At 48.7% G+C, this 72089-nt stretch overlaps 3 protein-coding genes and 1 pseudogene across 3 annotated transcripts; 1 reads left to right on the top strand and 3 right to left on the bottom strand.

Annotated features, from left to right (window-relative positions):
* The first annotated feature begins 35821 nt into the window (after positions 1–35821).
* LOC125552132 (heat shock cognate 70 kDa protein 2-like) lies at positions 35822–38170 on the top strand. The gene is made up of 2 exons (XM_048715614.2): positions 35822–36152; positions 36273–38170. The coding sequence occupies exons 1-2, from the start codon at positions 35939–35941 to the stop codon at positions 38012–38014; spliced, it is 1956 nt and encodes a 651-aa protein (XP_048571571.1). The 5' UTR covers positions 35822–35938; the 3' UTR covers positions 38015–38170.
* A 4343-nt stretch (positions 38171–42513) lies between these two features.
* On the bottom strand, positions 42514–44943 carry LOC125553962 (uncharacterized). The gene is made up of 9 exons (XM_048717600.2): positions 44774–44943; positions 44634–44695; positions 44429–44519; positions 44245–44331; positions 44094–44147; positions 43807–43991; positions 43585–43667; positions 43198–43298; positions 42514–43054 (listed from the first exon to the last, which is right to left on the bottom strand). Exons 1-9 carry the CDS (start codon positions 44825–44827, stop codon positions 42836–42838), a joined length of 936 nt encoding a protein of 311 aa, XP_048573557.1. The 5' UTR covers positions 44828–44943; the 3' UTR covers positions 42514–42835.
* An 8792-nt stretch (positions 44944–53735) lies between these two features.
* On the bottom strand, positions 53736–56696 carry LOC147976187 (uncharacterized; annotated as a pseudogene).
* Positions 56697–59368: 2672 nt separating this feature from the next.
* LOC125552133 (uncharacterized) lies at positions 59369–60709 on the bottom strand. The gene is given in 3 exon segments (XM_087518603.1): positions 59369–59596; positions 59925–60068; positions 60445–60709. Coding segments are annotated over 3 exon segments (447 nt in total). The 5' UTR covers positions 60520–60709.
* Positions 60710–72089: the final 11380 nt, after the last annotated feature.

Here is a 72089-nt window from a genome sequence, read left to right as displayed (position 1 = left end):
ACCCGTTCTGGCACCCTACCGGAGGGGGAATCCCTCTCCGGTGGCCATCTTCATCATCCCGGTGCTCTCCATGACGAGGAGGGAGTAGCTCTACCTCGGGGCTGAGGGTATGTACCAGTAGCTATGTGTTTGATCTCTCTCTCTCTCGTGTTCTTGAGGTGATACGATCTTGATGTATCGCAATCTTTGCTACTATAGTTAGATCTTATGATGTTTTCTCCCCCCTCTACTCTCTTGTAATGGATTGAGTTTCCCCTTCGAAGTTATCTTATCGGATTGAGTCTTTAAAGATTTGAGAACACTTGATGTATGTCTTGCCGTGCGTATCTGTGGTGACAATGGGATACCACGTGATTCACTTGATGTATGTTTTGGTGATAAACTTGCGGGTTCCGCCCATGAACCTATGCATAGGGGTTGGCACACGTTTTCGTCGTGATTCTCCGGTAGAAACTTTGGGGCACTCTTTGAGGTTTTATATGTTGGTTGAATAGATGAATCTGAGATTGTGTGATGCATATCGTATAATCATACCCACGGATACTTGAGGTGACATTGGAGTATCTAGGTGACATTAGGGTTTTGGTTGATTTGTGTCTTAAGGTGTTATTCTAGTACAAACTCTAGGGCTGTTTGTGACACTTATAGGAATAGCCAAACGGATTGATTGGAAAGAATAACTTTGAGGTGGTTTCGTACCCTACCATAATCTCTTCGTTTGTTCTCCGCTATTAGTGACTTTGGAGTGACTCTTTGTTGCATGTTGAGGGATAGTTATGTGATCCAATTATGTTAGTATTGTTGAGGGAACTTACACTAGCGAAAGTATGAACCCTAGGCCTTGTTTACTATCATTGCAATACCGTTTATGCTCACTTTTATCATTAGTTACCTTGCTTTTTTATATTTTCAGATTACAAAAACCATTATCTACTATCCATATACCACTTGTATCACCATCTCTTCGCCGAACTAGTGCACCTATACAATTTACCATTGTATTGGGTGTGTTGGGGACACAAGAGACTGTTGGAAATATGCCCTAGAGGCAATAATAAATTAGTTATTATTATATTTCCTTGTTCATGATAATCGTTTATTATCCATGCTAGAATTGTATTGATAGGAAACTCAGATACATGTGTGGATACATAGACAACACCATGTCCCTAGTAAGCCTCTAGTTGACTAGCTCGTTGATCAATAGATGGTTACGGTTTCCTGACCATGGACATTGGATGTCATTGATAACGGGATCACATCATTAGGAGAATGATGTGATGGACAAAGACCCAATCCTAAGCCTAGCACAAGATCATGTAGTTCGTATGCTAAAGCTTTTCTAATGTCAAGTATCATTTCCTTAGACCATGAGATTGTGCAACTCCTGGATACCGTAGGAGTGCTTTGGGTGTGCCAAACGTCACAACATAACTGGGTGGCTATAAAGGTACACTACAGGTATCTCCGAAAGTGTCTGTTGGGTTGGCACGAATCGAGACTGGGATTTGTCACTCCGTGTAAACGGAGAGGTATCTCTGGGCCCACTCGGTAGGACATCATCATAATGTGCACAATGTGATCAAGGGGTTTTTCACGGGATGATGTGTTACAGAACGAGTAAAGAGACTTGCCGGTAACGAGATTGAACAAGGTATCGGGATACCGACGATCGAATCTCGGGCAAGTATCGTACCGCTAGACAAAGGGAATTGTATACGGGATTGATTAAGTCCTTGACATCGTGGTTCATCCGATGAGATCATCGTGGAACATGTGGGAGCCAACATGGGTATCCAGATCCTGCTGTTGGTTATTGACCGGAGAGTCATCTCGGTCATGTCTGCATGTCTCCCGAACCCGTAGGGTCTACACACTTAAGGTTCGGTGACGCTAGGTTTATAGAGATATTAGTATGCGGTAACCCGAGAGTTGTTCGGAGTCCCGGATGAGATCCTGGACGTCACGAGGAGTTCCGGAATGGTCCGAAGGTAAAGAATTATATATAGGAAGTGCTATTTCGGCCATCGGGACAAGTTTCGGGGTCACCGGTATTGTACCGGGACCACCGGAAGGGTCCCGGGGGTCCACCGGGTGGGGCCACCTGCCCCGGGGGGGCACATGGGCTGTAGGGGGTGCGCCTTGGCCTATATGGGCCAAGGGAACCAGCCCCAAGAGGCCCATGCGCCAAGAGAAGAGGGAAAGGAAGAGTCCTAAAGGGGGAAGGCACCTCCGAGGTGCCTTGGGGAGGAGGGACTCCTCCCCTGGCCGCACCCTTCCTTGGAGGAAGGGCCAAGGCTGTGCCTCCCCATCTCCCTTGGCCCTATATATAGTGGGGGGAAGGGAGGGCAGCCCAACCGAAGCCCTGGCGCCTCCCTCTCCCTCTCATGACACATCTCCCTCCTCCTGCAGCGCTTGGCGAAGCCCTGTTGGAATCCCGCTACTTCCACCACCACGCCGTCGTGCTGCTGGATCTCCATCAACCTCTCCTCCCCCCTTGCTGGATCAAGAAGGAGGAGACGTCGCTGCTCCATACGTGTGTTCAACGCGGAGGTGCCGTCCGTTCGGTGCTAGGATCATCGGTGATTTGGATCACGACGAGTACGACTCCATCAACCCCGTTCTCTTGAATGCTTCCGCGCGCGATCTACAAGGGTATATAGATCCACTCCTCCCTCATTGCTAGATGACTCCATAGATAGATCTTGGTGACACGTAGGAAAATTTTGAATTTATGCTACGTTACCCAACAGTGGCATCATGACCTAGGTCTATGCGTAGTTTCTATGCACGAGTAGAACACAAAGTAGTTGTGGGCGTTGATTTTGTTAATATGCTTACCATTACTAGTCCAATCTTGTTTCGACGGTATTGTGGGATGAAGCGGCCCGGACCGACCTTACACGTACTCTTACGTGAGACAGGTTCCACCGATTGACATGCACTAGTTGCATAAGGTGGCTAGCGGGTGCCAGTCTCTCCCACTTTAGTCGGATCGGATTCGATGAAAAGGGTCCTTATGAAGGGTAAATAGCAATTGGCATATCACTTTGTGGTATTTGCGTAGGTAAGAAACGTTCTTGCTAGAAACCCATAGCAGCCACGTAAAACATGCAAACAACAATTAGAGGACGTCTAACTTGTTTTTGCAGGGTATGCTATGTGATGTGATATGGCCAAAGGATGTGATGAATTATATATGTGATTTATGAGATGATCATGTTCTTGTAATAGGAATCACGACTTGCATGTCGATGAGTATGACAACCGGCAGGAGCCATAGGAGTTGTCTTAATTTATTTATGACCTGCGTGTCAACATAAACGTCATGTAATTACTTTACTTTATTGCTAATCGTTAGCCATAGTAGTAGAGGTAATAGTTGATGATACAACTTCAAGAAGACACGATGATGGAGATCATGATGATGGAGATCATGGTGTCATGCCGGTGACAAGATGATCATGGAGCCCCAAGATGGAGATCAAAGGAGCTATATGATATTGGCCATATCATGTCACTATTATTTGATTGCATGTGATGTTTATCATGTTTATACATCTTGTTTACTTAGAACGACGGTAGTAAATAAGATGATCCCTCACTAAAATTTCAAGAAGGTGTTCCCCCTAACTGTGCACCGTTGCGAAAGTTCGTCGTTTCGAAGCACCACGTGATGATCGGGTGTGATAGATTCTTACGTTCACATACAACGGGTGTAAGCCAGATTTACACACGCAAAACACTTAGGTTGACTTGACGAGCCTAGCATGTACAGACATGGCCTCAGAACACAAGAGACCGAAAGGTCGAGCATGAGTCGTATGGTAGATACGATCAACATGAAGATGTTCACCGATGATGACTAGTCCATCTCACGTGATGATCGGACACGGCCTAGTTGACTCGGATCATGTAATCACTTAGATGACTAGAGGGATGTCTATCTGAGTGGGAGTTCATAAGATGAACTTAATTATCCTGAACATAGTCAAAAGGATTTTGCAAATTATGTCATAGCTCGCGCTTCAGTTCTACTGTTTAGTTATGTTCCTAGAGAAAATTTAGTTGAAAGTTGATAGTAGCAATTATGCGGACTAGGTCCGTAAACTGAGGATTGTCCTCATTGCTTCATAGAAGGCATATGTCCTTAATGCACCGCTCAGTGTGCTGAACCTCGAACGTTGTCTGTGGATGTTGCGAACATCTGACATACACATTTTGATAACTGTGTGATAGTTCAGTTAAACGGCTTAGAGTTGAGGCACCGAAGACGGTTTTGAAACGTCGCGAAACATATGAGATGTTTCGAGGGCTGAAATTGGGATTTCAGGCTCGTGCCCACGTCAAGAGGTATAAGACCTCCGACGATTTTCTTAGCCTGCAAACTAAGGGAGAAAAGCTCAATTGTTGAACTTGTGCTCAGATTGTCTGAGTACAACAATTGCTTGAATCGAGTGGGAGTTGATCTTCCAGATGAAATAGTGATGGTTCTCTGAAGTCATTACCACCAAGCTGCTTGAGCTTCGTGATGAACTATAATATATCAGGGACATATATGATGATCCTTGAGATATTCGCGATGTTTGACACCACAAAAGTAGAAATCAAGGAGCATCAATTGTTGATGGTTGGTGAAACCACTAGTTTCAAGAAGGGCAAGGGCACGAAGGGATACTTCATGAAACGGCAATTCAGCTGCTGCTCTAGTGAAGAAACCCAAGGTTGAACCCAAACCCGAGACTAAGTGCTTCTGTAATAAGGGGAACAGCCACTGGAGCAGAATTACCCTAGATACTTGGTAGATGAGAAGGCTGGCAAGGTCGATAGAAGTATATTGGATATACATTGTGTTGATGTGTACTTTACTAGTACTCCTAGTAGCACCAGGGTATTAGATACCGGTTCGGTTGCTAAGTGTTAGTAACTCGAAATAAAAGCTATGGAATAAACGGAGACTAGCTAAAGGTGAGTTGACGATATGTGTTGGAAGTATTTCCAAGGTTGATCAATATCGTACGCTCCCTCTACCATCGAGATTGGTATTAAAACCTAAATAATTGTTATTTGGTGTTTGTGTTGAGCATAGACATGATTGGATTACGTCTATCGCAATACGGTTATTCATTTAAGGAGAATAATGGTTACTCTGTTTATTTGAATAATACCTTCAATGGTCTTACACCTAAAATGAATGGTTTATTGAATCTCGATCGTAGTGATACACATGTTCATGCCAAAAGATATAAGATAGTAATGATAGTACCACCTACTTGTGGCACTGCCACTTAAGTCATATCGGTATAAAACGCATGAAGAAGCTCCATGTTGATGGATCTTTGGACTCACTCATTTTTGAAAGGTTTGAGACATGCGAACCATGTCTATTGGTGTATATGCATGAAGAAACTCCATGCAAATGGACCATTTGGACTCACTTGATTTTGAATCACTTGATACATGCAAATCATACCACATGGGCAAGATGACTGAAAGCCTCGTTTTTAGTAAAATGGAACTAGAAAGCAACTTGTTGGAGTAATACATTTTGATGTGTGCAATCCAATGAGTGCTGAGGCATGTAGTGGATATCGTTATGTTCTTACTTCACAGATGATTTGAGTATATGTTGAGTATATTTACTTGATGAATCACGAGTCTGAATTATTGAAAGGTTCAAGTAATTTCAGGGTGAAGTTGAAAGATCGTCGTGACAAGAGGATAAAATATCTATGATATGATCATAGAGATGAATATCTGAATTATGAGTTTGGCACAGAATCAAGACATTGTGGAAATTGTTTCACAACTAATACAGCCTGGAACACCATAGTGTGATGGTGTGTCCGAACATCATAACTGCACCCTATTGGATATGATGCATACCATGATGTCTCTTATCGAATTACCACGATAGTTTATGGGTTAGGCATTAAAGACAACCACATTCACTTTAAATAGGGCACCACGTAATTCCGATGAGATGACACCATATGAACTATGGTTTAGAGAAACCTAAGCTGTCATTTATTAAAAGTTTGGGGCTGCGACGCTTGTGTGAAAAAGTTTCAGGCTGATAAGCTCGAACCCAAAGCGGATAAATGCATCTTCACAGGACACCCAAAACAGTTGGGTATACCTCCTGTCTTAGATTCGAAAACAATAAGGGATTGTTTCTAGAATCGGGTCCTTTTTCGAGGAAAAGTTTCTCTCGAAAGAATTGAGTGGGAGGATGGTGGAGACTTGATAAGGTTGTTGAACCGTCTCTTCAACTAGTGTGTGGCAGGGCACAGGAAGTTGTTCCTGTGGCACCTACACCAATTGAAGTGGAAGCTTATGATAGTGATCATGAAACTTTAGATCAAGTTACTACCAAACCTCGTGGGATGACAAGGATGCGTACTACTTCAAAGTGGTACGTAATCCTGTCTTGGAAGTCATGTTGCTAGACAACAATGAACCTACGAGCTATGGAGAAGCGATGGTGGGCCTGGATTCCAAAATGGCTCGAGGCCATATAATCCGAGAGAGGATCCATATATGAAAACAAAGTGTAGACTTTGGGAGAACTACTTGATGGTCATAAGGCTGTTAGGTACATATGGATTTTAAAAGGAAGACGGACAATGATGGTAAATGTCACCATTAAGAAAGCTCGACTTGTCGTTAAGATGTTTTCCGACAAGTTCAAGGAGTTGACTACGATGAGACTTTCTCACTCGTAGCGATGCTAAGAGTCTGTTGGAATTATATTAGCGATTACTGCATTATTTATGAAATCTTGCAGATAGGATGTCAAAACATAGTTTCCTCGACGATTATCTTGAGGAAAGGTTGTATGTGATATAACCGGAAGGTTTTGTTAATCCTGAAAGATGCTAATAAGTATGCAAAGCTCCAGCAATCCTTCTAAGGACTGGAGTAAGCATCTTGGAGTTGGAATGTATGCTTTGATGAGATGATCAAAGATTTTGGGTGTATACAAAGTTTATGAGAAACTTGTATTTCCAAAGAAGTGAGTGGGAGCACTATAGAATTTCTGATAAATATATGTTGACATATTGTTGATCAGAAATGACGTAGAATTTCTGGAAAGCATATAGGGTTATTTGGAAAGTGTTTTTCAATGGAAAGCCTGGATTAAGCTACTTGAACATTGAGCATCAAGATCTATAAGGATAGATCAAAACGCTTAATGGTACTTTCAAATGAGCACATACCTTGACATGATCTTGAAGGTGTTCAAGATGGACCAGTCAAAGAAGGAGTTCTTGCCTTAGTTGTAAGGTATGAAGTTAAGATTTAAAGCTCGACCACGGCAGAAGAAAGAGGAAGGACGAAGGTCGTCCCCTATGCTTTTGTCATAGGCTCTATACGGTATGCCATGCTATGTACCGCACCTGAAATGTGCCTTGCCACATATCTGGCAAGAGGGTACAAAGGTAATCTAGGAGTAGATCACCAGATAGCGGTCTAAATTATCCTTAGAGGAATAAGGATATGTTTCTCGGTTATGGAGGTGATAAAGAGTTTGACGTAAAGAGTTACGTCGATGCAAGCTTAACACCTATCCGGATAGCTCTGAGTAGAGATACCGGATACGTATAATGGAGCAACAATTTAGAATAGCTCCAAGTAGAACAGTTATTTGAAATGGCTCCAAATATAGCGTAGTAGCTGCATCTACAAGATGGCATAGAGATTTGCGAAGTACATACGGATTTGAAAGATTCAGACCCGTTGACTATAACATCTCTCACAAGCATAACATGTTCAAACTCAGAACTCATCGAGTGTTAATCACATGGTAATGTGAACTAGATTATTGACTCTAGTAAACTCTTTGGGTGTTAGTCACATGGGGATGTGACCTTGAGTGTTAATCACATATCGATGTGAACTGGATTATTGACTCTAGTGCAAGTGGGAGACTGTTGGAAATATGCCCTAGAGGCAATAATAAATTAGTTATTATTATATTTCCTTGTTCATGATAATCGTTTATTATCCATGCTAGAATTGTATTGATAGGAAACTCAGATACATGTGTGGATACATGGACAACACCATGTCCCTAGTAAGCCTCTAGTTGACTAGCTCGTTGATCAATAGATGGTTACGGTTTCCTGACCATGGACATTGGATGTCATTGATAACGGGATCACATCATTAGGAGAATGATGTGATGGACAAAGACCCAATCCTAAGCCTAGCACAAGATCATGTAGTTCGTATGCTAAAGCTTTTCTAATGTCAAGTATCATTTCCTTAGACCATGAGATTGTGCAACTCCCGGATACCGTAGGAGTGCTTTGGGTGTGCCAAACGTCATAACGTAACTGGGTGGCTATAAAGGTACACTACAGGTATCTCCGAAAGTGTCTGTTGGGTTGGCACGAATCGAGACTGGGATTTGTCACTCCGTGTAAACGGAGAGGTATCTCTGGGCCCACTCGGTAGGACATCATCATAATGTGCACAATGTGATCAAGGGGTTTATCACGGGATGATGTGTTACGGAACGAGTAAAGAGACTTGCCGGTAACGAGATTGAACAAGGTATCGGGATACCGACGATCGAATCTCGGGCAAGTATCGTACCGCTAGACAAAGGGAATTGTATACGGGATTGATTAAGTCCTTGACATCGTGGTTCATCCGATGAGATCATCGTGGAACATGTGGGAGCCAACATGGGTATCCAGATCCTGCTGTTGGTTATTGACCGGAGAGTCATCTCGGTCATGTCTGCATGTCTCCCGAACCCGTAGGGTCTACACACTTAAGGTTCGGTGACGCTAGGGTTATAGAGATATTAGTATGCGGTAACCCGAAAGTTGTTCGGAGTCCCGGATGAGATCCCGGACGTCACGAGGAGTTCCGGAATGGTCCGGAGGTAAAGAATTATATATAGGAAGTGCTATTTCGGCCATCGGGACAAGTTTCGGGGTCACCGGTATTGTACCGGGACCACCGGAAGGGTCCCGGGGGTCCACCGGGTGGGGCCACCTGCCCCGGGGGGGCACATGGGCTGTAGGGGGTGCGCCTTGGCCTATATGGGCCAAGGGAACCAGCCCCAAGAGGCCCATGCGCCAAGAGAAGAGGGAAAGGAAGAGTCCTAAAGGGGGAAGGCACCTCCGAGGTGCCTTGGGGAGGAGGGACTCCTCCCCTGGCCGCACCCTTCCTTGGAGGAAGGGCCAAGGCTGCGCCTCCCCCTCTCCCTTGGCCCTATATATAGTGGGGGGAAGGGAGGGCAGCCCAACCGAAGCCCTGGCGCCTCCCTCTCCCTCTCATGACACATCTCCCTCCTCCCGCAGCGCTTGGCGAAGCCCTGTTGGAATCCCGCTACTTCCACCACCACGCCGTCGTGCTGCTGGATCTCCATCAACCTCTCCTCCCCCCTTGCTGGATCAAGAAGGAGGAGACGTCGCTGCTCCGTACGTGTGTTGAACACGGAGGTGCCGTCCATTCGGCGCTAGGATCATCGGTGATTTGGATCACGACGAGTACGACTCCATCAACCCCGTTCTCTTGAACGCTTCCGCGCGCAATCTACAAGGGTATGTAGATCCACTCCTCCCTCGTTGCTAGATGACTCCATAGATAGATCTTGGTGACACGTAGGAAAATTTTGAATTTATGCTACGTTACCCAACAGAGACTCTTTGTTATTTGGTTGCAGGGTTGTTCGAGAGAGACCGTCTTCATCCTACGCCTCCTATGGATTAATAAACCTTAGGTCATCCACTTGAGGGAAATTTGCTACTGTCCTACAAACCTCTGCACTTGGAGGCCCAACAACGTCTACAAGAAGAAGGTTGTGTAGTAGACATCATTCGGCCATTGTGATCCAAGGGCAACAAGAAGATGGAGAAAGGGTTAAACAGTATTTGAACAGTCGAATGGGAGAATGTCCATGCAAATACCTTGGTCTACAGCTTAGTGTCCACCAGCTCACTCGAGTGGAATTGCAGCCCATGCTTGATCAGGTCAAGAGGTTTATACCAGCATGGCAAAGGGGATTGATCCAGAGACCCGGTATACTTGTGCTTGTCAAGAGTGTGATTTCGGCGTGTCCGGTACATCATTTGTTAGTAATTGATGCACCCCAATGGGTTTTTGAAGAGATCGACAAATGGATGCGTGCCTTTTTTCGGACGGGAAGGAATCAGTGAACGGAGGGAAATGTTTGGTGGCATGGCAAACTACTTGCAGACCAACTTGCTTTGGAGGTTTGGGAGTGAAGAACTTAAAGTTGCAAGGCCTGGCCATGAGAGTGCGACGGGAATGGTTGAGGAGGACAGATCTCACTCGTCCTTGGTAAGGTCTACATCTCATGGTGGACCAGGAGGCTAGAGCAGTTTTTGATAGTATGGTGCTAATAAAGGTAGGAGAAGGTAGTAGGTGAGGGAGTCCTGGATTAAGGGGTCCTCGGGCGTCCGGGCTATGTGACGTGGGCCGGACTAATGGGCCATGAAGATACAAGACAGAAGACTTCCTCCCGTGTCCGGATGGGACTCTCCTTGGCATGGAAGGCAAGCTTAGTGTGCGGATATGAATATTCCTTTCTATGTAAACCGACTCTGTACAACCCTAGCCCCCTCCGGTTTCTATATAAACCGGAGGGTTTAGTCCGAAGAGACAATCATAATCATACATGCTAGACAATTAAGGTTTAGCCATTACGATCTCGTGGTAGATCAACTCTTGTAACCCCTATACTCATCAAAGTCAATCAAACAGGACGTAGGGTATTACCTCCATCAAGAGGGCCCGAACCTGGGTAAAACATCGTGTCCCTTGTCTCTTGTTACCATCAATCCTTGGATGCACAGTTCGGGACCCCCTACCCGAGATCTGCCGATTTTGACACCGACATTGGTGCTTTCATTGAGAGTTTCGCTGTGTCGTCGCCAGAAGGTTTGATGGCTCCATCAGTCATCTACAACAATGCTGCCCTGAGGGAGGTCTTCCTCCCCGGCTAGATCTTCGTGTTCCGCGGCTTTGCACTATGGGCCAGCTCGATTGGCCATCTATAGCAGATCGACAGCTATGCCCCAGGTCACCAGATTAGTTTTGGAAATCTGGATTATGTCGCTGATATCCGAGGAGACTTGATCTTCCAAGGGTCCGTGACCCCAACCTCCGCTCTGGCCTTAAATCCGGAGCGCGTCTCCAGGTCCGAAGACGGGATTCCCGAGCCCGCCGGACTCTCTTGGCTATTAAGCCTAGTACGGGAGAGCCGAAGGAAGCAGTGTCACCGGCAATCATCATGAAGCCGAACTCTTCTCCAAACACTGACCCCGAGCCCTCGGGGTCAGCATCGTGTGAGCTCGGCCAAGGAGTTTCCTCCCTGCCGTACTCCACGAACTCCCTTCTCCCTGACCGAACCTCGCCTTTAAGCGAGGCTCTGGACTTAATGTGATCCCTCATCATTACAAAGGGGCAACGTCCGAACTATGCCCTGCCTGGACTAGGGGCTAAGAACGGGGAATTTTACGTCCCACCCACTACCCACTTCATAGCCACTGTCGAGGACTTAACCGACATGCTCGATTATAGCTCCGAAGACATCAATGGTATGGACGACGATGCCGGAGAAGAGCAGGCCCAAAACCCGCCGTTCACCGGACGTTGGACGGCCACCTCTTCGTATGACGTGTACATGCTGGATACACCCAAAGAGGGTAACAGCGATAACGATAAAAATCCAGTTGAGGATACACCTCCTAAGATACAACCAAAGTGTTGACGTCAGCGGTGCCGCTCTAAGTCACGCCGTGGAAAAGACAGCAATAGCGGCACCAGAGACATCAATACTCCGGACGACGCCGAAGACCAAGAAGACCCCGTCGAGCCAGCCTCCGAACAGGACGATCGGGAAGATGGCCAAATTAGCCCTGATGAACAGGCTATAAACGAAGACTCGGAGGATAGTAATTACCTTCCACTCTCCGAGGAGGAGGCGAGCCTCGACGACGAAGACTTTATCGTACCTGAGGAACCCCTTAAGCAGGAATGCTTTAGGCGCCGGCTAATAGCCACTACAAGGAGGCTGAAAAAGAAGCAGCAGCAGCTCCAAGCTGACCAAGATCTGCTCAACGACAGGTGGACTAACGTCCTGGCAGCCGAGGAATACGGCCTCGAGCGCCCAACAAAGAGTTAACCGAAGCGCAAGCTGCTACCTCAATTCGACGATGAGGCGCTGGTGCCCGTACCATCGGCACGTAACGCGGCCGACCGACCACCATGTGGCTATGACAAAATGGCAGCTCAAGCCGAATACCAGCCCGTACCACCTCGCCGTAAAGCTAGGGACACAACAGCTCAGAAATATACTTACGACCTACGGAAAGATTTGGAAAATAGAGTGGGCTAGACCAGATCGATCTATGGATCACGGAGGCGTGCTCCAACACGCGAGGACGGCTATCTACCCGGGCACGACAGCCATAACCACGCTCGGGCCGAAAATCCGAAGACGGACTCTATCGGAGCTACGCCGCGACGTGGCCCGCTATAGAGGCGCCACACATCCCCTCTGCTTCACTGACGAAGTAACGGAACATGAATTCCCAGAAGGATTTAAACCCGTGAATATCGAATCAGATTTCTCCTCCATATTCATATGGCCCGCGGTGATGATCTTCATGCCATCAAATACCTCCCGTTAAAACTCAAGGGACCAGCTCGGCACTGGTTAAACAGCCTGCTAGAAAACTCCATTGGCAGCTGGGAGGACCTGGAAGACGCCTTCCGCGACAACTTCCAGGGTACATACGTCCGACCTTCGGATGCCGATGACTTAAGTCACATAGTTCAACAGCCCGGAGAGTCGGCCAGAAAATTATGGACTAGGTTCCTAATTAAAAAGAACCAGATTGTCAACTGTCCGGATGCCGAAGCCCTAGCGGCATTTAAGCACAGCATTCGTGACGAATGGCTCGCTCGGCACCTTGGCCAAGAAAAGCTGAAGTCCATGGCAGCCCTCACGGCACTTATGACCCGCTTTTGCGCGGGCGAAGATTGTTGGCTAGCCCGTAGCAGCAACAATGCAAGCGAACCTGGCACCTCTGAAGCCAGAAATAGCAACAGCAAGCCCCAACGCAATAGGCACAAGCGTCGGAACAACGGTGCCAATACTGATGACACAGCGGTCAACGCCCGATTCAGCGGCTCCAAGCCTGGTCAGCAGAAGAAGCCATTTAAAAGAAACAATTCGGGTTCATCTAGCTTGGACCGAATCCTTGATCGACCATGTCAGATCCACGACACCCCCGATAAATCTGCCAATCATACCAACACAAGCTGTTGGGTCTTTAAACAGGCCGATAAGTTACATACCGAGGACAAAGAGAAGGGGTCGGCAAGTGAGGACGATGATGAGGAGCCCCGTCCATGGAACACAGGGGGGCAGAAGAACCCCCCCCCAAGTCAAAACAGTGAACATGATATATGTCACTCATATCCCCAAGAGGGAGCGCAAACGCGCACTCAGGGACGTCTATGCGATAGAGCCAGTCGCCCCAAAATTCAATCCATGGTCATCTTGCCCGCTCACTTTCGATCGCAGGGACCATCCGACCAGTATTCATCACGACGGCTCAGCCACACTGGTCCTCGACCCAACCATTGATGGATTCCACCTCACGTGGGTCCTCATGGACGGTGGCAGCAGCCTTAACCTGCTCTATCAGGACAGAGTCTGCAAGATGGGCATCGATCCGTCAAGGATCAAGCCCACCAAAACTACCTTTAAAGGAGTAATACCAGGTGTAGAGGCCCGTTGCACAGGCTCAATCACATTGGAAGTCGTCTTCCGATCACCGGACAACTTCCGAAGCGAAGACTTGATCTTCGACATCGTCCCCTTCCGCAGTGGCTATCACGCACCGCTCGGATGAACCGCATTTGCTCGCTTCAATGCAGTGCCACACTATGCCTATCTTAAGCTTAAGATGCCCGGCCCACGCGGTTTCATAACAGTCAACAGAAACACGGAATGCTCCCTCCGTACCGAGGAGCACACTGCGGCCCTGGCAGCGGAAGTACAGGGCGGCCTTATCAAACATAACATCAATTCGGCGGCCAAGCCCCCCGACACTATTAAACGAGTCCGGATTACTCCGCAGCATGACAGTCCGGCTCGTCAGGAGTTGGACTAGCAATTCGGCCTCCATCCCAGTCCCGACCGAACTACAGCATATGTACCGTGCGTACATAACTACGCACTAAAAATACCACGGGCAAATACGGAGGCATAACTCGATCATGGTCCACAATACGGCTCGACCTTATCCGGGCACTCATACTTTCCCTTTTTCTTGATATCCTTTTCAGGTTTCTTTTCCACAGGCCCCTCACGACAGCCTCATCATTGATCCTTTCGAAGGATAAACATACCAAGGAGGCAGGTAGCATAGACGTGTGCCAGAAAAATCTAGATGATCTTCTTGACGATCACTTTGCCTGTTTGCAAGACCCGCACATAGCTTCCCCTTGGTCTCGGCATGTTAAATAGCCTTGTTGCTTACCGCATTATTTGTACAAATACGCGTTGACGTATCAATCAGATTATAATGGAAACAGTTTGCAGCCCAACATATGTGGCATTGGCTTACTCCTTCATTACATTTAAACTATTTTTATCAATTGCACCCGTACACTTTGGTACAACTTAACTCTCCAGGGGCTCCATTGCGCTCCATATGTTGGCAACAAGTCTGAACACTTTTTACAGTACAATTCGGTTCCCCGAATATTGCATTATATGCATCGGCTCTGAATCATGTCTTTGGTCAATAGTTGGGTTGCCCGGCTCCTGTGCTTGCTACCTTACGTTTCGTTTTATCGGCTAGGGTAGTAAAGGGAGAACTACTGCGATTGTGTTTCTGGTTCATCCAGATAAACACCTCAGTAGAGAAAGCCAAAAACTGACTGTCGTGATGCGGCAAGAGCTGGTCAGCTATTCGGTGGCTAAAATCTCTTGCGATTTTTTCTGCATTATGCGACGGATCGGCTTCCACCCGATCAGGTGTTTACAGCCCCTAGTCCGGATAAACAAACTAGGGGCTATGCCTACACTCCTATTTGTCAAACTCCTATGGCTAAGTGAGGGTGATAAAGCCACATAGTCCGATTGCCTGGTTCGATGCACTGAATACCTCCTTCAAGGACCAAACTCTTGGGTCAAGTGTGTTTAGGTTCCAATCCGAACACCCCCGTACTATCTACGTGGGGGCTGAAGCTGACGACTGGCCAACTCTCAGATCTAAATAAATGGTTGCACAGGAGGAAATATTCTCGAAAAACAATAAGCAATATATTACATATAGGCTTTGTTCCATAATACAGGACTGGATAAACACGAATACATTCATTCAAAGATAATGTCCTTCGCACACTGGCCCGCTGCAATGCAGGATCCTTCCAGGACGTCATCAAAATAGCACTCGGGCGTGCGGTGCTCTTTGCCCTCAGGCGGCCCCTCGGTCGCAAGCTTGACGGCGTTCATCTTCGCCCACTGTACCTTGACACGGGCGAAGGCCATCCGCGCACCTTCGATGCAGGCCGATCGCTTTATGGCATCAAGACGAGGGTAGGCATCGACCAGCCGCTTCACGAGCCCGAAGTGGCTACTGGGCACGGCTTCGGCAGGCCATAGACGGATTATTAAATCCTTCATGGCCAGTCTGGCCACCCTATGCAGTTCGGACAGCTGTTTCAGCTGATCGCTGAGGGCCACCGGATGCTCTGGCGCGAGGTATTGCGACCAGAACATCTTCTCCAATGAGCTCCCCTCTTTGTCTCGGAAGAACTCCGCAGCATCAGCCACACTGCGAGGTAGATCCGCAAACGCTCCTAGAGAACTCCAAATCCGGGTCAGTAAGAGGTACCTTTTCTTCACAGATTTGCTCTGCACAATAAAGGTCTTACCCGCCGCAATTTTCTTGGCCTCCTGGACTTCCTCGAGCTTTGGCGGGCCTTAGCAAGTTTGGACTCTTGGTCCGCAATCTTGCGCTCCAAGGACTCGCATTTCTTTACGGCGTCCTCGAGCTCCTGCTGAACCTCCCCGACCCTTGACTCGTGTTTCTTGCGGGCGGCTTGTTCCTTCTCCGCTTTCTTCTGGGCCTCGCTCAGAGCATTCTGGAGTGACTCCACCTCGGCCGCAGCTCCTATGAAGCATCATATTAACGTGATCAACACAAACAATTCTTATCATTTTAAGATCTGAATAGGCCATTGCGTATCTTGTTTGTCCTCAAGCTATTTTTTGACATGGCCGAGCTCTTCATCGGCCTGCTCCAGCCTCTGCTTCAATTTGGATACTTCGGCAGAATGGGAGGTCGCAGCCAGCATCGACGCCTGCTTACTCACATAGACATATATGATTAGTCTCCTGCGAAAATTATTCGATCCTCTGTCTGGCCTTTCTTTTCGAACACCGGATAGAGTCTCAGGGGCTACTGTCTGTACTGTGGCGTCTTTTTGCATAATTGCGTCACGTACCTCAAAGCCCGTTAGAAGGCCGGCACAGGCTTCGGTCAGTCCGCTCTTAGCGGACTGAACCCTCTCAACCACCATACCCATAAGGATACGGTGTTCTTCTACAATGGAAGCACCTTGGAGCGCTTCCAGTAGAGTATCCGGTGCCTCCGGATGGACAAAGGTCACCAGTGAAATAGATGCACCTCCTTCTTTTGAAGGAGGTTGCTTACCTGATTCCGGAGCCGTACGGACCTCCAAAATAGTATTCGGCTTGGGGCCTAATTGGATATGGCCCCATCACTAGTCTCAGGGGGTCTGCTCCCCCATGTGTCCGGCGACCGAGGTATCACCCTCTGGCTCCCCCTCGGCAACCTTCTGTACCTCTCCCTGTCCTGGGAGGGTCCTTCGGGACAACACTTCGGCATCGTCCATAGTCTTGGGGGAGGAGGACGGCGGAAGCGATCCGTTGTGCATCACCTTTGGATCCAGCGAATTCCCCGAAGATGAGGATCGATGGTGGTGGGCGAGAGCCGGACTGCAGCGCATGATTCAACATATTAAAGCCATGAAGCAAAGGAGTTGGATATATATGTGTGTAAGTGCCTTTGAGTACTTACGATCTGGCCAGGGGCTTCTTCCTGGGACGCCACTCGGGGCTGCTATCGGTGTCCGATTCGGAATCGTCCGCAAGAGAGACTCTCCCTTTCTTGGATGCCTCCGCCTCTGCCTCCAGATTCGTGGAGGCCACCCTTTTCTTCCTTCCCCTCTCGGGGGGAGAATTGCTTTCCTCCTCGTCATCGTTTTTAGCGGGGGAGGAGTGAGTTTTGGCGTCTTCGGATGTTGCGTTCGAAGTGCCTTTATGGCAGAGGCTGTTTCTTGTCTTCTGGCCCTTCTTCTTGGCCTTCTTCTCCGGCGCCTGGTAGGGCGCCGGAACCAGCATCTTCGTCACGAGCGGGATAGCTGGGTTTTCGGGCAGCGGAGCTGGACACTGGATCCGCTCCACCTTCTTTATCCAGCTCTGAAAAGACAAATGGATAAACTTAGACATCTTCCTTGAATGCACAGGAAGAGATGCACCTTGAAGTATGAAGAACTTACCGGACTAGCTAGACGGGTCAGGTTGTATCCGCGGTCCTCGGACGTCTGCGGCCATGTCTGATTGGCCTTGAAAAGCACCTTCCAGACACCTTCGTGTGTGGAGCTAAAGAACTGTCACAAGGTCCGGTGCTTGTCCGGATCGAACTCCCACAAATGGCAAGTCTAGCTTTGGCAGGGAAGGATCCGGCGAAAAAGAATCACCTGGATCACATTGACGAGCTTGATGTTCTTGTCCACCATGCTCTTGACGTGCGCCTGCAGCACTGATATCTCGTCTGACGATGACCAGTCCAGGCCCTTTTTTAGCCAGGAGGTAAGCCGGATTGGGGTCCCGGACTTGAATTCGGGAGCCGCGGCCCAGGTGTTATCTTACGTATTTTCTTTTGGTGCATACCATAACGACCGGGGATACGTCATTCCGAACAGATTGAGTCCACGCTCTCATGGTTGTGATGATGCCCAACGATGATAGCGTGGACGGAGCGCCCTGCATATCCGACCTAAAAAATAGAGGGGACCTCCCACGCAATGAGGTCCCGGACACCTATCAATGATCACGCCAATGACATATGGTGAGAACCCGGCACAACCGACCAAAGCATGTTCGGCTAGCAAGGGCGATTAGACCTCTACCAAAAACAAAAGCACGGGTAGCTGAGGCATAATTGTATGAAAGAGTGAAAGAGAGCTTCGACATGAACAACAAGCGCAGGTGTGTGTATATCCTAAGTACTTCCTTCTCGTGCATACCATAGTCGGCCATAGATACTGTAACGCCCTCAATGCGGCTATATCTCTTACGTGTCAGAGCACGACTTAGAGGCATAACCGCATTGAAAGCAATGTTGCAAGTAAGGTAATCTTCACAACAACCCATGTAAATAGATAATAAGAGGAAAGGTACATAGTTGGCTTACACTCGCCACGTCACACAAAGTACATAAATAGCATTACATCAACCAATACAATCATGGTACGACTACGGTACCAAAATAAAAGATCAACCCCAACAAGAGACATGGTCCCGATCGCCCCAACTGGGCACCACTACTGAACATCAGGGAAAGACACATAGTAATGGCGTGAGTCTTCGTCGAACTCCCACTTGAGCTCAAGCGCATCATCTGGAACGGAGTCATCGGGCCCTGCATCTGGTTTGGAAGTAATCTGTGAGCCATGCGGACTCAGCAATCTCGCACCCTCGCGATCAAGACTATTTAAGCTTATAGGTAAGGCAAGGTAATATGTGGAGCTGCAGCAAGCGACTAGCATATATGGTGGCTAACTTGTTCGCAAAAGAGAGCGAGAAGAGAAGGAAAAGCACGAACGAAGAACTAGAGGACAACCTACGGCAAACATTACTCCAACACCGTGTTCACTTCCCGGACTCCGCCGAGAAGAGACCATCACGGTAACACACACCGTTGATTCATTTTAATTAAGTTAAGGTTCAAGTTATCTACAACCGGACATTAACAAATTCCCATCTGCCCATAACCGCGGGCACGGCTTTCGAAAGTTCAAATCCCTGCAGGGGAGTCCCAACTTAGCCCATCACAGCTCTCACGGTCAACGAAGGATATACCTTCTCCCGAGACATTCCGATCAGACTCGGCATCCCGGTTCTACAAGACAACTTCAACAAGTTAAAACAAATCCAGCAACACCGCCCGAATGTGCCGACAAATCCCGATAGGAGATGCACATATCTCGTTCTCAGGGCATACTCAGATTGTCCAAACTTCTAGTAGGCCAGCCCGGAGTTGCCCCTAGTGGCCACCGGCGGCTGACGAGGTGGACCAACACTCAGAGGAGCACTGGCCCGGGGGGGTTAAATAAGATGACCCTCGGGCTCCGGAAACCCAAGGGAAAAAGAGGCTAGGTGGAAAATGGTAAAGCCAAGGTTGGGCATTGCTGGAGGAGTTTTATTCAAGGCTATTTGTTAAGGGGTTCCCATTATTACCCAACCGCGTAAGGAACGCAAAATCCGGGAGCATAACACCGATATGACGGAAACTAGGGCGGCAAGAGTGGAACAAAACACTAGGCAAAAGGCCGAGCCTTCCACCCTTTACCAAGTATATAGATGCATTAAGATAACAAGATTATATAATGATATCCCAACAAGAAAATAATGTTCCAATAAGGAATGATCTCCAATCTTCACCTGCAACTAGCAACGCTATAAGAGGGGCTGAGCAAAGCGGTAACATAGCCAATCAACGGTTTGCTAGGACATGGTGGGTTAGAGGTTTGACATGGCAATTTGGGAGACATGATAAGCAAGTGGTAGGCATCGTAGCATAGGCATAGCAAAAGAGCGAGCATCTAGCAAAGCAAAGATAGAAGTGATTTCGAGGGTATGATCATCTTGCCTGCAAAGTTGTCAGAGTTGACTGGATCCTCGAAAGCAAACTCAACGGGCTCCTCGTTAGCGAACTCGTCTCCCGGCTCTAGCCAAACAAGACAAACAAGCAAAAGGAACACAATCAACCATGTGCAATGCTCAAACAACAAGATGCAAACATGGTATGCTATGCGGGATGCGGGATGTGATGCATATGCAAGAATTGACAAGGAATGATTGAACCTGGCCTCAACTTGGAAATCCAAGAGTGCCACTGGAAATGTGAGGTGATTTCGGTTGAAATCGATATAAAGAACACCGGAATCGGAGACACGGTTTGGAAGTGGGAAGCAAAACAAATATGGCAACGGTCTGCGATAAACAGCAAGTAGTCATCTAAATGCATCGGGATAATTATGCTACAGCACTCAAACAAGACAACAAAATACATGGCAGGGATCCACTCATGATGCTTGACAAAAGATGAACACTGAGCTACGGCCAAATCATCCATTAACAGGTTCAAACAAGCATGGCAAAAATGTAAATGATAAACAGGTTTCAGACTTAGTGAAATTAACACTAGTCTGGAATTTCAGATCAGGTAGCACACTTTGGAGCAAGAAACTATATGCTACAGGAACTTAACATGGCAGAGCAAGGCATGGTATGGAGCTACTCAAAGAGCTTAACAAAAGTCCCTTAGTGACCTTGAACCAAAAGGGATCAGAAAATACAATTGCAAGCATGTGAACATGGCAAAAACATAATCAGATTACAGACTTAGTGAAAAACTGGAGCATGCAAATCTGTTAACGAATAGGCATGTTTACGAGCTCGATGCACTCACTACAGAGTAAGGCATGACAATATAAGTATACACCCATCAAGAATACACATTATATAAGCTATACATGGCAAGAACAACAACATAGCATGCACGGATCAACAACAACATCCTCGGCAAAATCGCTAACAAGTAGACAATCTGCCAGGAATTACGAAATAGAAAAAGTAGAGCTCGATTGACTCAAGCTAGGGTGCTCCATAATTGCAAACAAAGACATGGATGGATAGAGTACCACAATATTAACAAATCATCCTAACTGATCATCCTCAAAAGAGGCACGGATCACTAGAAAACAATATGAACATATGGCATATTGATAAAAACAGATCAAGGACTTCGTGAAATTTCTAAGTCCCTGAAATCAGCATTAACGAATGCACTACTTTGCAAGCTTGTGCTAGTCACCACACATGTCACAAAAATACATGGATAGCACCTCTGTAAAGATGGCAAATCATATAACAAAACTCATGTAGAGCTCAGGAGCATATCATGCACACATTAAACATGGCAAAAATGACAAATAGCTATTTGGTGCAGCAGATCTGACAATTAACTCAAATAGCTCTCTTCCAACAGCATTTCGGGCATCAAGATGAACTCAAATGAAAATGATGCAATGAGATGAAATGATGTGCTCTCTGAGACGAACATTTTGATATGCTACATGCGCAAATCGGAGCTACGGATGCGGAGTTACGATGTGATGAACATGGCATCAAAATACTGCAGAAAAATGACTCAGAAAATATCCCGGGGTCAACCTAGGGTTTGACCCGATCCAGATCTCGCGCACGGAAGCCGAGGATCGCCGGGGCTTCGCCGGAGACGTCGCCGTGGAGGAGGTGGAGGCCGGGGCAGCGCGGATCCGGGCGAGGAGGCGAGGAGGCGACGTCGGCGGCGAGGAGGGTGCCGGGACGGCGAGAGGAGGCGGCCGGTGCGGCTCCGGCCGGCGAGAAGTGCGGCGGCCGCCGGCGACGGCGCGGGGCGGCGCGGGCCGCCGGAGTTGGAGGCGAAGGGCGGCGATGTGGCGGCCGGGCGGGGAGGACGCCTCGGGTGGCGATGTGGGCCTCGGGGGCCCGATCTGGGCCTCTCGGGCCGGAGCGGCGGCGATGTGGGCGCGAGGCGGCGGCGAATGGGGGCGTGCCACATGGCGGCGGGGGTGGAAGTCGGACACGTCCGGCGCCGGCGGACGTTGTCCGGCGCGCGGAGGAAGACGGAAGCTAGGGTTTCGGGGGAGAGATCCGAAATTTCGGGAGTGGGTCTTTAAATAGACATAGGAGGAGCTAGGAGAGTCCAAATGAGGTGAGGAGAGTCTAGATGATGGAGAGTGTTTTGGTGGGTTTTGGGCCAAATTGGAGGGGTGTTGGGCTGCAACACACACAAGGCCTTCTCGGTCCCTCGGTTAACTGTTGGAGTATCAAACGAAGTCCAAATGGTACGAAACTTGACCCCCACACACGAAAGGAAGGTAGAAAGAACCACCGGAGGAGATAGAAGCGCCGGAATGCAAAACGGACAACGGGGAAAAAGCTCGGATGCATGAGACGAACACGTATGCAAATGCAATGCACATAATGACATGATATGAGATGCATGACAACGACAACAACACACGGAGACAAAAACCCGAACCCGAGGAAATAAAATAACTTAGCGCCGGAAACGGCAAGAGTTGGAGTACATATTAGGTAAAATACATCCGGGGTGTTACAACACTCCACCACTACGAAAGGATCTCGTCCTGAGATCTAGGACTGGAAGAACGCCGGGTACTCAGAACGGAGGTGATCCTCGCGTTCCCAGGTGGCTTCACGGTCGGAATGGTGCGACCACTTGACTTTGAGGAATTTGATTGACTTATTGCGAGTCTTACGTTTAGTCTCTTCAAGAATAGCAACGGGGTGCTCACGATAAGAGAGATCTTCTTGGAGATCAATGTCTTTGAAGTTGACGGTGCGGTCAGGAGTCTTGAAGCACTTGCGGAGCTGAGAGACATGGAACACGTCATGCATATTTGCAAAGTTTTAAGGAAGCTCGAGTTGATAGGCGAGATCGCCTCTCTTGCTGACGATCTTGAAAGGACCCACGTATCTAGGGGCAAGCTTCCCTTTGATACCGAAGCGACGAGTACCTTTCATTGGAGAGACGCGGAGGTAAACATGATCTCCGATCTCGAAAGCCAAATCACGGTGCTTACCATCATAGTAGCTCTTCTGGCACGATTGCGCTGCTTTGAGGTTATCACGAATGACTTTATACATTTCCTCTACCTCTGTGATTAAGTCATTTCCAAGAAGTTGACGTTCACCGGTTTCTGACCAGTTAAGAGGAGTACAGCACTTCCTGCCATACAGAATTTCAATGAGGCCTTGCCCGAACTTGCTTGAAAACTGTTGTTGTAGGAGAATTCAGCATATGGAAGACAATCTTCCCACTTCATACCGAAGGAGATCACACAAGCCCTGAGCATATCTTCAAGAATCTGATTGACACGCTCGACTTGACCACTAATTTGAGGATGGAAAGTTGTGCTGAAGCGGATGTTGGTGCCCATGGCCTTCTGAAAAGACTCCCAAAACTTGGAGGTAAAGATGCTGCCACGGTCTGAGGAGATCACCTATGGAATACCGTGCAGAGAGACAATCCGAGAGGTATACAGCTCCGTCAATTGAGCTGCAGTGATAGACTCTTTGATAGGCAGAAAGTGAGCCACTTTAGTGAGTTTGTCGATGAAAACGAATATAGCATCATTGCCACGCTTGGACTTTGGAAACCTAGTCACGAAGTCCATCTCAATGTGGTCAAACTTCCATTCTGGAATGGCAAGAGGTTGAAGGAGACCAGCTGGCCTTTGGTGTTCTGCCTTCACTCTTCTGTAGACATCACATTCATTCACGAACTTAGCAATCTCGCGCTTCATTTGAGTCCACCAATAAGCCTGCTTGAGGTCCTGATACATCTTCGTACTCCTAGGGTGGATGGAGAGGAGTGAATTTTGCGCCTCATTCATGATAACTTTGCAAAGGTCACCTTTGGGCACAACAATACGATCCTCGAAGAAAAGAGTATCCTTGTCATCAAGGCGGTAGCACTTGTACTTGGGTTGACTCTTGGCAATCCCAATCTTCACCTTCTTCACCATAGCATCCAGAAGTTGAGCCTCACGAATCTGATCTTCCAAAGTAGGAGAGACTTGAAGGTTGGCGAGGAAACCTTGAGGAACAACTTGCAGATTGAGTTTGCGGAAAGCTTCACAAAGCTCGGGTTGATAAGGCTTGAGAATCAGACTGTTGCAATAAGCCTTCCTGCTCAAAGCGTCAGCAATCACATTGGCATTGCCTGGAGTATACTCGATACTCAGATTATACTCTTGAATCATTTCGACCCAACGAGTCTGCCTGAGGTTGAGATTAGGCTGAGTAAAGATGTACTTGAGACTCTTGTGGTCAGTGAAGATGTCCACTTTTCTTCCCAATAAGAGATGTCTCCAAGTCAAAAGAGCATGCACAACTGCCGCCAACTCGAGGTCATGAGTGGGGTAGTTCTTCTCGTTGGGATTCAACTGGCGAGAGGCATAGGCCACAACTTTCTGCTCTTGCATCAACACTGCACCAAGACCTTGGAGAGAGGCATCGCAGAAGACCTCGAACGGTTTGGATTCATCAGGAGTAGTCAGAACTGGAGCAGTGACCAATTTCTCTTTCAAGGTGTTGAAAGCGATGTCACATTCCGGAGACCAAATGTACTTGACGTGCTTCTGGAGAAGGTTTGAAAGAGGCTTCGCAATCTTTGAAAAGTTCTCAACGAACCTTCGACAGTAGCTTGCGAGACCGAGGAAGCTACGGAGTTGCTTCACGTTCTGAGGTGGTTCCCAATTCACAATTGCAGACACCTTCTCAGGATTCACCGCAATGCCCTTGGCAGAGATGATATGGCCAAGATAAAGAACCTCATCGAGCCAAAACTCACACTTTGAGAACTTGGCGTAGAAGTGATGTTCCCTGAGCTTATCGAGCACCAAACGCAAGTGCTTGGCATGATCTTCCTTGTTCTTCGAAAAGACCAAAATGTCGTCGACATAGACCAAAACGAAATCATTTGTGTAGGCGTTGAAGATGAAGTTCATCATGCGAGAGAAAGTCGGAGGAGCGTTGACGAGGCCAAAAGACATGACTGTGTATTCGTATGAACCATAGCTTGTTCTGAAAGCCGTCCTGGGAATATCTTGCTCACGGATTCGAATCTGGTGATAACCCATACGGAGATCAAGCTTGGAGAATACTTGGGCACCTTTGAGTTGTTCGAATAGCTCGTTGATGTTGGGAAGTGGGTACTTGTTCTTGATAGTCTTCTTGTTCAATGGACGGTAGTCAACACAAAGTCGGTCCGTTCCATCCTTCTTCTTCACAAAAAGTACTCCACAACACCATGAAGAAGAACTAGGTCGGATGAGACCCATTCGTTCTTGAATATCGAGTTGCTTCTTCAGCTCCTTTAACTCTTCAGGTCCGATCTTGTAAGGACGTTTGCAAACCGGTTCCGTGCCAGGCTCAAGATCGATGACGAATTCAACTGGCCGGTGCGGAGGCATTCCTGGAAGCTCTTCTGGAAAGACGTCTTAATATTCGCAAACGACTGGAATTTGAGAGATGGCATCGAGTTCACCCTTCTCATTGAGAAAAAACAGGCGGATGGTATTATCCCGAGCGGCAAAGACAATTACATCCTCAGACGAATGAGTCAATTGAATCTGCCTGGCTGCACAATCAAGCTGAGCCTTATGCTTAGAAAGCCAGTCCATTCCAAGAATAAGATCAATATCCGAGTTACCAAGGACCATTGGAGAAGCCAGAAACTTAAAATCACCTATCACGATAGAAATATCCGGAATGTCATGGTTAGCGAGCAAACATTTACTTGGTGAGACAACTGCTAACGGTTTATGCAAAACTTGAGAAGACAACTCATGCTTAGATGCAAAAGGTCTCGAGATGAAATAATGTGATGCACCAGTGTCAAAAAGTACTTTTGCAGAAACATCGTTAACAGGAAGGTTACCCATGATGACATCTGACGAGTCCTCTTCCTGAGCTGCATTCATCAAGTTGACCTTGGCGTGCTTGGGGTTATGCTTGACCACAGCTGTACTTGCCTATCTCACAGGAGGAGGAGGAGGGAGACGCCTCTGATTGAAGCATTTGTTGGCATAGTGACCCTTCTGTTGGCACTTGTTGCACGTGACCTCTGAAAGCGGACGGTGATACGGAGCACTCGATCTTGAAGCTTGAGACGAAGTCTTGTTCTGAAAGCCAGGGTTGGGTGGGTGGGAAGATCCACTGCCACCTTTGCTCTTCTGTTGATACGGCTGACGAAACGGAGGAGGAGGAAGCCAATACTTCTGCTGCTTAGCCACTTGAGTAGAGGAAGAAGGAGTAGCATCTCTGACTCGCTTCTTGGAAGCATCAAACTTCAGTTGAGCAGCCTCTTGCTTCAATGCCATGTTGTAAAACTCATCGTACCTCCTGGGCTCAAAGAGAACGAGAGCTAGCTGGATTTCTTCTCTGAGACCATCCCTGAACTGGTATATCATGCTCTTCTCGTCAGGGACGTCCTGCTTAGCAAAACGGGCGAGCTTCTAAAACAACTTGTTGTAGTCATAGACAGACATAGAGCCTTGCTTCAGGTCACGGAATTCCTCACGCTTGCTTTCAACCATGCTCTGAGGAATATGATGATCTTTGAAGTCTTGACAGAATTCATCCCAGGTAATCACACGGCCTCCTCTGGAATCTTTGTACTGCTGGAACCATTCTGCAGCTTGGTCTTTGAGTTGGAAGGAAGCGAACTTGACAAAGTCCTCAGGCCTGATGTTACTGCACTCAAAATGCTTGCACAAGTCCACAAGCCAATCGTCAGCATCAGTTGCCTCAACACAATTGCTGAAGGTCTTTGGCTGGTTAGCAAGGAACTGGTTGAGTGTAGCAAAGTGATTCTGATTGTTGCCTTGGTTGCCTTGGTTCGCTTGGTTGCGCTCTTGAAGAATTTGCATGATCAACTGCGTGTTTGCATTGGTAGCGGCCATCACAGCTTGCCATGCTTCCGGAGGAGGGGGTGGTGGTGGCGGATCAGGATTCGGAGTCGTGCGCGTTGGAGGAGCCATCCTGAAGAGGTTGACATCCATTAGCACATTGATAGATAAGATTGAAGCTGAATCAAGCAGGTTGAAATTGCAACATATAGTCTTCACATCCGAACAAAAAGAACGAATGCATTCCAATAGGAATGGTCACATATCCATCAATTGAGAAGCCACTTAGAATTTAGGTAGAGGAATGAATCAACAAGGTACAGAACAAGAACGAATACTCGGTAAGGATCACCCAATCTCAAACCAAATATCCGTGGAAGAAGAACTAGAGCTACAACAATTCCCACCTATGAAACTCCCGAACCTTTCCGGTTATGCAATCAGGTGTTGGGGATACAGGGGAAGCATAATATCTCACCCAAATCTAGCAAATCCTACATCCAGTTGTATCCATCCTTCAACACATAATCGAAAAAAAAACTTCGGAAATCGTCTACCTCAACCTTCGAAAAGCATCCGTTATACAAGTTATGGCAATACTCCCGAACTCCCGCCCCAGTACTGGGTGGCATCGAGGTTATCTCACCAACAACTGCATAAAAGAGATTTTCGATGTCGGCGAACTAAACTCAGGTATTCCAGAACTGCAACGATAAAATTGTGACGACAACACCTCGGAGCTCAACTCCCCGGGACACTGCCACAACCCCTAAATGACAGGAGGCACCAAGAACAATGTTCTCGTCACAAATCCATCGGAACGATTCCAAGATACCCGCGTGATCCTAAAAAAAATTTAGTGAAATTTGAGAAGAGAAGATTCAAAACTCGATGTCAGGATGCCTCACCAGAGCGATGAAGGGACTGGGGAGTAAAAAGAATTCCTAAACTCTCCGACATATAATTCCTAAATGACTCAAAACATTTTTCTAGACTCAACAACGGCTGCTAATTCGATCAAGCAGTGGGGGCTCCTAAGGTCGGGGAAGGCTCTGATTACCAACTTGTAACGCCCTCGATGTGGCTATATCTCCTACGTGTCGGAGCACGACTTAGAGGCATAACCGCATTGAAAGCAATGTCGCAAGTAAGGTAATCTTCACAACAACCCATGTAAATAGATAATAAGGGGAAAGGTACATAGTTGGCTTACACTCGCCACGTCACACAAAGTACATAAATAGCATTACATCAACCAATACAATCATGGTCCGACTACGGTACCAAAATAAAAGATCAACCCCAACAAGCGACATGGTCCCGATCTCCCCAACTGGGCACCACTACTGAACATCAGGGAAAGACACATAGTAACGGCGTGAGTCTTCGTCGAACTCCCACTTGAGCTCAAGCGCATCATCTGGAACGGAGTCATCGGGCCCTGCATCTGGTTTGGAAGTAATCTGTGAGCCACGGGGACTCAGCAATCTCGCACCCTTGCGATCAAGACTATTTAATCTTATAGGTAAGGCAAGGTAATATGTGGAGCTGCAGCAAGCGACTAGCATATATGGTGGCTAACCTGTTCGCAAAAGAGAGCGAGAAGAGAAGGCAAAGCATGAACGAAGAACTAGAGAACAACCTACGGCAAACATTACTCCAACACCGTGTTCACTTCCCGGACTCCGCCAAGAAGAGACCATCACGGTAACACACACCGTTGATTCATTTTAAGTAAGTTAAGGTTCAAGTTATCTACAACCGGACATTAACAAATTCCCATCTGCCCATAACCGCGGGCACGGCTTTCGAAAGTTCAAATCCCTGCAGGGGAGTCCCAACTTAGCCCATCACAGCTCTCACGGTCAACGAAGGATATACCTTCTCCCGAGACATTCCGATCAGACTCGGCATCCCGGTTCTACAAGACAACTTCAACAAGTTAAAACAAATCCAGCAACACCGCCCGAATGTGCCGACAAATCCCGATAGGAGATGCACATATCTCGTTCTCAGGGCACACTCAGATTGTCCAAACTTCCGGTAGGCCAGCCCGGAGTTGCCCCTGGTGGCCACCGGCAGCTGACGAGGTGGACCAACACTCAGAGGAGCACTGGCCCGGGGGGGTTAAATAAGATGACCCTCGGGCTCCGGAAACCCAAGGGAAAAAGAGGCTAGGTGGCAAATGGTAAAACCAAGGTTGGGCATTGCTGGAGGAGTTTTATTCAAGGCTATTTGTCAAGGGGTTCCCATTATTACCCAACCGCGTAAGGAACGCAAAATCCGGGAGCATAACACCGATATGACGGAAACTAGGGCAGCAAGAGTGGAACAAAACACTAGGCAAAAGGCCGAGCCTTCCATCCTTTACCAATTATATAGATGCATTAAGATAACAAGATTATATAATGATATCCCAACAAGAAAATAATGTTCCAAGAAGGAACAATCTCCAATCTTCACCTGCAACTAGCAACACTATAAGAGGGGCTGAGCAAAGCGGTAACATAGCCAATCAACGGTTTGCTAGGACATGGTGGGTTAGAGGTTTGACATGGAAATTTGGGAGACATGATAAGCAAGTGGTAGGCATCGTAGCATAGGCATAGCAAAAGAGCGAGCATCTAGCAAAGCAAAGATAGAAGTGATTTCGAGGGTATGATCATCTTGCCTGCAAAGTTGTCAGAGTTGACTGGATCTTCGAAAGCAAACTCAACGGGCTCCTCGTTAGCGAACTCGTCTCCTGGCTCTAGCCAAACAAGACAAACAAGCAAAAGGAACACAATCAACCACGTGCAATGCTCAAACAACAAGATGCAAACATGGTATGCTATGCGGGATGCGGTATGTGATGCATATGCAAGAATTGACAAGGAATGATTGAACCTGGCCTCAACTTGGAAATCCAAGAGTGCCACTGGAAATGTGAGGTGATTTCGGTTGAAATCGATATAAAGAACACCGGAATCGGAGACACGGTTTGGAAGTGGGAAGCAAAACAAATATGGCAACGGTCTGCGATAAACAGCAAGTAGTCATCTAAATGCATCGGGATAATTATGCTACAGCACTCAAACAAGACAACAAAATACATGGCAGGGATCCACTCATGATGCTTGACAAAAGATGAACACTGAGCTACGGCCAAATCATCCATTAACAGGTTCAAACAAGCATGGCAAAAATGTAAATGATAAACAGGTTTCAGACTTAGTGAAATTAACACTAGTCTGGAATTTCAGATCAGGTAGCACACTTTGGAGCAAGAAACTATATGCTACAGGAACTTAACATGGCAGAGCAAGGCATGGTATGGAGCTACTCAAAGAGCTTAACAAAAGTCCCTTAGTGACCTTGAACCAAAAGGGATCAGAAAATACAATTGCAAGCATGTGAACATGGCAAAAACATAATCAGATTACAGACTTAGTGAAAAACTGGAGCATGCAAATCTGTTAACGAATAGGCATGTTTACGAGCTCGATGCACTCACTACAGAGTAAGGCATGACAATATAAGTATACACCCATCAAGAATACACATTATATAAGCTATACATGGCAAGAACAACAACATAGCATGCACGGATCAACAACAACATCCTCGGCAAAATCGCTAACAAGTAGACAATCTGCCAGGAATTACGAAATAGAAAAAGTAGAGCTCGATTGACTCAAGCTAGGGTGCTCCATAATTGCAAACAAAGACATGGATGGATAGAGTACCACAATATTAACAAATCATCCTAACTGATCATCCTCAAAAGAGGCACGGATCACTAGAAAACAATATGAACATATGGCATATTGATAAAAACAGATCAAGGACTTCGTGAAATTTCTAAGTCCCTGAAATCAGCATTAACGAATGCACTACTTTGCAAGCTTGTGCTAGTCACCACACATGTCACAAAAATACATGGATAGCACCTCTGTAAAGATGGCAAATCATATAACAAAACTCATGTAGAGCTCAGGAGCATATCATGCACACATTAAACATGGCAAAAATGACAAATAGCTATTTGGTGCAGCAGATCTGACAATTAACTCAAATAGCTCTCTTCCAACAGCATTTCGGGCATCAAGATGAACTCAAATGAAAATGATGCAATGAGATGAAATGATGTGCTCTCTGAGACGAACATTTTGATATGCTACATGCGCAAATCGGAGCTACGGATGCGGAGTTACGATGTGATGAACATGGCATCAAAATACTGCAGAAAAATGACTCAGAAAATATCCCGGGGTCAACCTAGGGTTTGACCCGATCCAGATCTCGCGCACGGAAGCCGAGGATCGCTGGGGCTTCGCCGGAGACGTCGCCGTGGAGGAGGTGGAGGCCGGGGCAGCGCGGATCCGGGCGAGGAGGCGAGGAGGCGACGTCGGCGGCGAGGAGGGTGCCGGGACGGCGAGAGGAGGCGGCCGGTGCGGCTCCGGCCGGCGAGAAGTGCGGCGGCCGGCGGCGACGGCGCGGGGCGGCGCGGGCCGCCGGAGTTGGAGGCGAAGGGCGGCGATGTGGCGGCCGGGCGGGGAGGACGCCTCGGGTGGCGATGTGGGCCTCGGGGGCCCGATCTGGGCCTCCCGGGCCGGAGCGGCGGCGATGTGGGCGCGAGGCGGCGGCAAATGGGGGCGTGCCACGTGGCGGCGGGGGTGGGAGTCGGACACGTCCGGCGCGCGGAGGAAGACGGAGGCTAGGGTTTCGGGGGAGAGATCCGAAATTTCGGGAGTGGGTTTTTAAATAGACATAGGAGGAGCTAGGAGAGTACAAATGAGGTGCAGTTTTCGGCCACGCGATCGTGATCGAACGCTCTAGATGATGGAGAGTGTTTTGGTGGGTTTTGGGCCAAATTGGAGGGGTGTTGGGCTGCAACACACACGAGGTCTTCTCGGTCCCTCGGTTAACCGTTGGAGTATCAAACGAAGTTCAAATGGTACGAAACTTGACAGGCGGTCTACCGGTAGTAAACCAAAGCCGCTTGGCAAGTCTCGGTCCAATCCAGAAATGTTTAACCCCCACACACGAAAGGAAGGTAGAAAGAACCACCGGAGGAGATAGGAGCGTCGGGATGCAAAACGGACAATGCGGAAAAAGCTTGGATGCATGAGATGAACACGTATGCAAATGCAATGCACATGATGACATGATATGAGATACATGACAACGACAACAACACACGGAGACAAAAACTTAAACCTGAGGAAATAAAATAACTTAGTGCCGCAAACGCAAGAGTTGAAGTACATATTAGGTAAAATACGTCCAGGGTGTTACAGATACGTTGTTCCAAATAGATTAAGCCCGTACTACCGTGGTCGTCATGATGCTCAACGGTGATAGCGCTGACAGAGCACCCATCATACTCGGCTTAAAAATAAATAGGAATCCTTGCACACAGTGAGATCCCAGATGTGTAACAATGATCACCTTAATGACACATGGTGTGAACCCGACACAACCGACAAAGGCATGTCTGGCTAGCAAGGAGGTTATGCCTCTACCCCGACCAAAAGGTCAGGTAGCTGAGCAATAACCATGCGAAAGAGCGAAACAAAGCTTCGGCATGAACAACGAGAAGATGTGTTGCATGTCCCATCCTATACCAGGCCGCCGTCTATAGACAAAGGGGCAACCGCCTTGGGGTATGATGTAATAAGCAAGCTCTCCTGGATAATCATAAAATGAACACTTAACGTGTTGTCCATATGTTGCTTAATTTCCTGATTGCAGTTGGACTTTGCATCAAGGGCGCAACAGATATGGATTGATCGCGTCAGTTGCTCCGAGTAGGAGTCTCTGCCCTTGCCGATCGAAGAAGGACATGGGCAAAGATCATCATTGTTTGTCATTAGTAATAAATATACAAAGTAAATACAAACGAAATACAAACATAATAATTTACAGACAATTCACGAGAAACATCATTCACATATAGTTCTTAGTTGCATTAGTCGCTTCATTTCTTGGTCGCAATTAGTCTTCATGCCAGTCGTCAATGACAAAACGAGTCATCTGGTAGGAGTGATAAATAAGAGCAACTCCAATAGGGCGACCCATTTCGTCCGCCCGCGTCCGTTTGGGTCGGCATGGATAAAAGTGGCGGCCCAATGCGCCGATTCAAACGGACGCGTGTCCATTTTTCGTCTGCGGGTGACCCATTTCAGGCCCAATTTTGAGCTGGATTTGTGTCGGCGCGGACACGAGACGGACGCGCGCGCGCCTACTTCTCTCCCCGGGCCCGCCGGTCGGTGGCAGCCACCACCATTTCCCCCCATTTTCCTCAAAAACGCTCCCGCCCCTGCGCGCCTCCGCCCTCCAACCAGTCATGGAGGACGCCATCGACCTCGACCTCGACGCCACCACCGGCCTCGCCTCCCTCGCCTCGTCCGACGCCGTTGCCCCCTCCGGGAAAGGCAAGCCTCGTGCCCCGCACAAGACCGCCGCCGCGACCAAGCCGAAAAAGGCGCTGACGCCCGAACAGCAGGCAAGGGAGTCGGCCACGAGGAAGGGCCGAAGGCATGCCACGGACGCGAGGGATGAGTCCGCCGTGTAGGCCGCCGCCGTCGCCGCTGCGTAGCAGGAGTTCACCAACGCCCGCGTCGCCGCGGCAATGAGGGAGGCGCTCTACATGCTAGGGTAAACCCTAGCCAGCACAGCGTCCTCCAAGCCGCCGTCGCCGCGGCCAGCACCGGCTCGTCGGCGTTTCCTCGGATGGTGATGCCCAACTCACCCCGCGCGTCGGCTTGCAACCCGGTCCCCGGCTTCCACGTCTACCCGCAGGCCTCCCGCCTCTCCGGGGAGTGCTCACCCGATGTGAGCGTGGTCGCGCCTTCCACACCCGCGCCCGCGCCCATTGACCTCAACGCCACCCCGGTGGTCGGTGGCTCGTCGTCCGGCGGCACGAGGAAACGCGCGCGACAGACGCCGGCCGGGGGGCTCCGGGACGCCCGTAACCTGTTCGAGGAAATGCTGTCCGCCGTCGACGAGGACTACATGCAAAACCTCATCTTCGAGGGTAGTGCGTCGGGCGCTGGCTACGATCCCGAGGAGACACAAAGCCAGGACGGCCGCGAGACGTTCACGCCGGCCGCTGGCTATGATCCCGATTAGGCGGCCTTCATGCGTGATCAGGTCGGCATCGACCTGGACAGCTTCCCCCTCGACCACGAGTTCCCGGACGACTATGGGCTAGAGGAAAAGGACGAGTGTGACATCGAAGTGGAGCCTTTGTTCGAGGACTGTCTCGCCAAGCAAGCCGCCGGTCCTAAGCCGGAGCGCAAGAGCAAGCGCACGAAGGCGTACACAGCTGCCAAGGACAAGCTTCTTTGCGAGTGTTGGCGAGACATTGGACAAGACCCAAAGACGGGCGCCGAGCAAGAGCTTTCGACCTTTTGGACTCGTGTGCACCGCGAGTTTCATGAGCGCAAGAAGTTTCCACCTTACCAATTTGTGAGCACGTGCGGGTGGGTCTCTATTTCCAAGAGGTGGAGGATGATCCAACAAGAGTGTAACAAGTTTTGCGCCACCCTTGAGAGCGTCAAGGCCCGCCCCGTGAGCGGCATCGGCGTGCAAGACATGGTATGATAGCAAGCAAGCCGCCCTCTTTTGTGCCATCAAGATCACCCTTTTACGTCTTTATTTGCTATCACTTGCCCATATGCTTGCATGGAAACATTTTATAGGCATTTCAAGCTTTGGAGGCATTCAAGGTTCAACACAATGGCAAGTGCTTCAACCTCTCCCATTGTTGTCGGGTCATCAAGGACGAAGAGAAGTTCAAGGCGCAATATGCCGCCCTCAAGGCACGTGGGGGGAAGAATGCCATGGAGGATGTTGGGGAGGGCGAGCCGGCACGGCCGAGGGGGAAGACCAACTCCAAGAAGGAGGACAAGCGAGATGCGGCCACCAACGCTTTGATCGCAAGCATGAACGGCATGATTAACAAGAAGGACTCAAGGGAGGAGGAGCGCCGACGTTTCAAGGCGGAGCAAATGATGCTTTCATGGAGATCCAAAGGAGAAGGCTTGATCTTGACACCGAGAAGCAAGCCAAGATGTTCGAGCTCGAGGCGAAGAAGCAAGCCAAGATGCTAGAGATCGAGGCCGTCAACGCCAAGACAAAAGCGAAAGAAGTGGCTCTTGCAAGCATGATGACCGGGGTGGAGATTATGAAGGTGGATCTCAACACCGTGTCGCCAAGGAAGAGGCCGTGGTTCGAGAAGATGCAGGCCGACAAGCTCAAATTCGACGACAAATGATCTATGGCGTTGAGGGACATCTTTTTTGTATGCCGGCTGGTGTGCCGGCATGACCACGGTCGCCGCGATGGCGTGGTCGAACTCAAGCCCCACCTTTTTTTGTGTGTTGGCATGTGTGCTGACCGGCTGGCGAGTGCGCCAGTATGAACTGTGGTATTTTCTGAAGCCGGCATGGTGCCAACATGAGACATGGCCGCTGGCATGATCGGCCGCGAGCCTTTTTTATTTAAAAATTAAATGCAGACATGAAATGGGTCGGCACATTGGCGCATTGCCGACCCAAATGCAAAACTGAATGGATGCCGGACGAGCGACCAATTTAAATAAACAAAAAACAGACAAATGCACCGTCTGTTCGGGTCGTTTCATTAAAGTTGCTCTAAGGCCTTCACCCCAACCTGCTTAGGTCAAAATTGGCGGCACCTCCGGCGTCTCAAACGGCCTGGAAACCTGTACACCCCATTGTAGCCACGAACCAATCGATGCCTTCCAACTAAGGCCACAAGTCTGGAACAAAAGGTAGGAATGTCTCCACCTGCCAGTCTCCAGAACCTTCCCGCGCTCTCCAGAACCCAAACCCCACACCCTGGAGCCGAGTCCAACTCCGCCACGACTCGCCCGTCCCCACCCCCGCGGTTTCCTCCTGTCCGTCCAGATCGCATCCGACGGCCGCGGCCACCCAAGGAACATTCTAGAGCCCATCCGCGGCCGCGGCACCACAACCTTTTAAATCCAACCGCGTGTCGCCTCTCTGCCTCGTACACCACCTATTCTCCCTCCCTACCCGCGTGCTCCGCTCCAAGATCCAACCAATCCCGCAATTCCCTTCGAGGTTGTTTCTCCGCTCGACTTGTCGACGAGATCATGGCCGGAAAAGGAGACGGGCCGGCGATCGGCATCGACCTCGGCACGACCTACTCCTGCGTCGGCGTCTGGCAGCATGACCGGGTGGAGATCATCGCCAACGACCAGGGCAACCGCACCACGCCGTCCTATGTCGCCTTCACCGACACCGAGCGGCTCATCGGCGACGCCGCCAAGAACCAGGTCGCCATGAACCCGATCAACACCGTCTTCGGTAAGCACATCCCTCTGTTATGCTCTGATCTGTTCTAGTCCTCTGTTTTCATGTCGTTGGCAGATCGAGATCCGTGTGGCACAGATCTAAACGAGCCCGTGTCCTGTTGTTTGTTTGCAGATGCGAAGCGGCTCATCGGCCGGCGTTTCTCGGACTCGTCGGTGCAGAGCGACGCCAAGCTGTGGCCGTTCAAGGTGATCCCCGGCCCCGCTGACAAGCCGATGATCGGGGTACAGTACAGAGGCGAGGACAAGCAGTTCTCGGCCGAGGAGATCTCCTCCATGGTGCTCAACAAGATGAAGGAGACGGCCGAGGCCTACCTCGGCACAACCATCAAGAACGCAGTCGTCACCGTCCCCGCCTACTTCAACGACTCCCAGCGCCAGGCCACCAAGGATGCAGGCGTCATCTCTGGCCTCAACGTCATGCGGATCATCAACGAGCCTACCGCCGCCGCCATCGCCTACGGTCTTGACAAGAAGTCCACCAGCGTCGGCGAGAAGAACGTGCTCATCTTTGATCTCGGCGGCGGTACCTTCGATGTCTCCCTCCTCACCATTGAGGAGGGTATCTTCGAGGTCAAGGCCACTGCCGGAGACACCCACCTGGGAGGCGAGGACTTCGACAACCGGATGGTCAATCACTTCGTGCAGGAATTCAAGAGGAAGAACAAGAAGGACATCAGCGGCAACCCGAGGGCGCTCCGGCGGCTCAGGACAGCGTGCGAGAGGGCGAAGAGGACACTCTCCTCCACCGCCCAGACCACCATCGAGATCGATTCCCTCTTCGAGGGCATCGACTTCTACACTACCATCACCCGCGCCCGGTTCGAGGAGCTCAACATGGACCTCTTCCGCAAGTGCATGGAGCCCGTTGAGAAGTGCCTCCGGGACGCCAAGATGGACAAGAGCACCGTGCACGACGTTGTCCTCGTCGGAGGATCCACACGTATCCCCCGTGTGCAGCAGCTCCTCCAGGACTTCTTTAACGGGAAGGAGCTCTGCAAGAGCATCAACCCTGACGAGGCCGTCGCGTACGGAGCCGCCGTTCAGGCTGCCATCCTCACTGGCGAGGGCAACGAGAAGGTGCAGGACTTGCTCCTGCTTGACGTCACGCCGCTCTCGCAGGGCCTGGAGACGGCCGGAGGCGTCATGACCGTGCTGATCCCTAGGAACACGACAATCCCCACCAAGAAGGAGCAGGTCTTCTCCACCTACTCTGACAACCAGCCCGGCGTGCTCATCCAGGTGTATGAGGGCGAGAGGGCGAGGACCAAGGACAACAACCTGCTCGGCAAGTTCGAGCTCTCTGGGATCCCACCGGCGCCCAGGGGTGTCCCCCAGATCACCGTGTGCTTTGACATTGATGCCAACGGTATCCTGAACGTCTCGGCGGAGGACAAGACCACTGGGCAGAAGAACAAGATCACAATTACCAACGACAAGGGGCGTCTGAGCAAGGAGGACATCGAGAAGATGGTGCAGGAGGCCGAGAAGTACAAGGCTGAGGACGAGGAGCACAAGAAGAAGGTGGACTCCAAGAACGCCCTGGAGAACTACGCTTACAACATGCGTAACACCATCAAGGATGACAAGATCGCCTCCAAGCTTCCCGAGGCCGACAAGAAGAAGATCGAGGATGCTATTGACGGTGCCATCACCTGGCTCGACAACAACCAGCTCGCTGAGGCTGAAGAGTTTGATGACAAGATGAAAGAGCTGGAGGGCATTTGCAACCCCATCATCGCCAAGATGTACCAGGGTGCCGGCGCTGAAATGCCTGGTGGTATGGATGAGGATGCTCCGGCCAGTGCCGCAGGCGGCAGCAGCGGCCCAGGGCCCAAGATTGAGGAGGTCGACTAAATGATAGATTTAGATCGCCTACTATTCTATACTTTAATAATGTGTCTTCCATTGTACGGTGGATTCTAGTATCGTTCTGCAATTTTTCGTTCAGGCATATATACATTGCCCCATCTTATGTTTAAGTTGATATTGAAACATGATTATTTAGTACTACTCCCTCCGTCACAGTTTAGAAGGGCACAGTTAAATTTGCGTGCGTTTCCATAATAGACAAGGTTTAGGGCGCATTGTATTTATTTCTAATAGCTAATTAGTACTCCGATATACTATTTCTATATGCATGTATAGTGTGAATGCTATTTTTTAGCCCATCTCACAACCAATAGATAACCACCTAGGTTCCAGAGAATTTCCAAGCGCGCTTTCTAAACCGTGGCGGAGGTAGTACTAGAAGACAGTATACTTGGTTATCTGCAGTTATTTCACGTTTATTTATCTTTGATTGAATGTCTGGTTGCTGAACTTAGCCTGTCATGAATCTCTAGTTGCTACAATCGCTTTAGAAGAGGTTTCATTGCAACTAGTATGGACTGTGGAGCAATTGTTTCTAGATGATCAAATGCCTTTCTAAAACGTTCGGGCTGGGTATTTTTTTTAGAACCAATTTCTTCATTATTTATTATTGGCCGTTTGACAAGCTGTTCATTATTCTAGCATTGCAAGATATCCCGTGAAAGTAAACATTTGTCATGTGAAATAGATGTTGCAAGTTTAGCTCAGCACATTACACGATTACCACATAACTATGCAAATGCCCACAATTTTCAACTGTGTTTAATAGGTTATATTAATAGGGGATAAGAACCTAGATTTTTTTTTCTGTTAGTCGATGGTCAAAACTTGGAGAAGCTGCTTTCTAATTGTTCTGAGTTGCAGACAATGAGAACTGAGAAGTTTTAATTTTCTTTTTTGTTTATTTCGACTTGTGTTGCTGTCTGTAAAAGAAATTCTTAATCCCGAGATAGTTGGAATGAGTATTGTTGCTAAATTTCATAGAAAGGTTGTTGGCTGCCATTCTTTGGACCAATGCATCTGTTTCTTGTGCTCAAGCTCTTTTTTACCTGATGAGATTCTATCAAGTATTCTGTGGATAGTTGGGAACACAGACAATTCTACATTACTTGAAAAGGTATTGTACTGAATTTGTATATGCAACTTGTTGTGACTAATCCGTAGAGTTGGTCCTCACAACTTCGGTGATTTCTCTTCTTCTAAAATTAAATTTAAATTTTGACATATATGGACACGTTATGTTTCTTTTGTAGGGCTTTTGTAACAAAAAAATTGTCTTAATCATCTTACTCATTCTTCTATACATGATGGTTAGGCATATGTGTTGCGTTTGTCTGCTCAACTCGTTTATCAGTTCACCATACCCTGACTCGAATAATTTCTATTGACTGTTTCATCTTCCCAAACACTTATTATATGGTCCAGTCTTATTCATTGCTACCATATCCAGGTTATCCAAACAGTGTTAGAATTATCCTTTGTCAGAGTGAGGTCCAATTTTTTTTCATGGCAATTGCTTGGTTCTCTTCTGTGAAAATTCTTCTCTTAGCAATTTTATCAAAATTTTAGCTGCAGAGGCCTTATGGTCTTTTGAACTAGCATCTACTCCCGAGCATATTGAATGTGATAACGTTTTATATTATGGGACGGAGGGAGTATTTGCTTATCGGTCTACAATAACTTTTATTTTCGGGGATGCGGTCTGCACCCGAGGTGATCAGTAAATTCGTTTAAAATAGTAAAAGAATTCAAAAAATCTGATTTTTTTGTGATGCTAGATGCTTATGTGTGCGAAGCTCGTGTCAAATTTCGTGGAGTTTGGACATTTCAGTGGCTCTCAGCAAAAAAGACAAATTTTAGGACAGTAAGAAAGTTTACTCACGTATTGTTTTGACCGATTTTGTCTTTTTTGCTATGAACTCCTCAGATGTCCCAACAAGCTGAAATTTGGCAAGAACATCACGCACTGTAACATCTTCCACCTAAAAAAATTCAGAATTTTTTAAAGTTTTTTTAGTATTACTCTCTCAATTCCACAATGTAGTGCTTCCTCTATCCACGTGCTTCAACTTTGACCGTAAATTTAACTACCAAGACCGATTGCGGCGGGAGCAAAAATTATATCAGTGAATTCGTATTCGAAAAAAGTTTTCAATTATATAATTTTTTTCTCCCGCTGCAGTTGGTCTCGTTGGTTAAATTTATGGTCAAAGTTGGACCTCGGGAAGCGCGGGCACACTATATTTTGGAATGAAGGGAGTATTTAGTATTTACTGTTCACGGGGTGCAGACGAGCCTGAGCACCGAATTGAATATCTTTTCCTTTATTTTTCCACAATCCTACTGTAAAACTATTGTTGCCTGTTGTTATGTGTAATATGATTCGGTTGAAATTGTCAGCCCAGCTGAACTATCACAACTACTTTCATCTTATTATACTATCGTCCAGCTGAAAAATTCCCATCCTCTACATTTGCATATGTTCACCTGTTTGGCAGTTTCTTATGTGAGTTACTGGGTGCAGAGCATTGACTTCATATCAACTGTCATCGATGATCAAGATGTGATTGCCATGCTTATCCAGCCCTTGCTTAAAGTGGGTTTAGTTGACCGTGCTATTGGGTTACCAACAACTGAGATTGAAAGATCACCAATGAGAAGCTAGACAAGTATGTTGAATTCATGAATTGAAATTCGGTAAGATTCTCATTTATAAAAATTATCTATTGCAGATTTTGAATTGTTATTGTTCAAAGGTATCAAGGAAGCTTCTCATGTGCATTTTGACAAATTTTCTTTAGTTCAAGAATTTCCAATTGTCAAATCTAATGAAGCTCATCAACTATACGCATTTAGCTCTGTAATCTGTTTAAGTAGTGCCTCTTTGATTCACAGGATTCTGAAATGCAGCAACAGTTAAAGGTATATGTCAGTGTCATGCCATCTTGAATCATATAGGATTGTATACCTCATGAATTTGCACCAAAGGCTTTTTGATTACACCATATGATAAGATCTTTCCAAGAGGTTGGAGTAGATGGAAAGTGTCCTATAAAATATAGTGCAAAGAAATCCTTAGGAGTTAGGAAATATTCCTATGGATTGCTCAGTCATACGTATACATTCATAGGAAACACACCTAAGGGCCTGTTTGGATATGCGGTATTTCTCTAGAGATTTATGGGTTGAATGCTGAAGCTCCCAAGACAGCTGTGCAAGCAATTCTCAAGGATTTGAATCCTTTACAGTCCCGTTTAAGGTCCTTGTTTTAAAGGGCGTGCTATGCGTCCGCCGGAAAGATAGGCCGGGTTGCGAGCTGTCAGATCTGGCGCATCGAGTGGCTGAGTGACACCTTCGCCATTGCAACACAGGTCTTGTTACAGAAATTTTGCAACAGAGGTCCAGTTGCAGAAAAGTTTTGCAACAAAGGTCCTGTTGCAGAATTTTTTTCGCAACAGAAATCTTGTTGCAGATTTTTTTTTGCAACAAAGATATTGTTACAGATTTTTTGCAACGGAGCTCTTGTTGTAGATTTTTTTTTTTTTGCAACAAAGATCTTGTTGCAGGAAAACACCCGAGAAGAGAATCAGAGAGAGGGCCATGGGTGGAGAGAGAGGTGCGTAAGGAGAGAGGAGGGAAGGGGAAAGGGGCTCGCAGCGGAGTGCCATGGGAGATCGTTCGGGGAAGAGAGGGCTAAGGAGAGAGGAGGACGAAAGGAGAAAGGGGGTCGGCGGCGGCGTCCTCTGGCGCGGCGGAGATCGTGCGCGCATCTGTTGCGTGGCTGAGTGGTGGCGGCTCTAGATGAAAGTCGGGAGGGAGAAAGTGAAGATTGGCTGCTGTTGAGAAACAAGTGATTGGCTGCTGAGAGAGAAGAGCGGCAAGATAGATTTTTTGGAGACGGATACCTGAGGAGATAAGGTTCAGCAACGATGTGACTCACGGGGACATGCGTCAAGCAGCCGAAGCGGTCGACGCACAGGCTTAATCAGCCGGCTGACAGGAAGCTTTTCCCTTGTTTTGAAGAGATCCTTACAGCTTCATGTAGAATATTTGTTATATTCCATGTCTTCTAGGCAAAGTTTAGGTCCTTAACTATGTTCTGAGATGCGGCCTTTTTTTTTCATATTACGGTCTGAGCATTATAAATTTCTTACATTCCCCACTTCCTGTTTTTGATTTAATAGGATTGTGGCTGCATCTCTCTGTCACTGCCATAACCCATTCTTAGTTCCTGAATTTTGAATTAATAACCCGGGACAGTAATGCTTACCTTCTGCTGAACACGTTTCAGGTCGGATTCTCTTGATTTGATCCTTCACTTTATGGAAGAATTATCATCAGCTATACACAGTGTTTCAGAGGCAACGTCATCAGAGTGACCGGCTGATTAAAGTGTTACTCCCTCCGTTTGAAAATAAGTGACGCTGTTTTAGTAAGGCAGTAGTTAGCATGATCAAGTCACCTGATAAACATTTTGGGCATAATTAAGGAGGAAGTGTCGTGATTTGCAAACATGTGTAGTAGCAGCAAGACAAGGAAGCAGGCTGTGCTGGTAGCATCCTCCGGAAATATATTGAGCATACATTAATAAAAAGCCCCTAAATTTGCTATCCGTAAGTTGCCTGAATTCTCGGCGTGGAGAAGGCAAGACAGAGACGGGAGTCAAGACCTCTCTGGAGACGGGGACGCTGCCATAATTCAAGTGACAAAAATGGATTCAAGTTATATTCTTCAGATGATTTATATTATCATAACTGAAGATCTGAATCTTGTGCCCTTTGGTTTGAGAAAGAGCTACTATCCCCTTCAACCTAATCCGCTATAGCTCTTTACGCTGTGCAGAGCTTCTTCTTCTAGCTCGACCAACATGCGGCAGAAGTCTTCAACATCCTTGACTGCTTCCTTGAATGTGAACCTGAACTCTTTCCAATGGTACTGCTGAGGGACATCAGGTGCGGTAGCTCTTTCAGGAACCCTGGCAAGCACCTCAAATCCATGGTGATCAACGGAGAGCAAGAGTGCATCCTTCAAGCAAAGAAAAATAGGATAGTCAACAGTACTGTGACAATAAGAGGACTTGGTTAATTTGGCCGGAAAGCTTCAGAAATGAGAAACTAATAATACACTTATCCTACATTGCGCATTGTCCAGATATACAAGACACTTACTCTGGCAGTCACATCAAAATACTCGAAACAGAAAAGTATAAGTGCTCTCCGCCTTGGGTCACTCCTGTTGATACCATCAATAAGCCTCGAAGAGAATGGCACTACAAAGAATAATATATGCATTTAGAAACCGAACTATTACTGCAACATTAGAAGGTGCAAGTAGAAAAGTACATTCATTTAAGCAATCAACTAGCATCTTAATGACATTTCTAGAATTAAATGCTGCCAGTCAGTAAAGTTGTTGGAAGGTACATAAGTAAAGATGCATAGCTGAAAAAAGAATCTCGATAAATGGAGTTTTATTTACCCAATTGTCACATCAAGGTATACAACCTCATAGAGTACAAAACCCGGCCAGCTGAAATCAATTAAGTAGAAACTTACATAGCAGGTCGGCTTTTGGTGGTTCAAAAGTATCCAACTCGATATTATGGCTGCTCCCCAATGAATCTATGAAGACACACGAGCTGCAATATAGATATCTCCGCAATCACAAATAGTTCCTTTTAATTAATTACACAGATGATCAACAGATATTTAATGCACCAATGGTAAACATAAAGACTAGATAATGAATATTAGAAAACATAAAGGCATATTACACACCCAATTTCAAACTTCAAGATATTGTAGGAGCTCTCTTCATTGAGTAAGCTAAGGAGACCTTCACTGCGCGACCTACAAGTAGCACTTGCGGAAGACAATACCGTTGAAACCCCATAAGTAGCTTCGCTAGCAGCTTTATGTTCCTTCAGAATAGCTTTCTTAAGGCTCTCAGCTATAACTGGAACCTTAAGAAGAGCATATGAAGCACAATCAGTACCACTCTGCCAACTACAACTGGGAAATCGAACATGGTTCACCCATGCTGGGGGTCTTCAAAATGGGCTTACCTTTGTCTCCTTCATGCGCAGGACATCGCCGGTCATAGCAACCCGGGGAGGCAACTGCACAAGACAACAATATCACCACGCGCTAGAGAAGGCAATCAAGCAACCATGCAGCAAATTGTGTTGCATTTGAGCTTATAGAGAAAGGACCGACCTTGTTGAGTGACTTGAGCAAGCTGGCAAGGCGACCTGGGACTGGACTGGACACCGAGAGAGAACCCCGCTCGTCGATTATAATGTTCTATATGACAGCCGTTTCATACAAGCAATTCATCAGAACATAACAGCAACCACTATTACAAATCAATCAACCATCTAAGAAAAAGATAGAGCATTACAATGTTGTGCATGTCGTTCTCGGGCACGATCAAGTAGGGCATGCCCTTTTGGACCATGTAGTGCACTCTCGACGTGTAAACCTCCCCCTTGCTGCCCACAACACCGAGCAAGACCAATCAAAAACAAGGAAATTTGGTATTTTAGCTGCTACTCGCACAAGCATATGGATCAACAGGTTGAGATTGTAGGAAGTGGCGTGCGCACCTTCCCTTGGCGTCGGCTTTGATGGTGTTGAGGTGGGCTTCCCAACTGGCGCCCAGGATGTTCTGCGAAGGGCGAGAGGGAGTCAGTGAGAGAGCCTAAAATCGGAGGAGCGAATCGCAGAGGATGCTGGCGAGAAGTACCCGGCACTTTTCGGCGGCGGAGAGGGCGGTGGATTTGGCCTTCGCCATCGCCATGGCCTCCGCTCCGCGCGCGCACCAGCTGCTCGCGGAAATGTGTCGGGGGAGCGAAGGGGCGCCGCCGGGGGTGAACGGGTGGTGCGGGTCTGCGGGATCGACCAAGAGAGCTGCAGAGCCCTGGGCTAGGGGTTCGCGCGGCCTTTTGGGTCTTTCTCGTGGGCCAGTGGTTTAATTCAGAGCTGCTGGGATTCGCGAAGGCTGCGTTGGCGCGCGAGTGCTATATCTCGCATTAAGCGAGACCGACAGCTATCGCGAGCGCTAGGGGATTGGAACCTCCTGGTTGAGGGAGAGCGCGGCTAGCCAAGTGTCTGACTCGAAATCATTATTGAGTAGTAGTGCGGGTATACTTAAGTCGAAACAAGCCGGGTTCTGCACAGTTTCCTCTCCATTTCTTCCTGGGGTTTTCCGTTTTGTTTTCCACCATTTTTTCTCTGTTTTTCCTTGGCTTTACTCGTTTTTTCTTTGGCTTTACTTTTTTATTTTTTATTTCTTTCCTTTTTCTTCAAATACTTGATCAACCTTTTTTTAAATCCTTGATTAACATTTTCATATATATGATAAAACAAATTCATCATTTTTTATTAAATGGTCAGCATTTTTTCCATACACATTTAAATTTTTTCAAATCCTTGTAAACATTTTTCAAATACTTATTAAAAATTACCAATGTTCATTAAAAAATTAATTACATGATCAAAAAATTTATACACATTTTTTGTACATTTTTGTATGCATGTTAAACATTTTCTCTATAGACATTCAACATTTTAAAATACTTGATCAACATTGTTTTAAATTTTATTATAGTGTTTTTCTGTAATATATATATATATTTGGAATATTTGAAGTATAAACAAAAGCAAAAACGAAACATAAAACACAAAAAAGGAGGCTGTGGCCTCCCCGGTACTGGGTCGGCCATCTTGGTCTCTCCTTCAGCGAGGGTTCCTACCCTCTCGCTGAAGGCGAGACATAGGCGCGCCCGACAGTTCTCTGTCTGAAAGTACCTACAGTGCTTGGGCCGGCCCATTTGTGTAGGGTTAATAAAGGAAAAAAGATGCGAATTGTTTTATTTTGTTTTTCCACCGTTTTTTCTATGTTTTCATTCGGTTGTTTTATTTTCTTTTCTTTCATTATTTTTCTTTTTCTTTTTTTATTTTTTTATTTTTTTCGTTTCTTTTGTGTTTTTTCTTTAATATTCTCTGGTTTTCTGAATTATTTTTGCATTTGTTTCTTCAGTTTTATGTTTCATTTTATTTTTTTGCTTTTCATTTTCTGGGTTTTCTTTTTTTCTTTTGGTTTTCATCCTACACTTTGTGTATATCTCAACAACATTATTCTAATACACGTTTAAAACTTTTTCAATAAAAATTTGATTTTTTTTAATACATGGTCAACATTGTTTCTACACATTTTTAAAAAATCAAATGCTTGATTACATTTTTTATTTTAAGATTAACATTTTTTGAATAGATGGACAATATTTTTATGTACATATTTAACGTTTTTTAAATGCTTGATTTATAGTTCTCGCGGCCAAGATGACGGAGAGCTTCGAGGGCATCTTAGCGAAGAAGGTGGGGACGACGTGAAGGAGGAAAAAAGGTCGAGAGGTTTAACATCTTGATGCTGGCGATCAAGAAGAAAATCAACCTTTAAGAGAAAAAGACCAAGCTCGAAGAGAGGAGAGTTGAGCTTGCGGCCGCATCGAAGAACACCAAGATATTGACCATCAGGATGTACGAGTTGGGTGATGATGTGATGATGATCGTGCGCGCCATCCGTGTCAAAATGTTGAAGCGATTGGCAGCCGAGATGAAGGCGACCAAAAAGGAGGCGGGTGGTGAGGGGAAGTCAGCGGCAGAGTGAGCGAGGAGAGTGGGACTAAAAATTCTGTGATCGGACGCATGCAAGAACTCAGCCTGTGGCAACAATGTGGCGTTAGGTTTTTGCAGAGCCCCTTCGGGGACCAGCCCTGAGAGTAGGCCAGAGGATGTGCCTTCGGCACCTTTTTCCTATTTCTTCTTCTTTTGTCCTGGATCTCCGGATCACCACATATGTCACTTTTTCCACTGCTCCCTGCTTAAATCAATGAAACACCAGCCAAGGCTGGCCCTTTCAAAAAAAAAGTAAAAATAATTCAAACAGGATCCGTTTAGGAAGCCCACTAGTTTACAACTACGTGCCTAAATATGTAGGATCAATATCTTGTAGATCATCTTTTGCAATATCATGAGAATATTAAATATCAAACAAACCAACCCGTGCAAACGTAAAACAAGGTTGGTCTTCGATACAGGAATTGATAGTGTTCATTTGATTTTTCAACTTTCTGAAAAACAGTTCGTACCAACACATGTTTATTCATAATAAGGCCAGTCTGCCACAATAAAAAAACACTTAACACGACAATATGCCACATTAATAGAAGTCTTTTTTGGTGCCACACTAGTCAGAAACATACTGCATTCCAGGTTTACCAAAATGAATCCACTCAAAATATCAAACAAGGCAGCTGAACTTTCCCCTGCTTCCCAGAGTCCTTGATGCTTCCCCAATAGAGACCAAATTATCATAGATGTATGCATCCTTTATTGTCGCAATAGCAAAACCCGTGATGCTTGATAACATAACTATTGAGCTGGTGTTCTATGCATCACCATATGGCTAGAGTTATGGCAGCGCCCAATTTGGGTCACAAAGATTACATGCACATGATAAATTTCACCCCCGCTAGGAATTCCATCCAAGAGAATACATCATTTATCAACTCATCAAGTTCCCTAGCACTTTGAATAAAAAGTGATTCCTTCAAACTTGATAACCATTGGGAATATATGTTACACTGGACAGGTGGGGTCAATCGATGATCAGATACACCGAAACAGTGGCATCACCTGCAGGTGGAAGAAGTTAATATTCAACTTTTTTGGATCTAGAAAAATAATAGCTTAGTATACCAAAAAGAGAACTGCATCCCTATATTATATAAATATAAAGAGAGAGCAAAAAGAAGTAGGGCGCAAAAAATTCAATGAAAATGTTGCATTCTCAAACTGCAACTTACCTAGTACATGTAGATACTGAGGATAAACTTCAAATCGAAAGGCTTGAGAAAAGGAGTTCAAGCTCCTCATCCTGCGATGTGGTCCTCTGCGATGGAAAAGGTAAAAAAAAACTGAGCACAGTAAAATGCAAGGTCATCCAAATGTTTAAGTGAAAATTTGTTAACAATTCAAGTGATCAAAATTAAGATACCATGCAAAATAACTTATTTCCTTAGACCAAAGCGGCTCTGAGTATGGTGTTTTCTGGGAAGGCTTCTTTGCATAAGAACATAAACAAGTATCATTCAAATAGAACCGTTGCCTAACAAAGTAACAATGATTCCAGTGTAATCTCGTAAGGAGATGCTCTTTAAACCGATCTAAGATGATATCCTCTTGAGGAGATGCTTTAAGGAAATCTTATCCCTAACTTAGACAATCTTAGCTAATGTCTTCCCTGGCACAGTTAGCTACCCGATGCCTGAGCTCATTGCATGGCATGTCGCCTACGTTCCTTGCATCAGACGCTAGCAGCCACGTATGTAAGACCCTGAATTTTGGCCCTTTTCTTTTTTTCAAATCAAATTGGTTTCATTTGGATTTTTGCCTTGTATCTTATTTGGAATTGTTTCTTGGACTTATAGTCAACTAAAAACCAAACTATTCTTCTTGGACTTATCTAGTGGGCCCAACTCTCCAACCCTCTAACAATTTCACCTCAAACTCATTTTCCAAACTTTTCTAAGTGTGCTCTTTTCTCCAAAAAGAATATATACTCTCAAGGCACTTGGGTTGTGAAGCAACGACCTTTTCTGCCCCTCTGGAAATTTCCAAATCATTCACCCAATTTCTTTAAGATCAACTAACACCAGAAATTCCAGTAACTCAAACAGAAACTTTTTCAAATGACCACACCATCTTCAAACTCTTTCCTGAACAAAATTTAAGTTTACACAACAAGTACTCTATAACTTTTTGCAAACCTTTTGAAACTTGGCACACACACCTTAGCATATAACTACACCACACCAAAGACCAGATCCAGCCCCCCCTCCATTCTCCCCTAGACAGCACAAACACCTTCCTACCAGAATGAACTTGGCCACCTTGCAGTCCATCCAGTGCACCTGGAGTTCCTTGCAAGCCACGAACACTACACACACACCACCCCTAAACTACTAGACACGCTGCTAACCACCAAAACGCACCCAGGCCCCCCAGCACCGTGGTGACCACGGCACTGGCATGCAGAGTGCATGCTCTGGACGCTACCTCACCCCTACCCGGACACCTGCGCCGTCTTCCACGTCCCCGGCGCGCCCTGCCTTGCGGGCAGCCACACGCGGCCTCCTGCGCAGCACTAGAACCGCCCACATGATTGGACAGCCCCCCCCCCCCCCCCCGACCAGAGGACACACCGCCCATGGCCCTCGGTGATCGCCGTCTTCCGCCGCCCACACGATCAGCCCCCAGAACCCCCCTACCCACCCCCTACGCACGGCCAGCCCGCTTATCCACTGGCCTCGGTTGTGGCTATAAAAGGCCACGCCTGCCTCTCCTATCGACCACGCCCCACTCCCTCCTCACCAAATCGGGCAGCAGCACCCAGCAGCAAGGCCGGGCAGGCCTCCTGCTGCCGTTCGAGCCGCATCGTCGCCGCCCGTCGTGCCTAGGCCACCCCAAACCACGCCACCACCACTGCTAGCCTCCCCACACCTCACTGACCCCGACGCATAGCTTACGCGCTCGAATCCTCGACATATCGCCGGAGTTCCCCGACGCCCGAAGACCACCGCCGGAGAAGAAGGGGCCGACGCCATCCCAGCACCCTAGAAGAAGCTATGAGTATGGGAGTGACCACCTTCGTCGTGGCGATTCAACGCACCCGCGCACGCCGCCGAGGCCTCCACGCCGGTGAACCACCACCCCCACTGCCTGCGTTTTAGAAATATAAAAACCTGACGGGTGGGCCCCGCCCGTCAATGACCCAGTGCGCGCCCGAAGCGGTACGCAAGTGGAGGCGTATTCTCAAAATACGCCTTCGACATGTCCGCTTCTGTTTTTTTCCAGTTAAACTGTTTTAAATCATTCTTATTAAATCTGTTGACTAAACTTCGACCCCCTCTAACTTTTAAAGTCCAAATGAGTTGATTCTTTTTGCATTGTTTTTATTTTGGAATTCTTTATGTGCTGAATAAATTTGAGATATATTTGACTTGTCTAGAATTTCTGGACAGAAAGTTTGGGTTATTTCTTTATTTACTTTTTGCTTTTAATTTTTTTTAGAATGAAATAATTCAGGACGTGAAGACCGGGAGTTCGTTGAGACTCCCATTTGAGCAAGGCAATCCACCACCTCCATTCGTTTGATGGCATTGCAAGGCCATGGATTTCAACCTGCATTTTCTTTAATTACTTGAATTACTTTAAATTGTTGTGTGAATGGTAATTGTGCTAGAATTGTGGTCACACTAGTGTTGCAAGTATTTGGAGTTAGTTGGCTAGTAGTTTTTCACTAAGGAGTAAGCTAAGAAGTGAGAGTGGATGAACCGGTAGTTCAAAAAAGTGAGTCGTAATAATAAAAATGGTAGAATTGGAGAAATGATTTTAGTATCAAAGTGATCACCTTGGGGAAAGACTTTAGCTTTAGCAGTGATTGCCTTAAGGAATGACTTTGAGTGGTAGAATATCATATTTGGGGGAATGGCGTTAGACTTAGAATGATCATAATCGGGGAAAGACTTTAGCGCTAAAATGAATATGAATTGTTCTAGCTCAAGTAATATTTTAAAGGGTTAATTGTAATAGAATCAAGTTCATTAAATTAAACCCTCATGGCTGGTCAATTCATAGTGCCACTTAACCGGGCCTTTCCATACGACCACATTTGCCTTTGCGGGAAGGCCCTAATTCGTTTATAGTTAATGACTCATGCATGTCGCCAAAGAGGGATGGTTGGACGGGCATTATCCCTTTGGCCGGGGGATTGTCGTCCAGCCACGAGAGCCTGGGTTGTTAAGATGTGCACAGGAAAAGTTGATTGAATCCCGGATGGCTGGTCAATGGCACATGAAGGTTAAGGACCTAGTTTCTCTCACCCAGGGCTAGCCTGCGGGGGGTCGGTGGCACGGTAGGAGGGCCATGATGTAAGTAGGATGTTGGACTATTAGTCCATGGTGTGGGTAAAGTGTACAACCTCCGCAGAGTGTTTAAAATCTACTTGAATACCAAGTCGCTAGAAATGGGACACCGTAAGTCACACTATTTGATCAACCCCATGAACAAACTAAATCTAAGTTAAGGTATGGGAAGCGAAGATGGCAGAGAGTTGGATCAATCACGAGGTGGTCAGTTGAAGTAAACTGGATGATCGGGGATCATGCCAAGAGTTGGTCCACGGGAAGTTAAACGGGCAGGCTAAGTTCACACACCGCCGCACGCGGTCAACGCCTCCGCCCTAAGGTCTTCCCACCGTCGCCCCTTCAGGCCGTAGCGTCGGGGCACGCGGTCCACTCCGCCGTCCCCATGTGTCGACTTCTACGTGGTGTGCGTCGCGCCGCCTCTCTAAGCGCGGGAACGCCACCATCAACGCCGGTCTTCGTCACGCTGTCGGGTCCCTCGCCTACTTCGAGCACCGCCGCCGCGCTCCTAACCTAGCCACCACCGCTGCTACCCCCGTAGCCACCCCCACCGTCCACCTCATCATCTTCATCCAGCACCAGCTCATTGCCAGCGTCGCCGTCGTCTTCCCCGACCACTTCATCTACTCAGATCACCGCGAGCGATATCGGCCTCACACCGATTGGTGATCGGCGCTGCAACCGTCGTCGAGTCCTTCTCTGCTAGCCCCCTCGACATGGCATACAACTCGTGTTGGTTCCCGTCTAAGCATGCCTGGCGTTGGCAACACCGACGCGTGCCTTCGTCCACGACCTTTCCCCGGGCCTGGGAAGCCTAGTGCGACGCCTCGTCAACATCGACTTCATCCGTCTACGCATGCCTGGTGCTGGCAACAACGATGTGTGCCTTCGTCCACAACGTGTGCCCGGCCTTGGCAAACCCGGGGCGATGCCTCGTCAACAACGTCTTCTTCCTGGCGCACCACTACTTCGACACCACCACGACCATGACTAACTCGGCGCCTCTTTGCGCTCGCAGCTCCATGGCGACTTCCTCGACACCGGCCAACTTGACTCGAAATCGACCACGGCGTTCTTCGCACGGCTACCTCGACCACGGCTATGTTAGGAATATGCAACTTGTATTCCCATGAGGCCATAGGCCGATATATATATACATGTACAGGTGTGGAACATATGCAGGAAACCCCTCATACAACGGGATAAATACAAAGGGGTACATGACTTATATTATAACTCTAACACCCCCCCTCAAACTCATGGTGGATGAACAACACTGAGTTTGGAGAGATAAAAGCCATGTTGTGCTCTAGTCTGAGCCTTCGTCAGAAAATCCGCCAACTGTAACTCGGAAGGCACATACTGAAGAGCAATAACCTGATCCTGCACAGCAGCACGCACATAGAAAGCATCAACACCAATATGCTTGGTGAGCTCATGCTTCACAGGATCGCGTGCAATGCTGATAGCACCTGTACTGTCAGATAGAAGCAGAGTCGGTGTAGTGACAGGAACACCAAAATCCTGAAGTAACCACCGTAACCAAGTCACCTCTGCCGTCAAAAGAGCCATTGCTCGCAACTCAGCCTCGGCACTCGAACGGGAAACTGCAAGCTGTTTCTTCGTCTTCCAGGCAATGAGAGAACCACCAAGAAAAACACAGTAAGCAGAAAGTGAACGGCGATCGGAAGGATCACTAGCCCACGTAGCATCCGAATAGGCCTGGAGCTGTAAAGAACTGGAGCGAGGAAAGAATAGACGGTGAGAGAGCGTGCCTCGAAGATATCGAAGAACACGAAGGAGATGACTATAGTGAACCGAGGTGGGGGCAGAGACAAACTGACTCAGAATATGAACCGGATAAGATATGTCCGGACGAGTGACAGCGAGATAGACAAGACTGCCAACAAGATGACGATAACGCGTCGGATCAGGGAGAGGAGCACCATCAGTAGCACGGAGGTGAACATTGAGCTCCATAGGAGTCTCAACAACGCGCTCATCAGTAAGAGCAGCACGAGCAAGAAGATCCTGGATATACTTTTCCTGGGATATAAAAAAGCCATCAGAGGTAGAAGAGACTTCAATCCCAAGAAAGTAGCGAAGAGGTCCAAGATCAGACATAAGAAACTGCTCACTAAGACGGGCCTTTACAAAGGCAATATACTCGGGGTCATCCCCCGTGATGATCATGTCATCAACATAAAGAAGAAGAAGTGTCCGACCACGAGGAGAAAGGTGAATAAACAATGCAGGATCATGAGCACTTGCTAAAAAACCAGCAGCAGTGATCACAGAGGCAAAGCGCTCAAACCAGGCGCGGGGGGCTTGCTTAAGGCCATAGAGAGAGCGACGAAGACGACATACCATGCCATCAGGAACAGAATACCCAGGTGGTGGCTGCATGTACACCTCCTCACGCAGCTCACCATTAAGAAAGGCATTCTTAACATCAAGCTGAGATATAGACCAGTGGCGTGCAGAGGCAACGGCAAGAAGGGTACGAACAGTGGTCATATGAGCCACAGGAGCAAAAGTCTCATCATAATCACGACCATGCTCCTGCTGAAAACCACGAGCCACAAGACGAGCTTTGTGACGCTCAAGAGAACCATCGGAGCGAGTCTTAACCTTGTAGACCCACTTACAAGTGATCGGACGGACTCCAGGAGGAAGAGAAACAAGATCCCAAGTACCAGTGCGTTCAAGAGCAGCAATCTCCTCTGCCATCGCAAACTGCCATTCAGGATGAACAACAGCCTGACGGTAAGAAGTTGGCTCAAGAACAGCAGCACCAGCGGTGGGAAATCCAAAGCGATCAACAGGCGGACGAGGACGAGAACGCAAGCCATAGGTAGGCTGAGAAGAAGATGACGACCCATCCACAGAGGCATCAACTGGTCGTGGACGACGAGTGTAATGCTGAGGAAGAGATGGAATAATAGAAGGAGGAATCGGCAAGATAGAATCAGGGGGTGGCGACGAAGAAGTCACCGGAGATGAAGGTGTAGAATCCGGTGACAGACTGGGAGAGGAGACCGGGGAGAAAGTCACCGGAGATGAGGGTGGAGAACCCGGTGACATGCTAGGCTGCAAGTCAACTAGATGTGGAGAAGGAGAGGAAGTGGAACGGAGAGGTACAGTGTCAGCAGGGGTGATAAGTGAGTCAGGAAAAGTGAGGAAAGAGATATCCTGCACTGAAAAAGTCGAGGAAGATGGACGTGGGTAGAAGGGACGAGACTCTTCAAAAGTCACATCTCGAGAGATACGCACCCGACGACCAATAGGATCCCAACAACGATAGCCCTTATGCTCATCACTGTAGCCTAAGAAGACACACTCAACAGACTGAGCGGTCAGTTTGGTGCGTTCGCGAGGGGCAAGAAGAACATAGCAAACACAACCAAACGAGCGAAGCATCGAATAATCGGGAGAACGATCAAAAAGTCGCTCAAAAGGAACACCACCCTGTAGAGCAGCGGAAGGCTGTATATTGAGAAGATAGGTGGATGTGGAGACGGCCTCAGCCCAAAAATGAGGCGGGAGAGAGGCAGCAATCATCAATGCACGAGCCGTCTCAAGAAGATGTCGATGCTTTCGCTCAGCCACACCATTCTGAGCATGAGCACCAGGACAAGAGAATTGAGAGAGAGTCCCGTGCTCAGCAAGAACACCACGCAACACCTTAGAGATATACTCGCCAGCAGAGTCAGCACGAAAAACACGAATGGGTGAAGAGGACTGAGTATGAACCATGGCAGCAAAACGCTTATAAATAGACAACACCTCAGAACGAGAAGTCATGAAATAAAGCCATGTATAACGAGAGAAATCATCTATGAAAATAATATAGTATTTATGACCACCTTTCGAAGCGAAAGGGGCCGGACCCCATACATCAGAATGGACTAAATCGAAAGGACGCTTAGACACGGACTCACTATGTGAATATGGTAACTGAATCTGCTTGCCAAGACGACAACCCTGACACTCTAAAGAGACACCTCCTGAGACAGACCCCAGAAGGCCTCGACGAACTAAAGAAGACAACCGAGAACCACACAGATGACCAAGTCGATGATGCCACTGCTGGAAGGAACCAGTGACGGAGGCAACAGAAGCGGGAGAACTGGCGATGGTGGTGGCAGCAGAAGGAACATGAAGCCAGTCCAACTCCCAAAGACCCTGAGAATCACGGCGGCGAGGGCCAGCCCCAACCAGAGTGTGCGTGTGACGGTCCTGGACAGAACAAGAGTCAACGTCAAGGATGACGCGACAACCAGAATCCGTAAGTTGACCAGCAGAAAACAAATTCATGGTAAGTCGAGGAACATGAGCAACATCAGGAACAGAATAAGGAGTAGTAAGATTGCCTCTACTAGCAACAGAAAGGGGAGTACCATCAGCAGTGAGGACATGAATAGGAGAATCTAGTGATCGAAGAGAGGACAAAGTGGAAGAATGAGAAGACATATGAAAAGAAGCTCCAGAGTCCAGAACCCATGGGGATGTACCTGACTTGTGTAGAGGGTGATTGCTCAGTGCGGGAAGCATGAGTCACAGAACCGGCAGCACCCGTCGAGGAAGAACCTGAAGCCGCGAGAAGACGCTTAAGTCTCAGAATATCCTGCTCAGTCAAAGCAATGGCTGAAGCTGTCGAGGTAGACGACGAAGTCCCTGAAGATGATGATCGAGCCTTGCGCAGGTGTTTTTTCTTCGTGTAGCACTGAGACTCAAGATGACCATCATTGTTGCAATAGGCGCAGTGCGGACGGGGGCGACCTGAGCCTCCAGAAGGAGTGGGCAAGAGCGGCGGAGCACTCGAGCGAGAAGTGGTCGATGGAGCAGGTGGCGTAGGAGCACGAGTAGCAAGCACAGAGGGAACCTCCAGCAAACCAGCACCACGTAAGCGAGTCTCCTCTGCACGAATCTCAGAAAGCGCCTCATGAGAGAAATACGGCCACAAGCAAACAACTGAGCACGCCGGGGCTCAAACTCCTTACGGAGCCGAGACAAGAACTCATAGACGCGATGAAACTCCAAATTGGCCTGGACAGCCTGGCAACAGGGGCAGGTACGACACCCAGCACTACGGAGAGAATCAAGCTGACGCCAGATAGCAGAACTCTGTGCATAGAAGTCATCAACAGTAGAGTCACCCTGCTGAAGAGCATGCTCCTGACGGATCACAGAGAGGTATAAGGCATCACCAGAGGGCTGATAGCGCTCACGAAGACGGGTCCACATCTCAAAGACAGTAGAAAGACCCAGAAATTCAGAAGCAAACTGAGGCAGAACACTAGCAGTGAGAACAGCTGCAGCACGAGCATCATCATCAAGCCACTGGGTGTAAGCAGACAGAGCACCATGATACAACTGAAGAGCCTCCTCATAAGCCAAAACCTTCTCATCATAAGCACGATCAGCAGCCTCATCAGCAACCTTAGCCGCATCCTTGGCGGCCTGATTAGCATCTGTGGGAAGAACCGATGGAGTTGGCGGAGTAGGGGCCACCGGAGGAACTGGACGTGGCGGACAGCAGACCTCGCCAGAAAGAACACCCCAAAGACGAATGCCACGCATGTGAATGCGCATGAAGCCAGTGAACTCGGTGTAGTTAGTACCATCAAAAATCACCGGACAGCGAGGGACAGCAACAAAACCCGATGCAGCAGACATTTTTTTTTTAAGATCCGACGAGAACAATCAGATCGGGATCAAGAGCGATCAAGAGCGCCGGCGAGACACCTGAGACGAACTCCTGGGCGCCTGCGGGACGGGCGGTTGGGACAAGCTCCCTGGGCGCCCGCGGGATGAGTGCCTAGGCGGCAGAGCTGGGCTTCGTCCTCCTTGCTCCCCTGCTCGATACAGGAGCAGGCGCCTACGAGACCTGGGGCGCTGGAGAAGGGCGCTGGCTGCGGAGAAGTTCCAGGCCGGCGGCTTGGTCGCGGGGTAGGAGGAGATCGGGTGTGGAGGACTCCCGATCGGGACGGGCCGGCGGCTGAGACGAGCGCCTGCGGGATGAGCGGCTTGGACGACTCCCGATCGGGACGGGCCGGCAGAGCGCCTGCTAGCGGCCGGCTGGAGAGGAGAGCGGGGGCTCCTGCAGACGAACCCCCTGCTTCGGTCGAGAGATAGAGAGGAGATCGAGCGAATTGCTTCGATCGAACAGACAGATCAAACGCACGAGTTGCAGCGTGCAAAAAATTGACCTAGCTCTAATACCATGTTAGGAATATGCAACTTGTATTCCCATGAGGCCATAGGCCGATATATATATACATGTACAGGTGTGGAACATATGCAGGAAACCCCTCATACAACGGGATAAATACAAAGGGGTACATGACTTATATTATAACTCTAACAGGCTACACCACCCTACGCTCTCGGCTAACTCGACAACGACACAAAGGGCTATCACCTCGCCTAAGCAACTCGTCGGCTTCCTCTACAGTCCACGCGCCCGCGAGCGACATCGTCCACGACGCTCCCGCTGCGACCGCGGGAGGATGTCAGCCTGTCGGATGCTATTCCCTCGGGTCAGACCGTGCGCGACGCTCCTGTTGTTCGCAACGCTACCGCTACGACCGCGGGGGGGGGGGGGGTGTTAGCGATATATTTTGGTATTTAGGGATTGTCCGGGATTAGATAGGAATTGTTTCTCTAGGAGGTGTCTTGCCCTCCAAGTCTTGTACTCAATATATACTCGCCCTCGAGGCTCAATAATACATCCAACGCATTATGCCAATCTATCTCTATTCCTTCCTAACACTAAAACCTTAAACAAAACTAGCTTTTGTCAAAACATAGGATCCAAGGAATCCCTCGGTTAATGTTAAAAGCTCAAGCGAAATGTCCCATCTTTTCTTGTCAGCAGAAAATAGGTAAGCAATAAAATTCAAAATTGATCATGGTCAGTAGCACAAAAACTCGTCAGTAACATGAGGTCATTGACAATGTTCCTAGTGTCAAACTATTAGAATCTGATGAATTAGCACTATAGTATATTTTTGTGTTGCGCGCTAGGAGTCTAGGACATCGGTACCTCAATTGGTCAATCTGATCATGTTGCCACAATACTTCATCAGTAAGTTATATTGTCCTAACCCCAGACAAAGGCTATATTTAAAAGCCCCCAGATGGATGGATGCCACATGGCCACAGAAGGCTCAATGTGAAAATTCTCGAACTAAATATAGACCACAACATATATATATTTATCTACTAAAATATTTGCTTTTGAAAATCAATTTGGTTTATCAGCCAAGTAAAGGGCTCCTGCCCAGCTATTCTCACACTCATGACGCCCTTGAAGTGAATGAGGTATCCAAAAGGCTAAATCAAAAGAAGCATAAAAAAGAGGCTCTAATTTAGGATAGTACTAATCAGTTTTGGAATAGCGACCATCCCTCTATCTCTTTAAGGAAGCTAAGGGCATATCATGCATATCAATGAAGTTGATGGAACTGATTCACGATCAGCCTCCTTTAGACCCGGTAGCAACAGCCCGTAAGCAAAACAAGATTAGCTCTCATACGCCTGCTAAGCAAGTTCCCTCCCTTTTCATTCTTAACAGATAGCCCTCTCATTACTTGGTAATGGAATGCTTCCGGTGCCTAAGCTTGAGTGAGTGCATCGGAACCGTGTCAATTTATTTCTTACAAAAAGGAAAACTAAATAAATATGCAAATCCTCTACATATATCCACCCCGAAGTGGTCTAGCCCATGCATTTTGATCATGAGACACCGTGAGGCCTGACATACTGTAACACTTTGGTACCCATCTCACAAAAGAAAGAAAAAAGAAAGCTTAATAGGGTTATAGTTATACAGATTGTTCCTAGAATAAACCATGGTCTCTACATAGGGTCATCATAAGTTGACATGTAGTTGACAGGAAATGTAATGGCTTTATTGGTCATTTGCACTGTTACACCCGATGGGCCCGTTACATATTTTTAAGAGGCCAAGTATCTAGCATCAGAATGTTACTTTGATACCTTCCAAGGAACATAGTACAATCATATAGTGTTTTAACAAGCATTACTGGGTATGGAAGACTCGTAGTTGTATAGATGCATGTCTTGATGAGTGTTATTGGGTATGAGAAACATGCATATGTGTGTCTTGATGAGCATCATTGGGTAGGAGAGACCGATAGGTGTATGTATTGACAAACACTATTGGGAACGCTGATTGGGTACGAATGTATGGTATAGTTGCATAGGTCTATGACCATCAATCTGTAGATTGTATTTATTCCTGGGACTCGTTGTTATGAAGTAATAGCTCCAACATGTTTATGCTATCACAGATTACTAGAAACATATAAAGATAAGATACACTTTCAGCAATATGCAACAACAATGTTGCTTATCTCCCATTTGTGATGAAACACAAAAACATAAATGCTTTCTTCTTTTTCTTCTATTAACATTGCAAAGTGCAAACATGTATACTGGGATACACGATGCTCTAAGTTGCAGTTCACACTAAGCTGCTGAGATGACAGAAATTGGCAGGACAAAGGCATATCCTAGCTCCCCGCAAAAAAAGGCATATCCTGCCTCCGTCCCTAAATAGATGGCACATAAATTCAATTAAGAAGTCAACTATTTCTAAGTTTGACCAAATACATAGAAGAAACTATTAAGAACTGAATAAACAGATTATGGGAAATATATCTAATGGTGTTGATACTGATTTGGGATTTTTTTATCTTCATATTTTTTGTATATATGCTTGGTCAAACTTAGAAAGCAGTATTTTTTGACTCGGTTTATACTCCATCTATTTGGGGACAAGGTAGTAGTTCAGAAAAAAAAGGAGGAAGATACAGCAACATAATTGGTGACAACTACTGCAAATTTCTCACACTACAAAAAGAATTACATAAACCTTACCTTTATAGATAAAAGATGGCGAAGTTTGTTCAGCACCTTAATGCGGTGAATCGCGTAGGAACTATTGGCTGGCAGGTTGTTAACCCTGGCCATCTCGGCTTGAATAGCAGCTTCCCTATCCCCTTGTCCCGAATCTCCTGCTTGCTAGTAAAAAAAAGAAAAATAGATTTTTAATCATTGCAATTATCTGGAAAATTAGAAGAAGAAAATATGTGGCTAGTTCTCATCTATATAAAAATTAACTAAGTCTCATCTAACTAACATCACTATAAAAAAATAATCAAACATAAAAATAAAAGAAAAAAATGCTCGAATCTCCGCGTAAAATAAATACGGAAATCTAGATGAGACTGTTAATTCTCATCTAGATGAGAGAGCCTTAGCAAATCTGAAAAAAAAACGGAAATTCAAGTTCGACAAGAACTTCTTCTTTGGGGATCTCTGTCGCCCCAAGAAACCAATTCAACAACGCAGGCAGCTGTTTGCAAAGAGATGGGTCAAGAGAATATAAAGAGCATACCAAGGTAGAAGAAGAAGTGGTGCTGAGGGTGGTGGTGGTGCGGGAGAAGGGCGTCGCGCTACCTCCTCCGTTCATGATTCGATGCTTGAGATCTCGTGCTGCTGGATACAGTAAGAGGGAGAAGACCGGAAGAAGAAAGAGGATGCTTCAGAGTCCAGACCGCTGCCTCTGGAAAGTGCACGGCGCAGGCGGAGAGAGAGAGGACGAGGACGGGCAGGGCCGCAGGGAGGACGAGGATGGGCTCCTCTTCTCTTGTTTGGCCCAATAGCATAGACCGCTAAATCACTAGAAGTAACTGTTGCTCAAAATTGGCTCAAACAAAAAACTGCTGCCTAGGAAAAAACTATAAGCAACTATATTGTCTCAAAAAAAATAGAAGCAACTCTAATTAAGAAGTACTCTTTGTAGTTACTAAAAAGAAAGTACTTTTTGTAAAGATCACTCCTACCTCTCCAGATTATGACAAGTGGCGCACTGTACACCACTTGTCACAACTTAAGAGTTTTTCTTTTTTTTAATTCATTTATCCAAAATGTTTTATTTTTAAAACCGTGCGTCCAAATCATGAACCATTTTCACTGTTGAAATCCACGCGTTGAGATTTTCGGAACTAGATTCTATGTTGATAGATTTCGATGAACTTTTTTCATGAAAAAATGAACGAAAAAAACCAAACTGAAAGCACATTTTTCCCTTTTCCAAAGAGGCGCAATTGTGTCTCTTGGAAGAAAATTTGTGCCTCCGGAGAAGTAAATCTATGCCTCTTGAGAAAGGAAAAAAACCCGGTATTTTTTCCTTTTCAGAGAGGCACTATTGTGTCTCTCGCAGAAGCAAATTTGTGCCACCATGAGAAGTAAATTTATGCCTCTCGTAGAAGGAAATATATATATATTTTTTTCAAGAGGCATGGCTATGCCTCTCGCAGAAGTAAATGCATGTCTCCATGAGAAGTAAATATATGCCTCTCGCGAAAGGAAACACGTGTTTTTTTTCCTTTTATCGAGAGGCACGACTGTGCCCTCGCGGAAGCAAATCCTTACCTCCATGAGAAGTAAATTTGTCCCTCTCACGGAAGGAAAAAAATGCATTTTTTTCCTTTTCGGACAGGCTCGCGAAAGCAAATTCGTGCCTCCACGAGAAGTAAATCTGTGTCTCTCACGGAAGAAAAAAAACACGTTTTTCCATGTAGATTTTTTCCCAAAACATAAGAAAACATGGGTAAAACCGGAAAGCCAAAAAACACTGAAAAATCATCTAAAAGCAGAAAACGCGTACAAAACAAAATAAAATAAAATCTGGAGGGGGCGCCTAGAGCGCGACAGATGGCGGCGGCTGAGAGCGCGTCACGTGGCGCGCTCTTAGCCCACCAAAAGTGCCCGTTGCGGGGCTCGCAAAAGAGTACTTGCTGATTAGTTGGTCTCCCCGAAAGCTGGCTCGAGGAAACACCAAGCTTTCTAGTGACCAGCTTATTGGGTGATTGTCCTAGGGATGCTTTCTCTTAAATAAAGCTCTATGAATTGTCCCAAAAAACTCTATATACCTATAAAAAAGCTCTATAATTTCCCGTGCCCTAAAAAATCTATAATTTCCCCTAAAAAAGGAACTTCATAATTTTTTAAAAAGAACTCTAAAATTCTAAAAAAAACTAGGAGGAACATATTCTAAAAAAGCAACTCTATTTTTTTAAACTCTATAGTTCTAAAATAACTCTATAAAGTCTGAAATAGGGAGAAACCACTAGCAACAAGTTCCTAGACTGTGTGGACACAGGTGTGGATGAGCGAGACGGTGGCAAGGGTCGCCGTCCTCCTCGGCCTTGCGGAGGTCGAAGAAGAGGAAGGGAGAGACTTGGTCGATGAAGCTCCCTAGCTCTCGGCCATGGTGACGATGTGGGCTTGGAGCGACCTTACATGGCGGCGGCGAGGGTTGGAGAGGGAGGAAATGGGTCGAGGAGGGAACCCTAGGGTCGGGGCACATTTTATAGTAGGTAGAGGCTTCTCTGGCCATCAAATCAATGAGATGGCCAACGTGGCTTGCTGGATGAGCTGGCGTACAGGGGGAAGACAATGAACAAAGGTGTCAATGTAGTTGGGCTGGAAGTTGTTTTGGGCGTCGTTGGTTCTCTCTATCTGTCTGTATGTCTATCTATCTGAAGTTCTTTCTTCTTTTCCATCAAATAAACTAGCAAACATGTCCGTGAGTTGCAGCGGGAATTTTAAAGAAACATATGTAACACCCCCATAGTTAAGCTACAGGGACCCCATGCTAATGATGGCATGTCATCAGGTTTTGCAAGCTTAATTGCCCCTTGATAAAAACCAAATTCAAATCCAAATTACAAGTCAAATTGTTATTTCTTCAAATAGTAAAAAAAAGATTATTGGGTTGCAAATATTCACTAAGTAATTGTCATGAATTAACCAACATCAAATGGGTTATAAAAATGCCCTTAACATCTATTAGACACAACCAACATCATTAAATTGAGCCATTTCAATTTCAATAAATACTTAAACATTTCAAAGTAAATTGAAACTGTCTGTGCTAACTCAAAATGTCGCCTAATAATTATGTGCTAAATATTAAGTTCAACTAAATTCATTGGTATTAAATAAAAATACAAAATAGTGAAGAAAATATAAAACAGGAAAAGAAAAGAATAAAGAAAACCTCCCACTGTTGGACTGGGCCGCAAGTGCACGGTGCAGGCCAACACAATTCCCCTCCCTTCTCCTTCATGCTCATCCATGGCGCGTTGTACACACACCCATCCACGCCCTGGATCTCCAAGCGTCGGCCATCCCGTGGCCCCCTGGTGGATAAGGAGTCCACCCCCGATCCCCCTGCAAACCCTAGCCCTCAGTTTTCCCCTCTGTCTCGCTCGCCCCTTCGTCTACATTGAGCCCTGACGCCATGGTCGAGCTCATTGCCATGGCCACCGTCGTCCCCGCGCCATGAGAAGGTGTTGATACGTCTCCAACGTATCTATAATTTTTTATTGTTCCATGCTATTGTATTATCTGTTTTGGATGTTTTATATACATTAATATGCTATTTTATATGGTTTTGGGGACTAGATCCCAGTGCCAGTTCCTGTTTTTTCCTTGTTTTAGAGTTTCACAGAAAAGGAATACCAAACGGAGTCCAAACGGAATGAAACTTTTGCGATGATTTTTCTTGGACCAGAAGACATCCAGAGGACTTGGAGTACACGTCAGGGAAGCCACAAGGCACCCACGATGGAGGGCGCGCCTAGGGGGTAGGGCGCGCCCCCACCCTTGTGGGCTCCTCGTGGCTCCACCGACCTATTTCTTCCACCTATATATTCTCAAATACCCCAAAACCTTCCAGGGGAGCCACGAAACCACTTTTCCACTGCCGCAACCTTCTGTACCCATGAGATCCCATCTAGGGGCCTTTTGCGGCGTCCTGCCGGAGGGGGATTCGATCACGGAGGGCTTCTACGTCAACACCATTGCCTCTCTGATGAAGCGTGAGTAGTTTACCATAGACCTACGGGTCCATAGCTAGTGTTGGGGAACGCAATATTTCAAAAAAGTCCTACGATCACGCAAGATCTATCTAGGAGATGCATATCAACGAGAGGGGAGAGTGTGTCTACGTACACTCGTAGACCGAAAGCGGAAGCATTAAGTAACGCGGTTGATGTAGTCGAACGTCTTCGCAATCCAACCGATCAAGTACCGAACGCATGGCACCCCCGCGATCTGCACACATCCAGCTCAGTGACGTCCCTAGTACTCTTGATCCAGCTGAGGCCGAGGGTGAGTTCCGTCAGCACGATGGCGTGTTGGTGGTGATGATGAAGTTACCGACGCAAGGTTTCGCCTAAGCACTACGACAATATGACCGAGGTGGAAAACTATGGAGGGGGCACCGCACACGGCTAAAGATCAACTTAGGTGTCTATGGGGTGCCCCCTCCCCCGTATATAAAGGAGGGGGCCGGCCAGCCACAAGGGGCGCGCCCAAGGGGGGGAATCCTACTCCTAGTAGGAGTAGGTTCCCCCTTTCCTAGTCCAACTAGGAGAAGAAGGAAGGAGAGGGAGAGGGAGAAGGAAAGAGGGGCCACACCCCCTCCCCTTGTCCTATTAGGACTCCCCTTGGGGGGGCGCGCCACCTCCTGGCTGCGGTCCTCTCTCTCCCCTAAGGCCCACTAAGGCCCATAACTTCCCGGGGGGGTTCCGGTAACCCTCCGGCATTCCGGTTTTATTCAAAACTATCCAGAACACTTTCGATGTCCGAATAACATGGTCCAATATATCAATCTTTATGTCTCGGCCATTTCGAGACTCCTCGTCATGTCTGTGATCGCATCCGGGACTCGGAACAACCTTCGATACATCAAATCACATAACCCACAATACATATCGTCATCGAACGTTAAGCGTGCGGACCCTACTGGTTCGAGAACTATGTAGACATACCGAGACTTGTCGGGGGTTGGGTGCGACATATGTCAAAGGATGGCTTATCATGGTGGGGGCGAGTAGAACGTCGCCGGTGCCTGGAAACGGGATAAGGCGAAGGCATGCACGCCGGCGAATCTTACCCAGCTCCGGGGCTCTCCGTGGAGATAATACCCCTACTGCTGCTCTGCGGGGTCTCCGCATGATCACTATGGTAAAGTGTTTACACGGTTGCTCCTTGAGATGTTTCCTGGAGGTAGGAGAAGGCAAGGCTAGCTCTCTCCTTCCTATATGATTTGGTCTAGTGCTAATGGATTCCAACCCTTTGCATGGGCGCCCTGGGGGGTTTATATAGGCCTACCCCCCAGGGGTACAATGGTAATCCGGCTGGACGCGGCCCAGCCGCCAGTCTCTCTGGCTGCCGTCTTATCCGCCGACTCCTGGGGCCCGCCGACTGGCTCCGTACGGAGCCGACAGGCCGCGTCCGCCGCGGGCGGGTCTTGCCGGCTATAGATTACTGTACCCGTGCCTCTAATGACGCGGGCTTGGTCATGGGGTCGTGGCGACAACTCCGCCGTCTGGCGGGCGATCACTGTGGCCACTCCCTGTCGCGTCTGGTTAATGGCGCGTGGGGCCCGTGGGAGGGGCCAGCCGACTCCTGGGGGCCGACTGGTGGCGCTCTCGCCGTCTTCCATACGCCCGCCGACTAGTGGGACCCGTCGTCCCTGGGTCGTACCGGCAGGCCGTCGTGGGCACAGGACTCCGCCCTCTGGGGCTGACGTTAGGGCCGGCATGGCAACAGTGTCGCGCCGCGCGGAGATCTCTACGGGTACAACGTACTGTAGCCACGCCCGCCCTTGGAAAAGGGGTGGGAGTGGACCTTACTGTGGCCACTCCTCGTCCCGTCCCTCTTTATGAGGGCATGGGGGTTGTTGGTGTCGCGGGCCGACTCCCCAAGGCCGGCTTCTCTGGAAGTCGCCAGTCAGGAGTCGGCTTATCCCGAAGTCGTCCCTGGGACTCGGCCGCGAGTGGGCTGTCGGCCGCCTCGCCGCCGACTCTCAGAAGGCGGCTCTTCGTCCTGGGGTCTCGAGGGGCGTAGCTTGCCCCGATGTCTTGAAAGGTTCTGGGCCGGGGTTAGCCTACCCGTGGCCCATTACTCCAACAGTAGTCCCCGAAGCTGGTGAGGCACCGAGGGCGACATGTCGAGGAGCCTCAACAGTTTCTTCTTTCCGGCGGTGGGGTCTGGGCCTCGCTAGCCGTCTTCTGTCAAGCCGACTAGTTGGAGTCGGACTTGCTTAAGGCCGACTTGCCCCTAAAAAAGTTTGAACGTCGCGGCGGAGTCCAGGCGGCGTGCCTGATAAGCTTCCGGGTTGTCGCCCGTGGTGGACCCGTCGCGAGGCGCCACGTGGCTGAGCTAATCTGCTCACCCACGCGCGCGACGGGACAGGCCTACAGGCGGGGCCCGCCACTACCGCGCCTCGGCATGCGAACGGATCCGTTGTGGCCGTGCGGAAGGTTGGGGTTCCCGCACGGTTATTGCACGTGGTAACTTCGTGTGGTAAATCATGGGGGTCGTGGGGTCCTGGGCGCAGTTAATCCCACGACCGCCCCCTCGGCTTCTCAGCCCACGAGCCTACAAGTAGGCGGGGGGAGGGGGGCGGCGAAGCACACGCGCCCATCCTGCCTACTCCCTTTCGCCCCTTCTCGCTTCTTCTTCCTCTCGCCGCTGCTGCTCTGAACCACGCCGCGCCCGCAGCGATGAGCTCTTCCTCCGCCGCCGCGCCTCCTGATGTACGCTCCGGAGTGTGGGACGGCTCCAAGGTTGATGACGACGATGTCGAGATCCTCCGCAAGACACGGCGGCTGCCCGGCAGGGGCTTAGTGCGGGTCTGCCTCGCGCCGGAGGGGGAAATATCGCCGGCGCCGGAGGAGGGCGAGCGGGTCATATTCCACTTGCACCTTATGCGCGGCCTGGGGCTGCCGGTGAGCGGCTTCTTTCGCTCCTTCTTGGAGTTCCACGGGCTCCAGCTGCACCACCTTACTCCGAACACGGTGGTGCTGCTGGCTGCCTTCACCACCCTGTGCGAAGGCTTCCTCGGCGTCCTCCCCATCATCGAGCTCTGGGGTGAGTTCTGCCAGTCCAAGCTCGGCACACACGTCGCCGGCGTGCTGGCCCAGTGCGGTGCATTTATCGCGATGCGGAGATCAGTGGCCGACAATCCGTTTCCCACCATCGCACTGATTAAGTCGGTGAAGATGTGGCAGCGGTCCTATTTTTATGTGAAGAACGTCGCCCTAGAAGGCGACTGGGTCAACCTGCCGGCTTACGAAGCCGGCGCGCCGGCTGGAAGGCTCCCCAGCTGGTCACACCGAGCCAAGACGTTGTCTCCCGCTGGTGCCGCCGCCGTCGCGCGACTCCAAGTCCTGATGCAGTCAGAGGGCTTGACCGGGGCCGACTTGCTGGCCGCCTTCGTGGCGCGCCGAGTCCTCCCACTCCAAGGCCGACCTCACCTGATCTGCCAGATGAGCGGTCATCGGGACCCGAGTCGGATGTGCTCCAAGGACATGCCTCATGCGGAGGTGGCGAACACAGTGAACTACATCGCGAACTGCGGTCTCTCGGTGGATTGGTGGTTCGGCAAGGAGCCGTACTCACGCGCCAACCCCCCGCCTATTGTAAGTCGTCTTCCTTTTTCTTCTTTTCTTTTGTTGCCGAGTCCGACTTGTCCAGTCTGACCGTTTTTGTTTTGAATCAGAACCCTCTCGTCCCTCCTTCGGCCGGCATCGCAGGGCCGGCTCGTCAGTTTGTCCCCGATCGGGTGGAGAGCAACGTCGACGATCCTGACTTGGGGGCGGCGGCCATGGAGGCCGACGCCGAGGGAGGAGGAGGAGAAGCAGGCGGCTCCAGGCCTTCGGCCACTTTCGCCGACCGGCCTAACGACGATGCTGAGGGAGAAGTCGCCCCGCGCCACCAGCCAAAGGCTGGCCAGCCAAGCATGAGTTCCTCCGCCGGCTTGGATGCTCAAGGCGGCGCGAAGAAGTTCCGGGCCGGGCCGAGTACACTTGGTGGCCGGTCTAAGAAGTTTAAGGGAGCGGCCGCCGCGACCAAGCGGGAAGAGGCGGCCGCGAAAGCCAACCGCTTCCGCAAGGAAGTGAAGAATCCGTCGCTGGTCTCTACGTAAGCGCCTCCGTCCCTTATCTTTATTTTCTCTTTGTTGATCTTGTCTGAGTCTTTCATATGCTTCCCTCGCTTCAGGGCTCCCCTCACTCTTGATAGGGTTGCCGCCGCCTCTGTTATGGGGTCGGCGGAGACGTCTGCCACTACTCGGCGGATTGACCCCCCCGCCGCCCTTCGGGAGGTGACGGAGCGGAACGCGCAGGAGAAGCGCGAGGAGGAAGAGGCCGCCTGCTGGGAGAAAGTGGAGGCCGAGAAGGCGGAGGCCTCCGCCCTGAAAAAGCTGGAGGCGGTCGAGGCCGCCGCTGCGGCAAAGCGGCAGGCTAAGGAAGTCGTGCCCCGGCGGTCGGCGGTGTTCGTCACCCCTCTGAACTCTGCGCCGCCGCCCCCGGAGTTCATGGGGCAGTCAGGGGAAGCCGCCGGCGAGTTCCCGATCATGGAGAGAGGCGGCGGCGACGCCTCCATGCCGGACGCGGTCGTGCCGCCACCGCCGCCCCCGCCGCCGTCTAGGAGCGCACAAGGCAAACAGCCGGCGGACCCGCCCTTGCCGCCGACTGAAGACGAGGCCGTGGCCAGGCTACTCCTTCAAGTCGGCTCGCCAACGCGCCGCCGTCTTGAGAAGGCGACTTCGGCGCCACGCCCCTTGGAGACCGGCACCGCCAGCTCGACGATCCCAGATGCCGAAGCGACGAGCGCTGCGCCCCCTGGGTGGGTGCGAGGAGGCGGCACGGGCCCGCTGAACCAGGCGCTTCTGGATGTCCAGACAAAGCTGCAAGCTGAGAGCGACGCTATCCAGAACTGCACCAAGGCGCACCTGGCATCGCGGGTAGCCATCCGGGTATGCTTTCTCCTTTGTCTTTGTTTTCTTGTTCCTCTCTGTGGGGGCGCGCCAGCGCACCCACTAGGTGTAGTCCCCGAGTTTCGGGCCGGCTGCTGAGCAGGCGGCCCGGAACTCCAATTGGTGAGTTCCGGGTACTAACTTTTGTCTAAAATACTTGTCGCAGGACTATCACAACCTCAGTGTCACTGCCTTCAATCGCAACGTTGAAGAGCTGGGCAAGCGGACCGCCGACTTGTCGGAGAGCTGGAGTGAGTCCTTTTTATTCTTTTGCAGGGGCGCGCTGGCGCACCCGCGGGCTGTAGTCCCCGAGATTCGGGCCGACTGCTGAGCAGTCGGGCCGGATCTCCCCGGCGACCTTCTTTGTTGATGACTTAACACCTTCTTTCTTCTTTCTCTTCAGAGGCCAACGCCACTCTTCAACAGCAGCTGAGCGAAGCCAACTCCGCGTTGCGTGCCAAGGGGGAGGAGTGCAGCAAGCTCGCCGCAGAGAGCGATCCGCTGGCCGCACAATTGGCAGAGCAGAAGGAGCTGCTTAAGAAGACGCAAAAGGAGGCGGAAGAGGCGGAGGCCGCCCTCCTGGCCGAGTTCGCGAGCGAGCGCTCCTCCTGGACTGACAAGGAGGCAATGCTGGCCTCCGGCTTCCACGAGATCGAGGACCTCGTCGACGGTAAGCTTCTTTGCTTTCCTTCTTCGAGCCGCCGACTATAGGTCGAGCCGACTCCTGGTTTTTGACTTGTTCTTCATTCTTTCCGTCTTGGCAGACTTCTTCCCCGGCCACTCGCAGGCCGCCATTCAAGCTATCGAGGCTGACCGCGAGGAGCGGAGGGCGGATGGCGCGGAGATCGCCGCCGATGCCCCCCGGACCCTTGACGAGCATATTCTGAGCATTGGGGATCGTTTGCGGCCGGCCCACCAGATGCTGCGCCGGCTTCAACGTGTCGGCGCCCAAGCGATCGCCGCCCTGTGGCCAGACGTGTAGGCTCCACGCACCCCCAGTCGGACTGCCGACTGGCTGGAGGTCGCGGCTGGCCGTCTTGAGGCCTGGAAGGGTTCCTCGGCCCGGGCAGGAGCACGCTGAGCCTTGGAATTCGTCAAGGCGTGGTATCCAGGGCTGGACCTAGACCGGCTGGCCACACTCCGGTCAGAGGCCCAGCCGGAGCTGGCAGCCGCGGAAGACGCCCTTGTCAAGCGCGCGGCGGCGATTGCCGAGTACACCGACACCAGCATCTTTGTCCCCGAGCGGGCTGAAGATGGCGGGGAGGTACCGCCGGAGTGGTTTGGGCTGAACCCAGAGTACGGCGAGGACTCGGCAGAGGTGATCGCCTCTAGCGTCGAGGAGGAAGACGAGGCGGAGGATGGAAGCGAGACGGAGGCACCGGAAGACAGAGCAGACGGCCAGCCTCAGCTCGACCGCGCCTCCAGCAACGAGTCGTGCCCGCCCGAGCCGACTGCCGCCGGAGGTGATCAAGCCGAGACCGCCCAGCCGGCCGCCCCAACATCCAACACCGCTTTCTCCTCCGATCCTCCAAACCCGTCTGCCGCCTCCTAGGCTGCCACCTTATCTTTGTTTTATCTGTTTTAATAGTCTTTGAAGAACTTGTTAATTCGCACAATTCCACCCGCGGGGTGTATTTTGAAATTTTGCTCGAAGATTCGGCCAAGGGCCTTTGTTATGTAAATATTCATTCGACTTCTATCTTTTCTTGCTCATTGCTCTTTTGGCTTTTTCCTTTGCCGCCTTCCCTCAGTTGCCGTCTTTGTCAGTCGGAAAACACTCTATGGACTGCTGCTGGATCAAATTCTTGGCCACTTTGGGAAGGCAAGTACTTAGCCGTTTTTAGAGTTGTTTAGCAAGTTGGATAGAAGGCGGCAAGCCGACTGTTCAAGAGTCGGTTTGCGAAAAAAGGCTGGAAGCCGGCCTTAAGCTATGTTTATGCTTTGAGTCCTTAGCCATTTTTCATGTGGACGCCCATTCTTCCTTACTTCTACCCACCAGACAGTCGCTCTGCGAGCTGCAGCTTCTGACAGGAGACGGCTTAGGTGCCACACACTACTTGTCCGGCTGCAGGAAGCATTTCATAGTGCAGGGCGGCAAGTCCCCGGGCCGACTAGTCGAACCCGGTGCCAAGCGGCATAACAAAGAGTAATATACTCGAAGGCATAATTCTTATCATATAGATAAAAGAGGGCAGTCCCCGAGCTCTTCTCGGGGGGCCCGAAGTCTTGGTACTTTTAATACAAAAGGTAGCGTGGTACATACTGCGTTTAACTGTAAAATTTTTGGAGGAGATTTGCATTCCATGGCCGCTCTGTCTCTTTGCCGGAGTCGTCCCTCTTGCGTGCTCGGGGCTTCTGAGCGTCGATCAGGTAGTAGGAGTCGTTGCCCAGCACTTTGCTGATGATGAAGGGGCCTTCCCAAGGCGCCGACAGCTTGTGATGGCCGGCTGTTCACTGGATTAGTCGGAGCACAAGGTCGCCCTCTTGGAAAGATCTCGACCTGACCTTCCTGTTGTAGTATCTGCGCAGGCTCTGCTGGTAGATGCTGGACCGGCTGAGTGCCAATAGCCGGCCTTGTCGGGTGGTAGGTGCGACATATGCCAACGGATGGCTTATCATTGTGGGAGCCAGTAAGACATCGTCGGTGCCTGGAAACGGGATAAGGCGAAGACATGCACGCCGGCGGATCTTACCCAGCTTCGGGGCTCTCCGTGGAGATAACACCCCTACTGCTGCTCTGCGGGGTCTCCGCATGATCACTAGATGAACGAGTAGCTACACAATGCTCCTTGAGCTGTTTGGTGTGAGGGGGGAAGAAGGGCACGGCTAGCTTGCTTCCTCTCCTTGTTTGGTGTCTAAGACTAGCAGGGGGTCAAACCCTTTGCATGGGTGCCCCGGCGGATTTATATAGGCCTACCCCCCGGGGGTACAATGGTAATCCGACTGGGCGCGGGGCCCAGCCGTCTGTGACTGCACTCGCCGGCTTCAGCGCCGGCTGCTAGGGCTCGCCGACTGGTGGGTCCCGCCGGCTGCCGGCCCCTTGGTCGACAGGCAGGCCCCACCGTCGAGGGCCTGGTCGGCGGCTGGTTACTGTGGCTCCATCTTGGTGACGTGTGCTTTGTCGTGGTAGGCGCGGCTATAGTGCCGCCGCCCGTCAGGCGATCGCTGTAGCCTCACCGCGTCTTGTCTCCTTAATGGGGCGT

The sequence above is a fragment of the Triticum urartu genome, chromosome 4A (assembly GCF_056163025.1).
Source record: "Triticum urartu cultivar PI428250 chromosome 4A, HENAU_Tu73, whole genome shotgun sequence".
NCBI classification, from domain to species: Eukaryota; Viridiplantae; Streptophyta; class Magnoliopsida; order Poales; family Poaceae; genus Triticum; species Triticum urartu.
Note: the sequence above shows the minus strand (reverse complement) of the source record. Positions and strands in the feature narration are given on the sequence as shown.

Excerpts from the sequence above, each read along its gene's own strand:
- LOC125552132 (XM_048715614.2), top strand. The coding sequence starts at position 35,939 with ATGGCCGGAAAAGGAGACGGGCCGGCGATCGGCATCGACCTCGGCACG. Across the intron at positions 36,153-36,272 it reads CCCGATCAACACCGTCTTCG|ATGCGAAGCGGCTCATCGGC; the intron begins GTAAGCACATCC and ends GTTTGTTTGCAG.
- LOC125553962 (XM_048717600.2), bottom strand. The coding sequence starts at position 44,827 with ATGGCGATGGCGAAGGCCAAATCCACCGCCCTCTCCGCCGCCGAAAAG. Across the intron at positions 44,520-44,633 it reads AAAGCCGACGCCAAGGGAAG|CAAGGGGGAGGTTTACACGT; the intron begins GTGCGCACGCCA and ends TGTTGTGGGCAG. Across the intron at positions 43,992-44,093 it reads TGCGCATGAAGGAGACAAAG|GTTCCAGTTATAGCTGAGAG; the intron begins GTAAGCCCATTT and ends GCTCTTCTTAAG.